The sequence below is a fragment of the Dipteris shenzhenensis genome, chromosome 29 (assembly GCF_047967505.1).
Source record: "Dipteris shenzhenensis isolate YYH24624 ecotype China chromosome 29, Dip_SZ_1.0, whole genome shotgun sequence".
Taxonomy (NCBI): Eukaryota; Viridiplantae; Streptophyta; class Polypodiopsida; order Gleicheniales; family Dipteridaceae; genus Dipteris; species Dipteris shenzhenensis.
The window spans coordinates 23,520,675-23,592,763 of NC_141624.1; the positions used below are offsets into that span (position 1 = coordinate 23,520,675).

Sequence of the window (72,089 nt, forward strand, 5' to 3'; positions counted from 1 at the left end):
GAATGGTGGTTCAGCCACCTCAACTTCTCAAGAGACTGCCTTCTACTCGAATACAGGTAGAGGCAGGGGTAGAGGAAGAGGCCGTTCTGGTGGCCGTGCAGGAAATCAGAACCAACAGCAACAACAGGAAAACCAGTCCTATGGAGGAGGACGTGGTAGTTCTAGAGGCAGGGGGAGCCAAAGAGGCCGTGGTTCACGGCAAAGGAACCAGCAAGTAAATAGCAGCATAGAATGCTATTATTGTGGAAAGCCTGGACACAAGGAGAATACATGCTATAAAAAGCAGAATGACATCAAAAGTGGAAAGTTGCAGCAAAGCAACTATGCATCATCAAGTGGGCATGGTGACGACAGAAATGAGCACCTTTTTGTGATGCAGCATATGGTTAACTCCATGTCAGGAGATGCTGCAGCTTGCAATGATGTTTGGTATGTTGATTCAGGTGCCTCTAACCACATGACCAGTCATGGTGAGTGGTTTCATGATGTCAGAAATTTGGATAAGCCAGGTTATGTTGAAACAGGTGATGATACTGCGCACCCAATTACGCAGGTTGGTAAAGTGCCATTGGCTATGCAGGATGGCAAAACGAAGTACTTGGCAGATGTACTTCATGTTCCAAAAATCACTAAGAACCTGGTTTCAGTTGGCCAGATGGTTGAGCAAGGTCTGCAGGTTAGATTTAATCCTGATGGATGCTTCGTTGAAGACCTGAAAAATAAATGCCGCTTGGTTGCGAAAGGCAACAAAAATGGAAGAATGTTCACCTTGGATGTTGATATGCCTGAGGTGAAAGCTGCTATGTTTGCGCATGGGAGAGGTGTCATTGCAGATATTGAGATATGGCACAAGCGCATTGGGCACGTGAATATACAAAGGCTGAAATCTATGCAAACGAAAAACATTGTTGCAGGTTTGCCTAAATTCAGAGTTGAGGGAATGCAAAAGGTATGTGAAGCATGCCAAATGGGTAAGCAGGTCAGACATGCATTTCCCAAAAATGCTAAGGTGAGCAGAAGACCTTTGGAAGTGATCCATTCAGATGTTTGGACAACCAAAACTCCTTCTATTGGTGGATGCCATTATTATGTGACGTTTATTGATGACTACACTAGGAAGGTGTGGATTTATTTTATGAAGCACAAAAGTGAAGTGTTCAGCCATTTCAAGGCTTTTAAGGCCATGGTTGAAAAAGAGAAAGGTGTGCATATTAAAGTGCTAAGATCTGATGGAGGGGGAGAGTACTTTTCAGAAGAATTTTGTGAATATCTGAAAGAACAAGGAATTCAAAGGAAGTACTCATGCAGGTCTACCCCTCAGCAGAATGGGGTTGCAGAAAGGAAGAACAAGCATATTGCAGAAGTAGGACGGGCGATCCTAAATGAGAAAAACATGCCTGATTATTTTTGGGCTGAAGCAGTAGCAACTGCTGTTTGTATTATGAACAGAACCCCCACTGCAACTGTCCATGGCATGATGCCTGAAGAAATGTATACAGGCCAAAAACCAGATATTTCTCACTTGAAGGTATTTGGTTGCATAGCTTATGTTCATGTTCCTGATGAGAAGAGAACAAAGCTGGATCCAAAGGCAGAAAAATGCATCTTTATTGGATATGCTCAGCACCAGAAAGGGTATCGCTATTATAACCCTTCCACCCGCAAAATGCAAGTGAGCAGAGATGTTGTTTTTGATGAAATGAGCAGCTGGTATGCACCAACTGTTATGGTAGAAGATGCAGATGCAGGAAATGGGAATGCTGCAATAAATGCAGAGCAGCAATCTCAAGCCTTGAGTGGACCCAGAGAGTCCTCTACTAGTGGATCTAATGCATGGACAGGGAGATTGAGATCTAGTGAATCATCACATGGCAGTCCTGATAGTGTTGTGCAGGTATCACATAAGGGAAAAGAAAAAGTGGACCATGCTTCAGTGTTTGATGTGTCTGCTGGTAGCTCTCATGTTGATGGAGAGTCAAGTGGCTCTGAAATGAGCCTTGATGAGGAACTTGGGATTCCTTCTGTTGTTACACCTGGTGCAAGGAAAAGCAGGCATGATTTAAAGACTCCTGCAACTGATCCAGTTGTACGGAGGTCCACTCGTATTAAGTATCCAGTTGACAGGCTGAGATATGATGGGTATACAGCACATCACTATGCTTATATGGTCAAGGTTCTAGAGGAGCCAGAGCCCACATGTTTTGAGGATGCAGCAGGGCATAAAAATTGGGAAGCAGCTATGGATGAAGAGATGGCTGCCTTGGATGCAAACCACACTTGGGATTTGATGCCTTTGCCTCATGATAAGAAGGCTATTAGCTGCAAGTGGGTTTACAAAGTAAAGCACAATGCTGATGGGTCTGTTAGCAGGTACAAGGCAAGATTGGTTGCCAAAGGTTTTGCACAGACATATGGAATTGACTATGAGGAAACTTTCAGCCCAGTTGCAAGGATGGCAACCGTGAGAGCAGCAATTGCTATGGCTGCTGCAAAGGGATGGTCTTTGCATCAGATGGATGTGAAAAATGCCTTCTTGCATGGTGACTTGCAGGAAGAGGTTTATATGATGCAGCCAGAAGGTTATGAGGATAAAGCACACCCCGATTTTGTATGCAGGTTGCGCAAAGCCTTGTATGGCTTAAAACAGGCGCCGAGGGCATGGTCAGACAAGATAGGGCAATATCTTGTCACTATTGGATTTCAGATTTCCAATTCAGATTTTTCACTTTATGTGAAAAGGACAAACAGAGGGATTGTGCTTATAGTCATCTATGTTGATGACTTGATTATTACAGGTGATAGTGATGCAGACATTAATGAAGTGAAGCTGCTGTTGAAGCAGAAATTTGAGATGAAGGATTTGGGAGAGCTGCGTTACTTCTTGGGCATTGAGGTTATTAGATCCCCGAGTGGGATATGGCTGTTGCAAAGGCAATACGGTTTGGACATGCTGTCCAAATATGGGATGACAGGCTGTAAGCCTATCTCTGTTCCATTGGAGCAGAATGTGAAGCTCAATGCAGAGTCAGGTGAGCTTCTTGAAGATATTACTATGTACAGGCGCATAGTAGGTAGCTTGATTTACATGACTATAACCAGACTAGATTTGAGCTATGCTGTGGGGCTGGTGAGTCAGTTTATGCAGGCACCAAGGAAGCCACATTTGGATGCGGCTAGGCGCATACTGCGGTATGTGAAGTCCACATTGCATTATGGACTGTTTTATGAAGCTGGGTGTGCATTACAGGTACATGGATACACAGATGCTGACTGGGCTGGTAGTGTCTCAGACAGGAGATCTACTAGTGGTTTTATGTTTTCCCTTGGGAGTGGTGCCATCAGTTGGAGCAGCAAGAAGCAGCCAACAGTTGCCTTGTCGAGCACAGAGGCTGAGTACAGGGGTGCAGCAATGGCTGCATGTGAGGTAGCTTGGTTACGGAAGCTACTTGCAGATATGGGACAGTCAGTTCATGCAGCAGTTGTCATTCATTGTGACAACATTAGCAGCATCATGCTTGCTAATAACCCAGTTTATCATGCTAGAACGAAGCACATTGAGGTGCATTATCACTTTGTGAGAGAGAAGGTTCTAGCTTGTGAGATTGATCTTGTCTATGTCAGCACTGAGGAGCAGGTGGCTGATATCTTTACGAAGGCATTGGGTACCGAGAAGCTTCGCAGATTTAGGAGCTTGCTTGGTGTACGTGAGATGGATTTGAGCTTGAGGGGAGTGTTGAGATATCAAGCTCTACCCCCGATACATCTGCTGGATGACTATCATTTATGTCACCGCCTATGTTAGTTGTACTCGTGGTGTAGTTAGACTACCACGTATGTTTTTGGTTTGGGTTCACATATGAACCACGTATTCTAGGTTTTGACATATAGGGTATTTCCCTCTTCTATTGTATTGTTGTTGTGTGCAAAAGTGAAGAAAGGCTTCACCCTCCAACCTTGTGTCCTCTCTCTTTTGTGTGTTGTGAAGAAAGCTGAACTTGAGTCTCCTATCTCTCTCCCTATTTCTTTACAATATGGTGTGAGGGTAAGCATTTTTGAACACAACGGATTAATGTGATTAGAGAAACACACAAGATTGTGGCATCATTGCTAGCTTTGAGGGAGCCAATGGAGCCATGGATGATTATTGTGGCATAATCCAAGATATTATTAAGCTTGACTTTCGACGCTTCTTTGTGTATGTTTTGGATGTAAAGTGGTTTAAGGACGTGGTGGAAAGAGGCCCTAATGCAACAATCAAATGCCATGCAAGTGGATTTGTAACTATTGATTCCACAAAGTTTTGGTAAAGTAAGTAAGGACACACTAGTACTACCGCAACAATGTGAATAGGTATTGTATACACATATAAAAATACTCACTTTTAAATATTTGATACCTTCAATGCAAGGAAAATAACATGATTGTATTTGTGTTTGAATTAGGTTGTCTATCAAAACCAATGGTGGATAATAATAGGTGGTGGCATGTCATACCTATTACACCATGTTCCAAAGTGATGTATAGTACATTTACTAATATGGAGCATATGGAGGATGATCATGGCCATGGAGGTGATGATGACCATGATATGAGAGACGAGGATGATCATGAGATAGGAGATACAGATATTGAGGCCATTACCCATGAGGATGAGCCTACCATTGGTGATGCTGATTCCAATGAGCACATGAGTAGCACAAGTAGTAGTGGGCTGAATGTATTTGTAGATCTCAACAATGGTTTGGATTTTGAAGTAGATAGTTTGGCAAGGGTTGATCTCATTGAGGATGAGATTGAACCGTAGCTATTGGCAAAAATATTTTACATATTGTCTCATTCTCCTCACCTCACTTAATTTTTGTATATGTGGGTTTGCCAAAAAGCATTGATATTTTTGTTAAAATTATGTGCTTTGGTAATCATGGGCAATGATGTACATTTATCAACCTACACCAAAATCTCACTTTTTGTATTCTCTGTTTTGCATCTAAATCTATGTCTAATTTGCAGCGCAGATGTGCTAATAGATGCGCTAATAGACATGCTATTAGATGCACAAATAGATGTGCTATTAGATGCACCAGTATTTTAATTGTTCTAGCAACGCCCATAGATGCATCTGCTATTTTTTGCATTTATCAAGCGCATCTATAGTTGCTTTGTCTTGTTGTGAATGTCATTATGCATTAAAAACTTCCAAGAGTAGAATGTGCCTCAACTCAATTAGGAGGCTTTGAAGTAGTTAAAGGATTCTCAGGTCCAAGATCAATAAATGGATGGGGAAGGGGCTCACGATCCTTAGGTCCAAACTCAGTAGTTTTAGGTGTTGGATGAGGGTCCTCATGTCCAAGTTCAGTGGATTGTGGAGGCATCTAAGGTTGGGCCTTAGGGTCCTTTAGTCCTATCAAAGGGTCCTCATCCTGCTCTAGAGTGAGGTCCTCCATCAATTTTGAGCTTTACCCCTCATCTAATTTCTTAGAACTTTCGTCCTCCCTGCTTTTCTCTTGTGGTAATGAGGAGGCATATTGAATGAGATCTACGATCATCCTAGCTTTGAAGTTTAACAAAAATTGATCATCATAGCTTTCTTCTCTCATCTGCAGAAACACAAACAAAACTTTAGTTTCAAGTTCTATGTTAATATTAATGTTATGTATAAATTTTAAACGCATCAATCGAGAACCAATGTATCTCTTGACAAATAAGCCTCCAAAATGTACTTGGTGTTTATAAGGACCCTCCATCCACAAGAGTGGGCATTGTATTATTGTGGTGTCTATGAACCATCCAATCACTTTGTAAGCATAAAATTATTATAATTAATTTTTAAAAAGTACTGAGAGGGCAAATGATTTTATGTCTTACGTCTAATGGAGCGGTTCAATTGCACCCAACTTAGATGAAGTTTTTTTGTAGAAATCGATCGCAAAAGATAGTCTCTTCAGACCGTGCTGCAAGTTGCATATGTGAGTGTGTAACTTTCTACAAAATAAATAATTTGTTATTTTGAAAAATCGTGATACTTATTTCATGCATTGCAAATTCACTTATAGATTGATCTCTCGATGAGTATGTGTAACTGAATTGAAGCAAAAGCATCCTTTTGATGGCAGATGTTTTATATAGCAAAACTCCAATGTTGATTTCATTTAACAAATACTGTAAAGATTAGCATTTGTGGATTGAAAATAACAACATTAGGGGAGATATGGGGTCTCAAAAGGGCCTTGAATTAGTGTTCCCTAATTTCAAGGAATTAGTGAGAAATTTGAGGTGTACCAATGAGAGTGCTCCTTTTTGTGGGGTAATGCCATGTTGAGGTGGAGGGTGGGCAGACAAAAACATTTAAGGATGGGAGACCTCTAACCCATAGTTTCGACCCATGGTCTTCAATCCTAGCCCTTGATGAAATCTCTATCCAAGGGATACATTCAAATTTGAGGCAGAGCACTCCCAACCATTAGATGAAGGGGTAGATCTAAGGGACATGATCAAAAGATATAGAGATCAATTTCCACCCTTGATTAAAAAAAAGATCTAATGGAGGAGATGAGAGGAGAAATATGCTTCAATCAAGGCCAGAGGTAAAGATCTACATCCAAGGGAGGAGATGATGGTGACAGGCACTAGAATATGGCCCCTTGATCTAAGAGTGAGATCTAGGGAGGAGATAAGGCAAGGAGGTGCTAGAATCTGGCCCCTTCATCTAAGATGGAGATCTAGGGAGGAGAAAAGGTAAGGAGGCACTGGAGTCCGAGCCCTTCATCCAAGATGGAGATCTAGGGAGGAGAAAAGGCAAGGAGGTGCTTGAATCTGGGCCCTAGATCTAAGATGGAGATCTAGGGATGTGGTACTCCACGAATGTGGGTAGCCAAAAGGAGCATTAATGATAGCATTTATGAGCTTTGACTTGATCTAGGCCCTCTATTAAGTGCCTCATTGTGAGCCCTCCATCATGATCCTAATCAAGGGCTCAACTTGAAAGGCCTCTCCGTACTAGCCCTCCATTATGCGCCTAGATCTTAGCCATCCATCTTGATTTGCTCATCATCCTCCACACATCTTAGCCTTTGATCTTAATTTAGATTAAGGGCACATATTGGTAGTCACCTAAGCCCTCTTAATGAGGCCTATCCCAAGCCAAAATTTAATCAATGCTAAGGGTCCCTTAGCCCATGGGTTACCATAGTGGGTTCATTTCTAATTAGCTTAATCTCGCTCTTAATCATTTCCTTACGAGGCCCTTTGGAGACCCCATTTATCCCCTAATGTCTAGCTCCTTATGCAAAGTAATTACCAATCACTTACTCTAAATGGTAAGGGATGACAATTAGGGTCACATATTTGAAATTGCAATATGTGAACCACTTCAAAAGCTGGTCCACTAGCTCCCTGGGATCCCTCATTTTGAAGGAGATAGCTGGGTCCGCGATATGTACCACACCTTGAATCTCCTCATGCAACTTTTTTTTTAGTAAGCTGCAAATCAATAGAGGAATTTAGAATAGTGTTTAAAATAAGTGGTTTTCTAAGTCGATATATAAAAAGAAAAACCTACTTGAGTCCTACAAGGATAACTGTATTGGTAACTTGTCCTGCTCTATCTTTGATTGCTTTGAGACAATATTCTGTTAGGGCCAACTCTTTCATTGACTTTGCATTTGCAAAACTTATCCTTACAATAGGTCTCAGTGTATTTAGATGCTCAAGAACATGTAGCTCTACCTTTGCAGTATCTAGATTAGTGTAGGAGGTACAAAGACACTTGGTGTCCTTATATTTTATCCTTTACACCTCCTCGAAGGATGTTTTTGCTCTTGGTTTTATTCCATGAGTCCCTTGAGTCACTTCCTCTATAGTCACCTCATCTTGTTTTAGCGTTCGAGCAGGCAATATAAGTAAAATGTCTCTCATCTTCATGTTTGTCATATATGTAGCCTTTAGGAGTTTGTCATATCTCCATCTAACCATCTTTAAAGTGGTGATATCTTTTGCCATGATTGTCACCCTATGGATATGTGCTACAGGAAGAAATGTATCCTAAAAAAACCCTATGAAAAAGTCCTCGGAAACCACCTACAATGCCTAAATAGTTGTTCTTTGCCACCGGTATCCAAGGCCCACAAAGTTTATATCATCACAAACTAGCCTAACAAGCACAGTCCCATGGCTTTTTGCACCCTTCTTATCTCCATTAAAACACTGAACTTATGTGTAATCTTCTCTTTTTTTTTTGTTTGAGAAGATGCATTGGCTTTCCTTTTCTTGGATGTGAATCCCATCCTCTAGATGTTGCCAACTTTGCTATGGGTGGACAGTGTTGCAACGTTTCAATATGGAGGGGGGGAAGGCAGTAAGTAGTCCATTTCCTCCATATGTGAAACTGAGTTAGGCAAATAGTCCCATATCAACTGAGGAGAGGGCCATGATGGCCAAGGTTCCTTATGCATCACAGCGGTTGGAAGTCTTATGTATGCTATGATAGCTACTAGACCGGACATTTGTAGTGAGAGTTGTTAGCTAGTATATGGGGAAGAGGCATTGGGAGGCACTTAAGTGTATCATGAGGTATGAATATCTGCTTTGGCAGAGGAGAGATGCATGTACTTCCAAGTACATAGATTCAGACTATGTAGGGCATGTGGATAGCAAGAGATCCACTTCTGGTTATGTGTTCACCTTTGCAGGTGTTGCAATGTTGTGGATGTCTCGTGCACATAATTGCATTGCTTTGTCTACCAGAGAGGCCCAAGTATGTTTCTTGTATCAAGCCTTGTATATTGTACTTTATTTGTATGTATCTAAATTCTTCATTATCCTTTCTTGTAGGATTATGGAGTAATCAAATAATGTGGGGGCTAGTTTCAATGATTGAGATTAGAGCATGGGTCTCTGATGTCACTTTGAATTTGAAAGGACTTGATATCACATGGGCCTCTTTCTACTTATGTCAAAAAGGGAGTTCAATGATGGTGACGATCCATGGGATGCTACATTCTCTAAGAAAGATATGACTTCGATCCTTGTAGTAGGCATAATGATAAAGCCAAAATAGACTTTTATAGATATTTTCACAAAGAGTCCAGATCCTGAAGTAAGACCTTTATGATGCCTCCTCCTCAACCATCAAAGTTTCCAAAGTTGCAAAGTGCATTAGAGGCTCTTGCATATACTTGGGAGCAATTTCCTAGTGTGGTGGCAAAAAGATGCATGCAAAGATTATGTTTGAGTACTTTTAGGATGCACAATATGCACCTCAGATTCAAGGATCTTCACATGAAGGAGATCAAGCACAGACTTCAATGCAAGGGCAAGAAGAACATGCACATTGTCACGAATGTGTAGAACATGAGTGCAAACTTCTAGAGCAAGAAATGGTGGATGTCACTAAGGATGATGAAACACAAGCCTTGAGTGCATGAGAATTAAAAGAATTTGAATAAGATCAAGGTCGATCCATTGCAGTTATGGTAGAAGCTCTTGCTAGCAAACCACGATGTGAAATGCAAAAGGCTAGTGCTATAAGAGCCATGGTTCCAAGCATTAGAAAAAGGCATCGTCCCACTATAAAGAAAGATCATGTGGATGGAAAATAGTTAAAAGAAGAGAAAGATGAAAAAGACTCAGAACCCAAAGTTGAAGATCAAGATGAACTCACATCAATCAAAAATCTCAATCTACGTCTTAATGAAGTAGTAATAAATGATGATGTGGGATATATCTGGGGTCAAAGGACGTGGTTTGTGAATGCCAGAGATGTGGAAGCTACAGATGTCTTTACTAATAGCCAGAACCTTGATATATCCTATGCACTGCAAATATATGAGGCTTTGAGAGATGGAAAGAAACCTGTGGCATGCAACGTGGTCCTGCGTCCAAAATCAAAAATAGCTTTTTGGATCAAATTACATTTAGAGGGCCTACACATTTCTAGGAAACCTTCACTCAATTCTTTAAAGGCACTCTTAAAAATATTCCACATGAGCAAGGCCAAGAGGCACAAAGCGAGAATATGTTGAAGGAAGCAAAGAAGGAATTCCTCCTTAATTGCACATTCCAGCCCATTGATGGTCAACATTGGGCTTATGCTTGTCATCAGATCGCCAAGAAGCAAAGGAGGTCAAAAGACTCACTTCAAAACAATTTGCAAAGATATTTTCATTCCATTTTTATCTTGCAACCATCTGTATATTCAAGCATGAGATCAAGTATTTGATTGAGTCCGAAAGACTTAATCATTATGTCCATGGAAAGCGTAAGATATCCTCAACATCAAAGGTCTTACAGAAGGCAAGGGTTGTATGGACAACGTTTGGTTCTCTAAACCCTGATTTGAGGAGAAAAGTCACAAAAGCAGATGCCGACACACTCACAAACTTCTATACTCCTTTGAGTGTAGTTGTGCCTAGGGGAACTCAAGAGCGAGAAGAAAATATGACAAGCCTCAAGGTGGTGAGAGACAGATATGCCGACTACACTTCCATCATTTTTTGTCTTATTAAAGTGTTCAATGAGATGCTTGAAGTGTGCATTGCATGTGAGCGTGGAGAGTTGACTTACGAAGCTCCTTTGTTTATCTCCAAAAAGTCAAAGGTAATGGATAAGAAGGAGTTGACGGCAAGGATGTGGAGGCCTATAAAGTACTTACCTGACAAGTATGCATCCATGGTAGCACAAAAACTTTTAAAGAAAGAATGTTTTTTTGGAAAGAAAGACAAATACCACTGCTTGGAAGAATGCATCAATGTACAGGTGAGGCGTGATGTAGTGCATAGTGCCATTAAGTATTTGCTGTCAGAGAAACAAATCCCACTTAGTCATTGTAACATTGACTATAATGTGGTCAATCATATAGCTTCTTTGTCAACACCCAAGGTAAAGCTTTGGGCAAACAAGTGGATTAAAAAGGATGAAGATGGGTCAGAAATAGTAACCTCTTACATGAGAAAAGAAATCCCACAACAGGTGGTTGCATATTTTCTCCTCTCTTTTCTCTCTCGTCTCCTTTCCTTTTTCTCCTCTCTTTTTCTCTCTTTTCGTCTCTTTTCTCATCTCTTTCCTTCTCTCTTTTTCTCTCTTTTTATCCTCTCTTTTCTCCTTTCTTTCCTTCTCTCTTTTTCCCTCTTTTATCCTCACCTTTTCTCTCTTTTTCCTTCTCTCTTTTATCCTCTCTTTTTCTCTCTTATCTCCTCTCTTTTTCTCTCTTTTTTCTCCTCACTTTTCCTCTATTTTCCTCTCTTTTCTCCTCTCTTTCCTTCTCTCTTTTTCTCTCTTTTATCCCCACTTTTTCTCTTTTCACTTTCTCTCTTTTTCTCTCTTATCTCCTCTCTTTTTCTCTCTTATCTCCTCTCTTTTTCTCTATTTTTTCTCCTCTCTTTTTTGCTTTTTCTTCTCTCTTTTTCTCTATTTTTTCTCCTCTCTTTTCTCCTTTTTCTTCTCTCTTTTTCTCTATTTTTTCTCCTCTCTTTTCTCCTTTTTCTCCTGTCTTTTTCTCTTTCTCCTCTCTTTTCCTCTCCTCTCTCCTCTCTTTCCTTGTTTTTTCTCCTCTCTTTTTCTCTCTTATCTCCTTTCTTCCTCTCTTTTTGTCTCTTTTCTTCTCTCTTTTTCCCCATGTGAAGCTTCAATAGCCTGACATTGAGCAAGCAGATATAGACTTCTGTCACTCTAATTCAAAGAATGCAAGAGTCTATAAATGTTTGCTCAATGTCAAGACGTCACTCTATTTTTTCTTTTGCATCTTGTGATGAGGGCATGCTCGATGGTAATCTTCTTCTTTTCTTTTATTTAGCTCATTATGTGGCTAGGAAGCTCTTTAGCCTCACTTGATCTTCGGGATGCCATCTTTCGGGAGTTATATAACATTTTGGGGCACCCTCCCACTCTTAGGGAGTTATACACATACATGACCGGTACTACAAACCCCCCCAAGGAGTCGGCAGTATAGACTCCAAACTACCCCAACCCCACACTAGCTGAGATTACCCCAATGGAGTCAAGATAGCCCAATCAGTTACAAAACTGAGCCCCTTCTACCCCCTATGGTCAAGAGGTCCTTCTGCCTCACAGAGCCATCGGCATACTCCCATGCCATCGAGAGTTGCTTCTCGAGCTATGTGTGGCCAGCATACTCTCGTGCAGTCAAGTCGCTTCTCCAACTATGAGTGGCTACCATACTAGCTTGACACGATAGGGCAGTGGGCATAGTAGTAGGGAGAGTGGTGCATTATGCATGGCACAGTGCTTTTGGGGAGGTAATGGTGGGGGCGGGGATGATTCAGATGATGCAGACATGCCAAAGGGTGACGGTACGATCTTCTATGACATCACTCAGACAAGAGGCATCTTGATGGATGCACAGGGGAAGGACATCATGGCCTTCATGAACTCTATAATTGTTAACAACTATAGAGATTGCTTTATTCAATACAAAGACCATCCCAAAAACCCTCGCTGTTGTTTGCTCTAGGTATCCCAATCCCCCCAATATTCAGTTCACAGATAAATGGGCCAAGTCAAATATTGTTAGGATACTTGGAAATAAAAGTTCTTCACTTAAGAGGCAGGCACTACCTGAGATTGCCAGGAGAGAAGGGAGGTCAATCACCAAGGGGCCAGCCCCACACCACTCACAAGCATGAGTGGAAGAAAGCAATGAAGGTAGCGAAGGCAGATCCCACTCTATAGCATGTGGAGGCACGAAGGATCCAAATGGAGCAATATGGAAACATGCATTTTGGAGCAGGGGGTGTTGAATCATGGGACTCCCAATTTGTAAGTATCGATCTCAAATTATATTGTTTATGTGGTTTATTAGGAGGTTGTTTCTTTGTACTAACCCCTCTGCACATTGTGTCATCTTGCAGCTTGATATCATGGGTAGGTACCCTACTCCTGTCGAGACAGCCTACCACCACCACCATTGCAGAGGAGATACATGGAGGCACTTCTATGATGACAAGTTGATTACTGAGGAGCAGTATATCTGGGCTACTAGAGCGCCCCCCCAGGTATTTAAAAGTAATTGAATAATGTCAATATTGTAAATAAAGATTTGATTTTTCATACATTGATACATGTTGTCCCTCATTTATAGGGCCCTATGACTGATCAGGAGGAAGAAGATGAGGAAGAAGGGAGCAAGGATGCGGAGAACTTAGATTAGTCGTAGAAGTAGTGCTAGCTACTCTTTTTTATACTTGAAGCCACTAGCTTGGCTTCGTACCTCTCTTGTATATACACTCTTATTTTTTGTACTACTTGAAGCCACTGGACATGGCTTGGCTTCGTGCTATATGTACATACAAGCACTTTTTGAGCTATGAATTAATATACACTGCTTTTATTTTTTTGGCTTTCAATTTCCTTGTGCAACGTTTTATTAATGAACGCCTTGTGAACTAAACATTTTGGAGTTGTAATGTTTTATTCGGAATTGTAATCATTGGCTATAGACATGCTTGCAATTGTGCTAATTAAAATGCGGTTGGCTGTAAGAATTGAATTGCACAATTTGAAAATGGGATTCTTGTAACCACACAACATACACAGCATTCTATTCAACCACACAAAATTCTGCTTCTATTAAAAAAAAGATTCTATAGAGTGTCTATAAGCACATCTATGTACGCGTCTTTCTGTTTTTTTTTAATTCTACTAGAGCATCTAAAAGTGCATCTATAGGTGCGTCTTCCTGTTATATAGACATGCCTATAGACACGGGTCTGTAGATGTGCCAATAGACACGTAAATAGATGCGCCTGTAAGTTTTTTTTTAGTTAAGTAAATGCGTCTATGTGTGCGTCTGTGGGTGCTTTGTCTTGTTGTGATATAATGAATTTCATCTATATAAGAGACTCTAGTTTGTAATCCATAGAGCAAAAGCGAGCGAGCAAGAGAGAGAGAGAGAGACTTGAATCATGAATATAGATGTATCTATTACAAACTTTTAATGACAAATTGTTACAATACCAAAGAAACTGATTCTCCATTGTTTTTTGTAAATGATAAAAAATATAGTTACAATGTTGATTATGGCTATAACTTTAGACCCAAAACTATTGTAGAGCTTCTTTGATTCCAACAATATGAGCCTAGAAAGTTTTAAATACTAGAGTGAAGGCAAGATCAGAACGTGGAAGAAAAGGTGATGGATGAGAAAAAGGCACAACAAAAGCTCCTTGGTCAACCTTCTTCATAGAATCATCCACCATCACCTAAATGGCACTAATTGTCTGAGAATCATAGCATCCACCATCTCCTGAATGGCACTGATTATCTGAGAATCATTAGTTTGTTTGACATTATAATGTATAATTTTTATCCATTGCCTCACAATTGTATACTATGTAAATAATCATTGTGTACCTGTAATCATGAATTTTGAATTATCTCAATAATTCCATTTGGGATATCTCTATAGAGAATTATCCTTTTGCTTTGTTGCAATACCTGTCAAAATGTAGTGTTAATCACAATGATTCATTCAAGAATAAATAAAAAACATTGAGTCATATTCAACACTTTGTTTACCTTCTTGTCATTTAGAATGAATGAGAATCTTTTTGCAACACTACCCTCTATCTCCACCTGAATGTCTTGGCATAATTGAGCGAGTGTGCAACATTTTCTAAGTGATATAATTCCTAATAAATTGTCACTCTTGTTAATGGTGATATCCAATGCTTCATTCTTAGGACCAAAAGAGTTCAAATCTTGATCCATTGGAACCAATTGGTTCCCGATCATTCTACTCCATTTATAGTAAAATGTTAATATGAAAATTTGAGTGGCAATCATGTACTTAAGTTTAATGGAGTTGTGCACAACCTCATAATATACTTGGTTGGATGTTATGATGTCCCAACCATAATCCAAGAAGTTAGGAATTCTCTTAGCACCATTTGCATTATAAGTGAGCATCGTCTTGGAAATCTTGATAGAAAATTTATTGAATAGATCTACAAAGATAGTTATTGGCATGCAAATAGCCATTTTTTTTATTCTACTATAGCAATCCTTTGCCATAAGGATCATTGTACTTCTGAAAACAACCTGGCTCTATATGACTCTGTTACAACACCATGAGGAATTGGCCAATTAATGGTATTCCATGCTAGGAGAGCTGAGTTCTTCAACACACCATGTGTGCTGGCTTTATCCAATAGTTGGTAAAAATGATCATAGAAAAAGACTCTTGACTGAGCTAACTGTGTTGCCGATCTACCTTGATATTGCAGCTCTCCTATGGACCCATGTAACATATCCATGAATCCTAAATTGCATTTAGTAGGCTGCCACTACTCATAAGATGAAGGATATATATCTGAAAATAAAAATAAATACATTGAGGTTCAAGAAATTCTCTAATTATGAAATATAGATTCTCAATGAAGTCACTTACAATTTGGTTTATGTTGTGGAAGATAAGTTGGATAATTCTCTCGCAAACCAAGGTCTCTATGTATGTATACATGTTGAACCAATATTTCCTTTATTGATTTCATCCCATTCTTGGTTCTAAAACCTTTCACCCTACCCTTCCAAGATGCCAAAAAGAGATTACTTGAATGTGGCTTCTTCCTTCTGTTTGGTTGCATGAGCACCCAACTTCCTTTTGATACAGTCAGTATTTGCTAAGAGCCATCCACAATTACCTTGTTGGTAGCATCGATGGAAGATATAGAGGAAAGAGGTCGACGAGTGAGGGAGCTCACATCTATAGCTTTGTCCTTGACAGTCTAATCAACATGATGTTTGGCACAAGAACGGTTTTGATGATCAATGCATGCCATTGAGACTAGTATCCAAACTTTTACTCGAACCTAAAAACTCAATGGACATATCCAAGAGCACACATTATACTCTAGTCTTGCATAAGCACGATCTTCTTATTCAAAACTTTAAGAATATTATTAAAGAGAGAGCAATGACATCGTTATCGTACCTTGTGCTTCGATATTATGATCAACAAAGCTTCCTGAAAAACTAAGACCAGTCATTGTGTTGTCATCCCCATGAAAAACTTTCAAATTTTATACATCTTTATAAATACACTCTTGTTCACCAAAAAGTGAAATAATATTACCCAACTTAACACTTTCACATCTTAAATCTCAAAAATAGAGATTGAAAAAGCAAAGAGCTCGCTATTGTACCTTGCTCCTCCATATTTTGATAAAAAAATCTTCTCAAAGAGCGAGGTCCTATCACTGGATTGCCGTACCCATGAAAAACTTGCAAAAGTTATATTCTAGTCTACAATATTTTGATAAACATATAGTTTTACAAAAGCATAGATTAGATTCAAAGAGAGACATTGACAAAGTAAAGAGCTCGCTCTTGTACCTTGCTCCTAGAGGTACTTTAAGTTTTGGTTTGACATCGCCACCCAAAATGTGTGGAAGGAAATTCAATCTATAGGTTGAAGGAATGTATATGAGGAGGCAACCGGGTGAGAGAGAGAGATAGAGAGGGAGGGAGAGAGTGAGGGAGGGAGAGGGAGAGGGAGAGAGAGAGAGAGAGAGAGAGAGAAAGAGAGAGAGAGGGGGGGGGGGGGGGAAGAGTAATTTGGGAGGGAAGAGTACTTTGGAGGGAAAACACATTTAAGTTGCTGATGTATTTTGAATGAGACATTGTCAAATAGTAGAATCGTGTCAGTAGCTTGACCAAATTTTATTATTATTAGTAATATATGTACATGAATAAAATATTCTTTCTTGCTCTGACAATCCAGATACAATTCAAAATTTTTATAATTTCCCCACGTTACGTTGGCTCTATGGCCATTGGTTGAGAGCTATTTTTCATTTTCACCAAAAGGCCCCAAAATGAGCTTCCTTTTTTCCTAATGCCTGAATCTAGTCACTTGCCTTCAAATATGGTGGTGGTGGATCAATCTGCCTCCACGCATGAGATGGTCCAATGGAAGGTATCGAGCATGACCTTCATAAACCATTTTCCTCATATGTTTGGAGTGTTGTGCAAACACACTCAAACCCTTCCCACAAACAGGACAAGCATGGTACCCACTTATTGCAAGTCATGCATTTTTCCTACATGCGTGCATGAATGCGTTAGTATAAGACATGCGCCAGAAAGAGAGTCATAAAAGTATCATTACACATGTAAAGACTCAACCGCATACCTGCGCACTCTCCATATCCTAGGTAGTCATGTATGATCCACATCAAGATTCTCCTGACCAAAATGTTATTGGTATGTCTAGGAGCTCAATGAAATATCAAAGACTCGCACTTCTCTCCATAAGATCTATAACTCCTCTGTCAAAGGTGCCATGTAAACGCCCATATTTTTGGCCTTGTACTTCCCTAGATTAAGTAGTGCAAGCATGAGGTGTCCCTTCTTATTGTTAGCCATGATAGGATATTGTAACTCACTAAGACTATAGGCCATGTCGACAAAGATGTCGAATGTAATCGAAAAGGGTTCACACCATCCATGGCGAGCTCAAGATGTAAGTTGCATGGCTCCCTCGCAAAGTCTGACCACTGATTGTCTATGTGCTTCCAAGCAGCACAATCTATAGGAATCCTCAATGTGTCATCAGTGGACTGATGTGTAGCATGCCAAGTCATCAACTCCACTATGGATTTGCATCAAAACATGTGCTGTATTCTTGCAATGATGGGAAAGTGTCTCAAGACCTTTACTAGGATCTCCTCACCCTGCAAGTCATCTCTATATCGTTGTTTCCCACACTCCCAACAACTAGCCAAATCTCCATGCTCATGACAAAAGAGAATACAATCATTACGACAAGCATGTATGGTATCATAATCTAGGTTTTGTATAAAGTATGCATGCAATATTAATCACGAACTCAATTAGCATTGACTTACCAATGATCCATCACCACGTGCACCACCAATGGTGGTACTTATGTAGGCTCCTCCCCATACATCTTCGAGTGCTGCATGACAATATGGCATTGATGTCATACTTCTCGCTTGCAATGACTGCAATGACAATACAACCTCTCCGTAAGCCACTCTGCGCTCCCAGGCATTGGCACATCATCTGACAAGCTTCCACTAGTCCCTTCCATCTGCACACCTCCAAAATCACAACACAAAATGCAAGGAAATACACTCAAGATCCAAAAAATAGCCACCCATGAGCTTTTATGCCTATTATTAGATTTTATGCCTTGTGCTATTGGTATATACCGACATTATGTTGAAATGTGCAATGTCCAATTGTTGGTACCCTAGAGGGGTATGTTTGTGGGAATTATGGTAGCCACACAAGAGGATGTGGACTACATGAATGGATGTGGGACATTGGTCACCACAAGATGGATGTGGATCAGAGGATGCCACACAGTAGGCTTATGCCTTGAGACTCTCTATATAAGAAGTCTATCATTGTATTGTTTATCAAGCATTGGAATAGATTGGTTGAGTGTTGCCTACGTTGTTGTCTCTCCGTTATGGATTTTCTTGTATGGTTCAATCCTCCATGATTGTTACACTAATCTCATGTAGCCCTAGGCTTAGTGGCGGTCTCATTCGGTTTCTTAACATGGTATCAGAGCTGGTAGTCCACAAGCTTAGGTAGATTAGTGTGTTTTCTTTCATGTCTTTTGTATAGATAAAAATATGGCAACACTCTTTATCATTTGATTTCGGAGAGATTATGTGAGACCATGTGCAAGAATAGAGAATCAAGCTGCTGCCCGAGAAAGAGTTCAAGTTGCTGCTCAAGAGGATGGTTGTTGTGATGTTGTGGCTGCTCAGTTACTTCTCAAGAAAGCCAAAGACTTGTTGCTATAGAAAAGAAGCAAGCTATTGCTATGGAAGATGCTGCCGAAGAGAAGAAGATGTTGATGTTGTGGAAGACATACCACTGCTACAAAGGAGGACCTATTGCTGTGAGATATTGCTGCTACAAAGAAAAGAACACTGTTTGCTAGGAGGATGAAGATTGCTGAAGGCCGTAAAGATTGTTGCTTCACTGATGTTGGTGTAAAGAATACAAGATTGGTCCAAAGAATGCAGTTTCTGCTATAGAGGCTTTTAAGTTTGGAGCAGTATCCTATCATGCAGAAACTGGTTGATCCTAGTTTGTTCATCCATCGTTTTACTGACCGACTAGTTGGAAAGTCCAATGGTCACGGGAAGAAATTTCATTCAATTGCAAACACTACTCTTCGGCTTGTGGCAAGCCTGAAGCGGGACTGGCTGCAGACAGGAAGGCAGCCAAGTGGGATCTATGGCGCAGCATTGTTTGTATCATCTCATATTCATGGTTTTGAATGTACAAAAATAGATGTCGTGAGTGTTGTACATGTATGTGAGGCAACTTTAAAGAAACGTTTGGTTGAGTTCGAGAAAACAAAATCTGGCAGCTTGATTGCAGAAGAAATGTCAAAGCAGCAATGACGGCATCATGGGATGCTCCGCAGAGGCAAAGAAAGAATCAATGAATTGGTTGTGACCACAAGGAGCTAGGAGCTGCATCAAATTTTTCTCGACATGGCTGTGCTTGTAGAAGCTCACGTAGAGCAGCTGAACGACATTCAAAGAACAAGAAACAATCTGCCTGAAGTGGTAGACAATAAGGAAGAAGAGGAGAAGGAGGAAGATGAAGGAAAGATTGAAGATGATCGAAAGCAACAAACGAAAGATACTCTCAGCCATGATGGAGGTGAGCGAGACGTTTGACTCGGCCATCAAGGACACACTGTCATGACAGAAAAGCTTGCAGAAATCATCCAGGAATCAGTTTTCTGCAACAACAGCAGCACCGGAGTGTAATATAATTTCTCCAAGGCGAGTCTAAAAAGGCGAGTCTAAAGCAGAAGATGAGCTTGAAAGGGAGATTACTGTGAACGTTAACAGAGAGTTGTTACGAGGGCTGCATGCTGTTGTTTGAACACGAGCTACTTGTGCCTGCAATTGGGAGGAGTAAAGAGAAGTGTAAGCTATGAGAAAGGCACTGAAGAAGGCTCGCTGAAGAAGAGCATAACCGCAGATTGAAGAAGAACTCGACATGACGGCAGGAGAGCAGCTGCAGCAGGAAAAAGATTGATGGTAGACGATTACAAACATGGAGCCAAAGTCCTTAGGGTTGGAACCCTACCTATTTCAGCCACATGCACATTATCCTTATTTTATGCACCTTAAAAACCCCTTTTGTACAAGAAATTTTTTCTTACGCCTTGAAAAATTGGCACAGCATCGGTGTGTATGGCAAATCATGGATATGTTGTACTATGACTGAGATTACTGTGGGTGCCCTGCCCTTGCATTGGCATAAAATGGATGTAATTTTCTCTCACCCATGTTTATGAGGGTCCTCTGCCCGAGCCCACGGGTGCTCAAAAAGATATGTGATTGTGGTGTGCAGGAGTAGTGTACATTGATGATGCACTACTTGGGTTGGTTCCTTCTCCCTGACACATGGGGTGTCTAAAAAGCACTTGGGTGTCCCGCCCGCACAGCATGGTGTGTAAAGTGGATGTTAGGTGTCTAGATTGGTAGACACATGCACACACATTTGTTGAACACTCCAATTTGTCATTGAGGGGGAGTGTTGAGAAAGTGAGTGAGTTTGGCAATGCCAAATCATTGGGGGTGAGAGGTGAGATGGTCACATATGATTGTACATTGAGGAGGGGTGTTGAAATGTGCAATGTCCAATTGTTGGTACCCTAGAGGGGTATGTTTGTGGGAATTATGGTAGCCACACAAGAGGATGTGGACTACATGAATGGATGTGGGACATTGGTCACCACAAGATGGATGTGGATCAGAGGATGCCACACAGTAGGCTTATGCCTTGAGACTCTCTATATAAGAAGTCTATCATTGTATTGTTTATCAAGCATTGGAATAAATTGGTTGAGTGTTGCCTACGTTGTTGTCTCTCCGTTATGGATTTTCTTGTATGGTTCAATCCTCCATGATTGTTACACTAATCTCATGTAGCCCTAGGCTTAGTGGCGGTCTCATTCGGTTTCTTAACACATTATACCCTGTTCCATCGATATATACCGACGCTTATATGATATATAGAGTTGGTATATACCAACGGAGCAATGTTGGTATATACCAATGAAGAATTATTGGTATATACTGACGCTAGGAGCTCAAAACCAAGAGAGAAAGAATATGATTATGCATATGCATGAGCATATGCTCATGCATAAGCATATAAGCATAAGCATATGCAAATGCATATGAGGAAAAGAGAGAGTGAAGGCTTAAAGAAAAGAGATGAAAAGAGAGGAAAAATAGAGAAGGACAAGAGAGAAAGCATATGATTAGGCATATGCACAACATATGCATGAGCATATGCTCATGCATAAGCATATAAGCATAAGCATATACAAATTTATATGAGGAAAAGAGAGAATGGAGGCTTAAAGGAAAGAGAGGAAAGGAGAGAAGGAAAAGAAAGGAAAAGAGAGAAGAAAAGAGAGAAGTAAAGAGAGGAAAAGAGAGAAAGCATATGATTATGCATGTGCATGAGCATATGCTTGTGCATAAGCATATAAGAATAAGCATAGGAAAAAGAGAGGAAAAGAGAGGGGAGGAAGAAGAGGAAATAAGAGAGGGGAGGAAAAAGAGAGGAGAAGAGAGAAGGAAAAGAGAGGAAAAGAGAGGAAAAAGAGAGAAAAGAGAGGGGAAAGAGAGAGGAAATAAGAAAATAGCAGAAGAGAGAAAATAAGAGAGAAGGAAAAGAGAGGTAAAGAGAGGGAAAGAAAGGAAAAGAGGGGAGAAAGAGGGAGGGAAAGAGGGGGGAAAGAGGGAGGAAAATAGAGAGAAGAAGAGAGAGAAAGAAGAGCAAATAAGAGAGGAAATAAGAGAAGAGAGGGGAAGAGAGGGAAAGACAAAAATATAAGAGAAGAGGAGGGGAAAAGGAAAAGAGAAGAGAAGGAGAAAAAAGAGAATAGAGGAAATAGGAAAAGACAGAATAGAGGAAATGAGAGTGGGGAGAAGAGAGGATAAGAGTTCCTATGCCCATCACTATAGCTAGCACTTTTAAGCGCTAGCTACAAGCCAATGCAATCACAAAAAGAAAAATAGGAAAAGAGAGGAAGCACTTTCTTACCTGGAAATTATGTGTCCTAGCACCAGATAATCCCGCTTGGAAGAGGAGGTGTTTCGTGTACTGGACCTATATAAAAGAGAGGAAACATACCATTTTTCACATAACTAATTAGTAAAAGGAGGAATTTGGAGAAGCAACTTTCCAAAGGGATTGGATAGAGAGAACAAAGAGAAGCATACAAGAAAGTAGGAAAACAATAGGTATAGCTTTCATACTCTTGTGTTTCATGATTGTTTTTTGTGTATTGTTTCTTCCTTTAAAGAAAGAAAAGGAGAGGAAAGGAGGAGAGATACTTTAGAAAAAGAAAGGGAAAGTGAAAGTAGAGGAAGGGAAAAAAAAAGAAGAGTTTATCCTTCTTTTCTCATTTTTGGTCCAACTCTAAAAATCAAGCATGAAAATTAGCACATGGGCTTAAAAATGCAAAGAGAAACATGCTTCAACAGTCACAAAACAAAACCTCACATTAAAAAAATCTACATTGCTTAAATAGAAACACCTTCCTGAAAAACATCCTTTCACACGAGCAGAGAGGGAGAAGGGTGGAGAGGGAGCACAAGTGTTGGCAGAGGGGTAGGGTAGGGGTGAGGAGTGTGCGGAAGAGGCTGGAGGAAAGTGAGGTCACTTAATATAATGAAGGAGGAGAGTTTTTTTCTTTTCTGGGAATAGAATTGTGAGGGGCGATGGTGGTGACAAGGCAGCGACCCACGGGTTCTCTCTTTTCATATCATTTCCTTTCCTCATATGCATTTGCATATGCATATGCCTAATCATGTGCTTTCTCTCTTTTCCTCTCTTTCCTTTAAGGCTCCATTCTCTCTTTTCCTCATATGCATTTGCATATGCTTATGCATTAGCATATGCTCATGCATATGCATAATCACATTCTTTCTCTCTTTTCCTCTCTTTTCCTCTCTTTTCTTTAAGCATCCATCCATTCTCTCTTTTCCTCAAATGCATTTGCGTATGGTTATGCTTATATGATTATGCATGAGCATATGGTAATGCATATGTCTAATCACATGCTTTCTCTCTTTTCCTTCTCTTTTTTCCTCTCTTTCCTTTAATCCTCTATTCTCTCTTTTTCTCATATGCATTCTGCTTATATGCTTATGCATAATCATATCTTTCTCTATTTTCCTTCTCTTTCCTTTAAGCATCCATTCTCTCTTTTCCTCATATACATTTGCATATGCTTATGCTTATATGCTTATGCATGAGCATATGCTGATGACCAATCGAGTATTTACAAAGTTTTTGTCTTCATTTTGTGAGATGGTCCTTACACTCATTTCGATGTTCTAGAGATGAAACGGCCAACCGCTCAAAATACAAGCGTTCTGTAAAAGAATGCTCAAACTCCACTTGCCAAGACGGGCCTTCATCTGCCAATCTTCTAGGATGCCTTAGCCCAAGACCAGCATGTCGTCCTTCTAACTCTACATAGTAATCAACTTCCACCCCTGGGGTAGCGTGGCCAAGTCTTTCTCCTCACACTCTGCACTCCTATTGGATAGTCGACGCTTCTAGCAGTCTCCTTCGGACATTGGATTCCCGTTCTAAGACCGCACCAGTTCTCATGGTAGGTGTAGCAAATTCCTTTCGCTCATGAACTCTTCGTGCGCCTGTTTGTATATCTTCGTCTTCTTTCCCTGAGCATGTGTCATCCATTGGCTAAGGCAAAAAGTATATGAGTAGCTATTCACATTGGACAACATGAACCGTTCAATGGCCTCTCAACTCTAGGCTTGCTACCTCAGTCCTCTAGACTTCTCACACTAACAACTTGTTTCCTCGCAAATCAATTGACCCTCCCCCAATAAGATTGCGAAAATCCGAACGCTCCAATTTGCTCACCCTCAACAAACTAATTTTAAGGTGCTTGTGGGGATAGTTGTTGAAAGGAAAACCTTATGGCAATGGGAGAACCAAGTATATGAAACTTAGGAATTAACAGTACACCGAGTGGACAACATCTTCAAGTATATACATCTTCAAAAAGGTCCTTAAGACTTCAAAATCACACTCTAATCTGATACGGTATCATTAACCTTAGCAGTAGCAGTAATGGTAGCAGTAAAAATCTATTCAGTTGAACCATCAGAAGCAATAGTAGAAAACAAAAAACTATCCAGCCGTGTCTTGCGGCTCTTATTTGGGGACCAAGTGTGCCACCACCCGTAGTACAATTGTGCCTAGGATTCAAGGGTGGGGACACGACTTTTTGACTCTGGTTTTTGGTCTTGGAGCAGGGGGCTTGAAGTCGGGTGGCGTGACTTCGCTATGAACTTTAACAGTGACTCTGGCAGGATCGCTTCTTGAAACATGTCTCTTATAAACAACCATGGGAGGGGGAACGAGAGAAGAAGGTGTAGCATATGCCAGAGAGACTTGAGGGGCTACTGAAGTAGTAAGGGTAGACGGTACCAAAGGGGAGGCCACAAGAGAGGGTGAAGAAGCTTGACCCAAAAGCATGGGGAAGGAGAAAGAAGGCAATGAGGGCACAGCATCCTTGGCCGTCGGTGTTGTCTAGTCGGGTATAAGTACCAACTGAGGGGTGGATCCCAAAGGCATAGCATCTTTTCCCACCTGTTGTTGCATCTATGCCAACAGGGCAGTCTCTTTCTTTGTGAAATGTTCATCCTTCTTGTAGCATTCTTGGATTTGCTGCTGCAACCGAGAGATCTTCTCAAGATTTGCACCTCTTTCGTGTGGCCATCCATAAATTCATTACTATTTCATTAATATCAACAAGCACATTGCTAAAGACCTTAGAGCATCTCTGTAACCATAGAGACCATAGAAGGGAACTACGCATGGTATTCTAGTTGTCCGGTGCTCTAATTGGTATGTCTCCCAACAAAAGAGACATATAAGTAACCATGAAAAAACCAAGTAGTTTGTGCACATTGTCCAAGACCTCTCTCGAGAACCTGCAGTTTAGAAACAAGTGGAGGATGTCTTCCTGAGCTCTGTTACATCTTTGACATAGTCCATCTCCCTGACCAATTGTTAGTGCCCGTTTAGCACTCCAGACTCCTTTGTGCACGATGAGCCATAAAAGATAGGCCTCCTTCTCTGGGAGATTTCTATCCCACACTTTTTCGAATCTCTTTGTCCAAGTCCTTTCAAAGTCTTTTCTATGCCATTTCCGATTCAATTGAGCTATCAGCTCTTCTTTCCCTTCCACAAAGATGGGGACAGGAGAAAGTTCTGTCTAACCTGCCCATCTAAATTTTTTATTAGTCGGAGTAGACCTTCCCCGAGATGGCTTCTCTATCCCAAAGGGCCTGTCTCTTAGAGAGCATCTCTAAGTTGAATCTATTCAATTTAAATCTAATTCTTAATATATCATTCTCTATCCACTTCCTTTGCTCTCTGTCCCACATATCCCCCCAGACTCGAATCCCTTTTTTGTTGAGGTGCAAAGCATTCTTAACTTCACCATCTCATAGAGGAGCATTGGTCCAGATGGCTGAGAACCAAATTGACTCCTTGGACGAGAAAGTACCTATTTTCCTAGAGAATCCTTTCCAAATTACAAAAGGTCTCAAAGACTCCCAAGCTGACCACATACCTTTCCATAAGTCTGCCCTTTTGCTATACAAACTTCCTTGCCATAGAGGGCTGAACCTACCGGAAGGTGCTTCCAATGCTTACATCTGTCTACCTTGACCTTGCTAGCATTTCTGAGGATTAAGTATGCCCAAATCTTATCTAGATTTTGCATTGCCTTAAGGATCCATTGAACCATGACTCTGGTTGCAGATTTCTCCACATCTACAATTCGAAGGCCTATTGCTGCCTTTGGTATTGTGCATGTTTGCCATTTGACTTTAGGAACCTTGTGGTTGACAGCATCTCCTCCCCACAGAAAGGATCTAAATAAACTGTTAATTTGTCTAAGGAATTTCTTTGTTGGGTACCATTAGGAAATGAAATAGATAATGGAGGGATAGATGTAGTGGTTGAGGACAAACTTTCTTCTTACTAGTGTTGGTTGAAGCCCTTGCCATCTGTTCACCTTGCATTTGACCCTGTTTAGAACCAAGTCCCATCTATCCTGCATAGTACACCCAAATCCCATAGGGATTTCTAAAAGTCTGAAAAACTCTCCTTTTCTTATCTCTTTACATCCCTTGTTATAGAGAAAAAGGGGGGGAGGGCTCATGGTGCCAAAAATCCGTGTCTTATCATGATTAACTTTGGAACTCGAGGCCATACAAAAAGTATTTAGACACTCCAGAGTAACTCTTACAGACTCTTCATCATTTTGTGGGATTAGATTTGTGTCGTCTGCAAATTGCTGGCACATAATCTATTTGTCCCCTTCCACCTGTATTCCCTTTACATTACCTTTGTCCAATTCATCCTTTACCAGCCATCCTAGTGCATCCGTAGCTATAGTAGTGAGTAGAGGAGCTAACGAGCAGCCTTGCTTGATTGATCTTTTAAGCTCAAAGGGTTGTGTCGCTCTACCGTTTACTTCGACTTTACTTCAAGCTTGACACAGAAGTATTTCAACAAAGGAGCTAAAGCTAGGACCAGCTCCCATGTCCTTGAGGGAGGACAAAATAAAGCCCCATTCCATTCTATCATACGCTTTGTCAAAGTCGATTTTGAGGAAGCGTATGTCCTGTTGAGTCTCCTCAGCTAGTTCAAGTCCTTCCCACAGAGTGAGGATAGCTTCTAGGATATGTCTTCCTTGAATAAAACCTTTTTTATCCTCCCTTATCTGGCATTACATCTTGGTTTTAAGTCTAATAGCAAGTGCCTTTGCAAAGATCTTGTAGTTGCTATTCAACGTGGTCAAAGGTCTCCAGTTCTTGAGTTCCTCTTTTGGGCCACCCTTAGGGATTAGTTTTATCGTGCCTATGTTTATTCTTGGGTCTAAAAACCCTTTCTTTTGGAGTCTTGCCAGAGCATCATTAGATAGGGACCTACCATTTCCTAGAAGACTTGATAGAACTTTGTAGGAAGCCCATCTTCTCCTAGTGTCTTACCCTTCCCCATTTAATCTACTGCTCCTTTCAATTCCTCTAAGGTGAGGTCTTTGTCCAGATAGATGCTATCAAATGTGGAAACTTCTCTTTCTCTTACTTTAGAGCATTTCCCTCGAGCTATAGTCTTTTATATTGTGAAGCTGATTAAAGTGTTTTGAGATCACCTTGAGGATTTCAACCGGGTCTTGGGTAAGTCTGTTTCCAACTTGAAGAGACTCTAGGGATTCTTTAGCATGCTTTTTCCTTAGGCTTTTGAACATATCATCATTGGCCTTGTCTACTCTTCCCACCCACGATGTATATCTTGACCTGGTTGGCTGCTATTTCTGCTTCTGATCTGAATTTACCTCTGACAGTCCTCATCTGTCTTTGTCTCTGTTCAGTGTTGTCCCATTCAAGGAGAGCCAGTTGATCTTTGAGCCTTTGAGTCCTAAGAGACCTAGCTTTGTCAGCTTTGCGTTTGACTACTTTTAAGAAAACTATCTAGTTAATGATTCCTTTTTTACTGTGAGTGAAGCTTCAAAATATTTTGGATAACATCCTTCTTGGAATTTCAAAGCTCTAAAATGTTTTGGATAAGCTTGTCATCCTCAAGAAGTAATTATTACCTTGAACAAGGATTGTTCTTACTATGTGGTAAGAGCCATTTTTGTTGGGTCCAATCCTATAGCCACTTAAACTTATTCCTAAATTGTATGATATATTAGTTGTATGAAAAAGTTGACAAGTCTGACAATACTCTTACTTAGTGCAAGGAACAATAGAATCATGGCCAAGTAGATAATTGCTACTCTTCATCAAATCATAGAGAGACCACAATCTCCAACATTATTTAGACAAAACTCCCACACTTTATTCAAATCATCAAACATGATTCTATAAGCAATAGGGGCTATATATATATACACACACACACACACACACCTATTAGCAAATATTTATTCCATTAGTTTTTGAATCTATACTTGCCATCTATCTATGGTAAAATCCACAAGTGATTCCATATATAACTTGAGCTAAGAAGCAAAGGCCTTTGCTTTTTAATCTAGAAATTCAATTGATTTCTTAGGCGAAAAGGTGGAGTAGTCCAATTAAGCTGAAGTCAAAGGCATAGCTTCAAAATTTCATGCAAAGGGGGGACCTGAACTTAAGACATCCTTTACCTAGTCATAAGGCCCTTCTACTAGGCTACATGACTATGCTATGAAAAAGGTTTAGTAAAAGGGGTTTTAACTTCTGACCCAAGTAAATAAGAGGCTGGAGGTCCGCATAAATCACTCTTGCCGTGCCTCCCCTTCCCCCCCCCGCCCCCCCCTTCTGCCCTCCCTCCTTTTTTTTCCACTAATTATTATTCTTTCCAATTAGGGGCCTATTGAAGTCCCCCAAAAAAAAAGTCAAGCTATTGCATAAATGTTGATCATGGAGACTCTAAACTCCTTGAAAATCACAATCAAACCTAGGGGCCTGAGAATATTATGTGGCTTTCTTCCTATTTGGCATGTGGAAAGAGCTTTCTCAGCTTTAAATAGATCGGGCACATGCGTGTCGAAGATTGCAATCCGTAAGGAATGTTGCCTATTGGATGATATCGAAATTGGGGGCACATAGCTATCGGACGTTGGTTGGATCTTATTAGAGATACGGTCATCGTGGCAGTTTTTCATTGTTTGTCAGATATTTGCCTGTGCAGTCCGATTGCAACTGTTGGGCACGGTTTGGCCTTCCCTTTTCCATTCGTTTGTCGGGCACATGCGTGGTTCAGATTGCATTCTGTCAAGAAAGTTTCCTTGCGGATGTAATCGAAATGAGGGGCCTGTGTCAGTTGGAAGCTCACCGAATCCTATATCGGATTGACAGGCACATGTTAAGATTAGGCAAGAGAAGCAAGGCCTATTAGATATGCGCTTTCTGTCGACCCTTTGCGTGTCTGTGTAGTCTGTTTGCATCCGTAAGCAAAAAGCAGGAGGCATCCGATTGCACGTTTTGCTTGAAGTTTGCCCAAAGTGTGGAGGCACTATCTATGTGCTTCATGTGGAAAGAGAAAAATCGCCATGTGCCTACTTTTAGAAGGTGATGTCCATGCCATGGTAAGGATAGTAGATTCATTGTGGTGATGCATACAACGAACGAGCTGCAGTAGAGATCCTCCCAAAATCAATGGAAATAGCTTCCGCAAAGCCTTTGAGAAACGTTCACAGGGAATCATGCCTTAGTACAAATTGGCAATGCTCACAAAACGAGCTACCTTTGGATGGGCACGGCGACCTCGACCCCAATCATCCACAACTCGTCAATCAATCCCTGACTCGCCTTCACCTCCAAAACAATGGTACGACATGTTTATGTCAATATTTGCTATGCATTCAATTGATCATTCCATCTTAGCCTCCCATAATTTGCGTCCTGCTCTGTTGTTGAATTGTGTATGTTGGTGCGGGAGATTAGCCCGCTACGCTCCTTTGGGGTCTTAGGAAGTTTGAGAATTCCTGATGAGGAGCGGGAACTCGTTGAGATACCTGGGGTCTCCCAGCAAGGAAATGTTTCCACCGATACCCTTTACTCGCTTCTGCAGGAGTGCATCAATAAAAAGGATCTGGTCGCTGGTAGAAAAGTTCACAATCTCATTAAGAGAAGTGGATTTGAGTCAAATATTTTTCTGGGAAACTGCCTGATCCGCATGTTTGCTTCGTTTGGGAATTTGGTAGAAGCAAACTCAGTCTTTAACGGTCTATCTAACTGGGACGTTTTCACATGGACTGCAATTATTTCAGCACATGCCAAGCTTGGACAGGCTGAGCAGGCACTTGATCTTTATCACCGTATGGCCCAGTCAAGTGTGAAACCCGATGGTCATGTTTTCGTTGCTGTTCTCAAAGCATGCTCCTGTGCAGCATACCCCGTACAAGGCATGTTGATTCATGCCCACATAATTGAAAGTGGTTTTGAGTCACACGTAATCGTCTGCAACACTCTTATTGACACGTATACCAAATGTGGGAATATCGCTGATGGACGTCAGGTTTTTGACAAATTGGCAAAGCGCAGTGTTGTAACATGGTCTTCAATGATTGCAGGATATGCCCTGCATCGACAAGGTCAAGAGGCTCTTCTACTTTTTTCGTGCCATGCAACAAGAGGGCGTAGACACAAATAATGTAACCTTTGTCAACGTCCTGAAGGCATGCTCCAGCATAGCAGCAATACATGAGGGCAAGCGGATTCATTCTTGCATTTCTGAAAAAGGTTTTGAGTTAGACGTTGTTGTCTGCAACACCCTCATTGATATGTATGTCAAATGTGGAAGCCTCAAGGATGCATGCAAAGTCTTTAGTGAAATGGAAACTCGAAGTGTTGTGACATGGAATGTGATGATTGCAGGGTACTCCCACTGTGGCCATGGTTGGAAGGCTCTCCAACTTTTACAGGAAATGAGAGGTGAGGGCGTGTGGCCAAATGATGTCACATTTGTTAACATTCTGAGTGCATGTTCTAGCATAATGGATTTAGATCAGGGAAAATGTATTCATGCCTTTAGTGTTGAAAGTGGGTCAGAACTGTTTGTTGGTAACTCCATTATAGATATGTATACTAAATGTGGAAGCGCTCAGGATGCATGCATTGTTTTTGACAAATTGCCAATACGAGATGCTGTGACATGGAACGTAATGGTTACTGGATATGCCCAGCATTGGGATGGACAAAAGGCCATAGAACTTTTCTATCTAATGCTGGAAAAGAACTTAGTGCCAGATGCGATTACCTTTGTGAGTACCCTGAAGGCATGTTCCAGCATAGCAGCGCTAGATCAGGGCAAGCTGATTCATGGCTATATGGCTGAAAATGGATTTCAGTTAAACATTATAATTGGAAATGCCCTCATTGACATGTATGCGAGATGTGGGAGCCTTGAGGATGCATGCAAAATATTTTACAACTTGCCTGAACGAGATTTGGTGACATGGAATGCACTGCTAGGGGAGTATGCCCTTCATAATGGTTATGAGTGGGCCATGCAATTTTTCAAGGATATGCAACTAGAGGGTTGGAAGCCAAACGAAGTGACTTTTGTGTGTTTTCTCGCTGCATGCAGTCGTGGAGGCCTCGTTGACCAAGGCTGTCATCTATTCAACTTAATGACAGAAAAGCATGGAATTTTACCAATGCTAGACCATTATAATTGCATTGTTGATCTTTTTGGACGAGCAGGCTTCTTAAATGAGGCTGAAAAAGTACTTCAAAGCGTTTCATTTCAATCTAATTATCAGGGCTGGACGTCTCTGCTCACTCACTGCAGGACACATGGCAATGTAGAGCTTGGCAGACGGTGCTTTGATCGTCTTTTGACCATGAATGGTAGAGAAGCTGCTGGACATGTCCTAATGTCAAACATCTATGCTGGTGCTGATATGTGGCAGGATGCAAATGGTATAGAAGAGCTTGGAAATTGCTCGTATATACAGAAGAGACCAGGGAAAACATTTATTGAGGTCAAAAGAAAGGCATACACTTTCACTGTGGGAGACAGGAGTCACCTGCAAGTTGATGATATATATTGGAAGCTGAAGCGACTCGGCTGGAAGATGAAGGTGGAAGAGCATGTTCCAGATCTAGATTTGGTGCTGGGTCAACGCGATATGATGACAAGGAGTTTGCACACTACAGAAATTCTGAGAAAGAAGTCATAGACTCGGCCTTACTGCTGCCTCCTAGGATGCAACTATCCATGGATTTCGAGATTTGCACTATCTAAGTTGCATTTTCACTATGGTGGAACAGCAAGCAAAAATGTGTTACACATTGCTATCTCAAGTATAGCATACTGTGTCTTGACATGGAGTGAGCACTGGGCACACGTGCTTGGGAAACTTGGGTATTGGATAAGTTGCTGCAGCAAGACTCTGGATCTGAAAATGCAACTACAATGATAGGTTTGGATCACAGTTGAGAAGTCTTTAATGCCTTCCATTGTTGAAGCATGTCATCGCCATTCACTTGTGCCTTTATCTGCGTCAAGTGCAACTTCACTTGTGGCAAAGACCTGGATTGAATTCTGTTTTATAAAGCATATGGTGATGGATGGCGATTGATGAAAGGCACCTTTGAAAGTCTTTCTGCAGCAAGTTACGGTTGGTATTGCAAACGCACACCCTTCCTGGCTATCTCTTTCAATGCACCCAACTTTTCTTGTTTCATGAAGAGGGTAAAGTTTACTCCACTGTTTGGTCCTTTCCATTGTGGGCAAAGCTGGTGGAGGAGAACCGAGTACCGAAAAGCAAGGGCACTTAACTGAAGGACTATGTGAGTATGTGGTATTCTTTGTTGTGGATGGGCTTAGTGTTGTTGCCACGAAGTAATTTGACCCACAGGTTTCCCGTTCTTTCTACGAGAATTCCTAGAGCTTGCCAATGCAAGGCACATTTGTCCAGATGGTTGAGTCAAACAACAGGAAAAGAAGCACTGGTTCAAATATGGTATGAAGCAATGTAAGGTATGGAACGACAAGCCTCCGAGAAAAAAAGGGAGACTCAAGGAGGTTGAAATGATAACATAGTTTGAGGAGAGAGAATGAACAACATGTCTCTTACTCAAATCTTCTCCGCTCATTCAAGAGGAGCCAAGTACATACTTGTATAGCCCCATGGGCTTCCTTGCTTTAACATCATTTCTTAGGTCATGCACTCACACGTCATCCATTACATCACCTATTTCATCTTTCTTAAGTAATCACAATCACAATCACTCAAACCTAAGTTAACTCACGTCGCACACACACAATCGCTCCCTCACACCACTCTCTACACACATACACAAATGAACACCACCAAGGTTCTCATCCAAGCAAGATCACATCTTGAAGACTCTCTCTTCATCGAGCTTCTAGACCTTGCTTTCTTATGATATCTACATCTAGCTCCTGTTTCCCATGGCTATAGATACTAAGTCTACATCCATGGCTCATACATGCACATGACATAGGGCCTTAAGTCCATCTTGCTTCGATGGTTCAAACCTTGATGAATCACACACTCCCACTTATATGGACAATGATTCATTAGACTGGAGTATCAAAAGGAGCCTCAGTCTTCAAACATGAGGATCCAAGCAAGCAACTTTCTACTCTAGTAATCGGACTGCAACACCTGATGTTCCCTACTTTCAATACTCGTTACATGAGAAATGGAGTCTTGATCCCTACTTATTGACACAGGGACACAAATTACTACAATGCTTATAGCATATGGCCAAGGTAGAGCGTCTCATGCGCACATACCTTAATTTTCATCGATTTTGCACTTCTTGTTTGGGCATAGCATCCTATCACAATGACAATTATTTCATTCTTTTGAGCTTTTCAGCGATGGCGATCTATCCTCTTTCTATATGAAGCTATGAGCTACTTATTCTACTTTCCATTGATGGGAGGCCGTTGGGCTCCGGTACAGTTGTAGCATTCTATCACAATGACAATTATTTCATTCCTTTTGATCTTTCTAACAATAAGGTGATCTGTCCTCTTTGGCTATGAGCTAGTTTCTCCTCCTCTAATTTCCATCAATAGGAGTCCATTGACATCTGGTGCAGTTTGTCGTTGTTATCAAGGGATCTTTCAGCTCAACACCATTTTGTCTGACAAGCAAGCGAGCTTTTCCATCCACACACAACAAAGAAGCAAGTGTAGGTGACTTTTGTTGTGTTGGGTTTTGATCTCTCAACGATATGACATAGACCATGCGCTTCCCTATTATGTCATTTAGGATCTCCATTCCTTATGCTTATGTACCTTTGTATCTCCTCCAATACCATCATGTCAAGCGATCATGTCATACTCCATCATTTTCTCATCATTCAATCTCTCCCTTGTGAAAGGGAAGAGAAAATAGGGCAAGAGTGAGTGAGAGAGCACACCATCCAAAACTACAATGTACAACTCTATTGAAAAATGGACAACTTACCCCTTAGGGTTAGGGTTTTCTTTTACGATCCTCTCTAGACCTTAATAATTGGTGCAATTTACACCATTCTTAATACCCCTCTTAAATTACACTGCAGAAGTAAGCAAAATGTTTTTGGATTCTAAAAGGAAAAAATGAAATTGAAAATGAAACTATCAAAGCAGTATGTGACTAAGGAGAGTGAGTACATAGTGCATGCATGAACTACAACTTAACTAGTGTTTCTCCCTCTTAAGTTGTGCCTTGTTGTTGAAAAGAGTAAAATGTAGTCTTTTGCCTTCTGCTTTATAGATGGCGCCTAAATGAAATAGCATAAGACGCTTTGTGGAAGAAAATTTGTGAGACTAAGAAATGTTTAGGCTAAACCTTTTGTATATGGAATTTCAACCATTTGTTGGTTTTGTTTGTCTTCTTCATGGATCAAATATATGCATTTGATTAAGAAGCCTTGGTTGACGTATTTTGAACTAATGTTGTAAAGATGGGACACTATCCATTAAGGGTTACTAAGTTGATTTCATTATAGAAAGTTGCTATGTGAACATATGAGTGTATCACCATAGAAATAGAGTATGCTAGGGGATTGTTGATAATGATATTCTTTAACAAAGTTTATCTGATTGCATTTCTTGTCATACTGTCTATTGTAGTCAATTGCATGTGAATAACTGCACTTTGGTGCTGATGATGTACATTGATTTCTTTCATAGTTGTTTCCATGAAATGTCGATGCATCGTATCTTTAGATTGGCTTGATGAAACATTTGAAGCATATTGAATGCTGATTTTCTTTGACATTGGCATTTATGTTGGCTTCTTGAGAAGTTGATGACATGTGGATCTCCTTTCACATCTACTTTCATTATTACTCCTACTTGTATCTTGTTGAAATTTTCCATTGTCTTGATTGATATACACATCTTGAGATAGTGTTGAATGATTTGTAAGCACTGCCCCTAAAAGGGGCAGGCTATAGCATCAATTTCAATGGCCCTTTGAATTCGGTTTTGTTGACACGTGGTTTTGTTGTCACTTAGTGAAGGGAAAAATGGCCAAACAACACTCCTGCCCAACGACATCTTAGAGCAAGTGGTCGAAGGAATTGGTGGGGCCACGAGCACCACAAACCTAGTGCTTTAACTGGTCTTTTGAGTGCCATTAAAGTAAGTGGAGGCATTAAAAGAAGGGAACAAAAATGGTGAGCGGAAATTGATATGTGTAGCGTGTGACGGTGGGTTGTACACAAAGCAAAGGGTCTGACCACCAAATCCAAGACTGCTATAAATGGGTAAATATCCTGACACCCAGCACCAAAATGTTGTAAAGGCAGTGGTGGGTAGTACATGTTGCCTCTATTATGAAAATGTTAGACCTCCCTACTATGTACTAGTTCTTTATTAGATGTGTTGCCCTGTGGAATGGACCCATAAAGTCCAATACCCACTTTTGGAAAGGCTCCCAAAAATAGGTTGGTGTAGGGAATTTAATCTTGGAAGGTTGTCCTCCCAATATTTTAGCAGACATCACCATAAAGTCCAATACCCACTTTTGGAAAGGCTCCCAAAAATAGGTTGGTGTAGGGAATTTAATCTTGGAAGGTTGTCCTCCCAATATTTTAGCAGACATCAAATTGGTTGTAGTGAAACTACATTGGCATAAATAGTGTTCCGCCATAGTCCTACAATGACAATGTTTCACACTATTACTTCGATGTAGAAGTGTCCATTTGCTACCCCTTGATGGGATTCCTCCATGACATTTGGCCTCTTTTACTGAAACATTGCCGGAGGACCATGTTCCCCCCCTTCCTATACAAGCATCCACCAATGAGCAAATACTTCCACGATTTTAGTGCTATTCACTTACGTTCATCCTTGTTTCGAGGAGCTCACTAGTCTAGAGATACCAAATGATATCCTTGTGCTTGTCTTTGTACATGGATACCATGAAAAGATTTGCAACAATGGGAATACTATCGTCGATCCCTTTGCTACTGGATCTCTCATTTTTTGTGCATGATAAGAAATTGGCTCCGCAATATGACAAACCTGGATTGTGGACAATCTTGAATTTGACCTCTTAGAGCTATAGCATCCATTGAATCAGTCATGGGGCTTCATGATTGTCTCATGGATGAGATACAAGGGCACTTGATAATCCACATAGAATACAAAGGGGATTTAGAGGAGATAATGCCAAAACATTTGTACAATATACACCATTCCAAAGGCTTCCCATTTGGTCTTTGAGTAGTTCATTCTGGCAAAGGAGAACATTTGTCTCATGTAGTAGTTTGGGAAATTCAAGTTCCCTTTGGTTGGAGCCAAAATGCCATCCTTGATACATTAACATGCACATGGAAAATCATGTTCCAATTAGGATTGTGTAGGATCAACGCCTTGACCACCATCACTTATAGGGATTGAATGTTGTTTGTTGCTCCATTCAAACTTTGTGTTGGCCCTTGGTTGGTTGGTGAAGTGGTTCGGTGACACCTACGAGCCTCTTGATGAATCATCATCGGTAGAAATTGAGCTATCCCATGAACAAATCCGCTTGCTTGACATTGTATGACTCTTTCATCTTTTGTATGACATCTATCTTTGAATTTTTGGTCATGAAGCCTTCACCACAAATTGTGTGATCCAACAACACACTTGAGAACACACAAAAAACACACTTATATGAGTCAAGGGAAATCTTGTCTCCCTACTTTTTGAAATACCTTTTAGAGAAATTTTAAGTGTGCTCTCTTCATGCCATAGGCTGAGAATTCATCCAAGAATATTGCAAGAAATTCATCAATTTACTCCTAGAATGTCTCAACCATGAAGTGCTAAAATGTTGCCGGTGCATTATTCAACCCAAATGGTATGACTTTGTTGGAGTATCCCACCATTCAGTGCTGAAGGTCTTCTTCTTTTAGTCCTCTTTGGCTTGAGTGATTTAATTGTACCCACTATATTAATCCATGAACAAGTACATTACCTTGTCTAAGGATGATGTCCGTGAATGGTAGTGGAAATGGGTCTTTGATGGTCTACTCATTCTACTTCTAGTAATTGACACTAACTCATAGTTTGCCATTCTTCTTTGGCATGATAATAAATGGAATAACAAATCCATTTAGCCAACTCGGTACATAAACCTTGCCTTCATGCTAGAAATTTTTTAGGAATGGGGCATTCAAGTCATCCCACATTATGAATTCCCTTTGGGATATTGGTCATACCATTCGATGCCTTTCTTGGCAAATATAGTGGGAAAGTACATCAAGTACTCTTCCTCACCAGCGATATGCAGGATCATCAATATCCTCAAAAACATTTAAACATGGAATTAGGAAATTTATCCCACTCTGTTTGTAGTTTTGGAACTTCATTTCTATTCTTGGTCTGCATGGTTTGGGCTTCCTAGCGGAGTAACACCTACTCGTGCATCTCTATAGTCGATGTTCCTTCATAGCATCTTTCCTCAATTTTCTTGTATTTTTAGCTTTGTCTTCGTTCTTCTCTTTTTTCATCTCTATTTCAGCTCTATCTACTTGCCTTGGTCTCCCTTGCGAGGGTGATGAGGATGTACTTCCTTGTCCTTGCCAAATTCACCCAAATTCAGTAGAGCTAAGGCTCCTTGACAATCTTGGTCACACCCTTCAACCTCTTGGAGTTGGTGTTGGTGATGGTGAGCTAGCCAACCTGCATTTCTGTGTCAAGTATTTGTCTCCTTTGTTGATGGTTGCTAGCCTTCTTCTTGTTTGGGTGTGAAGATATACAAATTGGACATCTAAGCCTAATCTAGCCCTTTTGGGGTAATTCTTTGAACAAACAAAGAAGGGGATGGCTCGGGGGATCTACATGCCGCCTTGTCTCTCTCTTTATATACCTCCCCCCACACAAAAGAAGGGGGAGCAGGGAGCATGATACCATTGCCATCGCCTCATCCCTCTTCCTTTAAAGAATGGGGAGGAGGGGGCATGGTATCAGTGCCTGTAGTCCCCCCCCTTTCCCTTTCTTGCGTGTGTGTGTGTGTGTGTGTGTGTGTGCTGCCTATCAAATAGCTATCCCACTACACTACTAGACCAGTTTCCAATGTCAAAATAAATCAATTGCAAACATCCGCTCTTGCCCTTTTCAAACACTTAATGAGAGTAATCCATTGTTAACCACTCTCTTAATATTGCCTAAGTGAGAATAATTCATATCATATCGTTCCTTCTGACAAAGTTACTAAGTGAAAGTCAATTTTTATACTCACATTCATGTCAAAACATTGCAAAAAGTACAACAATATTGATGGCTAGTCTCCAATAGAATGTTCAATCATATTTACTAGTACTTGGAGATAATCCGTTGTAGAGTACGCTTCGAAGATGCCGACATCGTCTTTCTGCCTTAGAATTTTCAATGCAAATCTGATTGAGAGGTATGCCGACTCACCTGCATCCATCCACAAACATAACACGTTAGAACATGCACACTATGAATTGTGGGACTGCAGGCTTCAATGCTGACACACAGTTGTTATCCGTGTCACTCAATCTAGATTAGCATAATCAAATCTTGGCATTTTACTATTCAATAGTAATTAGAGGTGGGAAATTAATGATATGAAAAAATGCATATGAAATGTTAGTGAAATCCAAGTAATAAGTGGGAATCTCAAATAAACCATAAGTATGGGTGTTCCAACCAAGTCCAAGGGAATTCCCAAGGTCGAAAAATCGAGATATAATCTCAGTATACTTATACCTTTTCTTGATTTCCTATTGGCATTTTCCAATTACTAGTATCATAATGAAATTCATGCCCACATCAAAATTGTAACAATGGAAAGTACCATGACAATGAGGTGAATTATAAAATCCCAATTATAAATATATATCCAAAGTAATATAATAATGCTTAGCAAATTAGTTTTAAACTTTATTAACTGAAATAACATAATGCCTATAATGAGACTCTTGTGGCCATTTCCTTTCCATAGTTACATGGCCATAAAGGAGTCCTAATCTCGTCCTAATGTATAAGAGTCCAAACTTTAATGGTGCTCCAACCAAGCCAAATGGAAAGCCCATGGTGAAAATTTCCAAATATAACCTTGGTATCCCCTTACATTTCATATATCCAGTGTTGCCATCATGGTTATAGTAATAAAAGTCATAAAGGTTAGCCATAAAGGTTTAACATAAGCCCGGTAAGTCCAGGAGCACAAAAAACCTTCTAGACGATTTGCCAGCTCTAGTTTTTGGAGGTGAGGAAGAGATTGTTGCCAAAGCTGGAGAGGGAGTCTTTTTATCCTTGCTAAGTTCTATTACAAGTCCAAGGATTTAAGCTATTAAAAGATTAATGAAACCCTCCAAAAGGATGGTGAGACCTGCATTGAAACATCCAAGTACTAATCAGTCCCATCAATTCCTATATATGAGGGCAAAGAATTGCATCCTTTAAAGTAAACCAAAAGAATATCATAATGCCATAGAGGGACCCGATCTTAATAAATGTTAACAGAAAAGGCACATAGTCGTTTCTAAACTCGTAGTTTACTTCATATGAAAAATATCCTCAGTGGTTACTTTGAGGATCTCTCTCATCTCACTTCAATTGGTTACCACTACCACATGAAGCTTGAGCTTTGTGTAAACAGCCTATCATAAGTGTGGCTTCATCCGAGATGAAGGCCCTCTTCTTGCAGTCGACGAAGAATGTTTTCTCATCCTTAACAATACCGGGTCTTAAGGGCGAATGGCAATGCAGGGCAGCATGACCAAAGGTTCTTTACAACCATAATTGGCTCCTCCGTTTGCAAGGGAGATAAGCAATCACTTTCTTGCTACTTCTAAAACTGGCATATAGCAAACTTACTTTCAACACCAGAAGCAAGGGCCAGCCAGAGCTTTTCGACTACGTAGCTCAAAACTAAAAATTGGACATGGCGTTGATCACGTAGGCGTCAACCATGGATTTTATGCCAAGTGCTTCACCTAAATTGAGTTGAAGAGGCCAAGCAGAATATAGGCATATTGCAACCTTTACGTAGTATTTTATAGGCAAAGCATCAAATCTTGACCACAGAGAGAAGTGGTAGACCAGATGTGAGCTTGTTGGTAGTGCCAACGATAAGATTTTTCAGCATCATTGTGCCTAAACCAGGCATTCATCCAAGCTATAAAGTAGTTGGTAGTAGAGAAATCCTCAACCGAGACGAGAACCGAAATCTCTCACGTCAGAGCCTCCAAGCGTAGCTCCCTATACAAAATCGAGCTAGAATGCTAGAGATGTGCTTTTCTGATAGCCATGCTAGAGATGCGTATATCTAAGAAATCGGAAGAACAATACATATTTCCACCAGCAGGCTGCAAAGCAAGAGTTGAAGTATCAAGCTATTATAGGAGGAACCAATGTAGTATCTGCGTGAGCCATCGAGGCAGAATTTAAAAGCTCTGGTTTATGAAACTCTCGTAAGAGAGAGAGCATAATGTGCTGCGATGCTCGAGGCTCTCTTTTACTTTGGTGGCTTAACGGATATACTAGGTGACTAATCACCCTGCCTAATCGCTCTGAGTCATTACAGACTTTCTAGTGCGAACCTCTACGACATAATATGGGCGTAATTAGCGAGCTCCAGATCAACAGATTGTTGTTTTTCATAGCGTCCTCGTAGACGTGAAATGGAGACGCTGTCTCATGAAAACTAGCTGCTCTTTATGAAACCGACAATCGTGAAGCTTGTTGCATATAGTGTGTAGCTCACGATTTGGTGTGGCTTGGCTTTGATCTAGTGCATATCAACAACTTGCTGAATATGATTCGAACGCATTCTGTTGTTGATACGTAGCTTTCTTCCTCAAGTTTCGTGGAGCAGAGAAGCTACGTAAACTTACTGGGCGAGTTCTCTCGTAAGCCTACTTCATCTCCTCCATTTTGAAGACCACGATATGATAAAGAAAACATAGGCAATAGAAGGAATGGCGGAGGTATGGCATTTGCTTTTAGGATATGGAGGCTCCTATACAAAGTTTAAAAATCTATTGAGTACCTGCACAATGGAGATGAGCACGATCCTCCAAGTTGATGCCGCTGCGAAGATGGTAGAAGTCCATACTCCCACAAGTCCATTATTTTATATCTTCTCGTAGTGCGGTGGAGTCGTCCCCATTCTCTTGCAACGTGAGCTTGGGAGCTGTGTATGCAGTCCACCAATGTCCTGCTCGTGTAGAATGCATTGGGTACTCCATCTTGGTAATAGGGAGAGAGAGCGAGGAGGAGGATGTACTTCCCCATACATTTATTCCCATAATAGAGAACGTTTCTTAGACTAGTCCCCACATAGGCTGCTCTCTTACACAATCTCTTACAAAAAGATCCTCAAGGATCACATGCCAACTAGAGCCATTGAATTCCACTAGTGGTCCAAGCAACATGCCTTGGTTCACCCTCCATCATTTATTACCTATGGTACAAGTGTCCATTTTCTATCTTTTTTAATATCTAAAAATTGTTAGTATACAACTCATTAGTAATGGGTCACTAAAGTGTTGACAAGTGTTCTATGCGTACTTGGTCAAGGGGCCACCTCTTTTATCACCACGTGGAGGTCCAAGTTGTTTCAAGCCTTTACGAAGGACATTAATATTTAATTACAAAGGTCATAAGAAGAGGTCTCAACATATATAAATCCTTGGGGTCTAAACATATATAAATCACATCCACCCCATTTCGTTTCCCTTATCGTGGTTATGGATGCTAAACCCATCTCCTATTTTCTATAAATAAATAATCATGAAAAAAAGGTCCACAATATTCTTATGGACAATCAAAGAGTTGATAACCCCAAGGAATGCCATTATACCCAAGGGAATTGTAACCAAAACATCAACTACTATCATAGGATGAACATATGCATCTATCCATCCCGTTGGTAGTATAAAGTGTGCCAGTGTCATCTTCAGCAAACCTCATCAGCAAATCTGGTTGAGAAGTGTGCCAACTCACCTGCATCCATCCATAAAAAGGGCAAGTTAGAACCAGGATCCTTTTATGTGGGACTGCAGGCCTCCATGCCAGCACACGATTGTTATCCCTATCACCCAACTTTATTTGCAATAATTTCATTATGACACTTGCACTTCAGGAATACTTCATACATGTCAATAAGACTCCTCTATAAATGGCAGTAAAAATCTTCAATAAATGGCAAAAAATTCTGTAAATGATAGTAAAAAAGCTCTTGCCAGTCAAAACTCTATACTGAATCTCGTATTCAATATAAGGGGTCTATATCTCAATTATTTATATCAATGTTAACTTGGGAGATAACCTCTATATGCTTCACGTGTATTTCAGTTTACTACTGCAACATCTTAACTTCAGTATACAAGGTCCATCTAGTTCCATTAGGTTCACAATTTCCCTCTTAATGTACTAACTTCGTCACAAAGTGTATAAGTTATACCTCCCTCTATATGTGATCATGGATCTAATCTTTATTACCCAAACTTCATTCTCCTTGTTTATCAAGGAGAGGGCAACTATCTGTCCAATTTGTATACCAGTTCAATAAAGAAGCTTATTATAACAAAATTTATTGGACATCCTAATGACTATTCAGAAATAAAATCAAAAAATTATGCCTAGTCTACACACTTGTAATAAGCTTAGGAGAAGGCATATATTTGAAACAACAATGTGAGCATGTGTATAACTCATAAATTAATGGCTGGGAGAAAGTACATAGCCGTAGAATGAGCTTTTTGTCTTATGTAAGAGCTTCATTGCATAGAGGTAATGGTCATAGCAAAACAAAGTATCTATAGTAGTCCTAGAGCATGGTGACATATAGTGGCATCACATCCCTTCCTTGGCTACATTTGTGCCTGAATACTTTACGAGTAGTCTGTCTAAAGTATTCTCATCCTCGTCTGGCCACCTCACGTTTAGGCATATCAACCATCATCAAAAAAATGTTCCAAAGCAAGAGATCGTCTCTCGCTAAACCATGCAAATTTCCAAAGGTTGGTTCATATCACCAATCCCCGTATTAAGTCCTCAACCTATATCCCAACCATTGTATGCTATCTTTTGCACTACGTCCATCCGTTGTAGTCATTAATACTTCTCGTTTCTAAATGCGAAATGTATCTTAGAGCTTCCTATAGACTCTAACAGATTTCTTCTCATCATACCACCTAGACTGTAGTACATATAAACGGTAAGTTTGTGTTGTTAGTTCTATTGTATATTTGGTGAGCATGTAAAAACTCGTTAGTAGTTTACTCTCTAACCCATCTCCAACCACAGACAAACATTATGTGCAGAAAGCTCAATGGCGCAAAGGCCCTTCATCGCAATCTCAGCAAGTTAGTTCCATGCACGTACAAATTACCTTATATCATGCCCCCTACAATATAGTCTTTATCTACACTCTTGTAATCTGGATATGTGTTATCACCTCTGGTACTCAATAGGACTCACTTTGTCTCCATCTCTCTCTGAGCATGTTGGAACATAGTTCATAGATAACAAGTAGCTTGGGAACTAATCTATCGGCTTCTGCACCTCAATCACCGATTTTCCAATTCTGCAACTTCGAATGATATCAAAATGAAGCAAGTGTGCAAAATAGTTAAGTGATTAGGAGAAATCGTCGATAGTTGTAGCGTATACTACATACGTATAATACCTCGTGAAGCAAACTTCTGCTCAATATCTAGCATGTCGTTGCCTATTTCATACTACTAACCCATATACCAATGCTCAGCGTTTTCACGCATTCTTATTCATAGATCGCAAAGGTGTCGAAGTCCTCTCAGGGGAGGACTCCCATTCTCCATGCTTTTCACGGACGGACTTAGGGGTCCACTTGTGTAATCGGATGCAGAAGTCTCTAGTGCATGGGATGCAATGGCTTCCCCATCTCTCCAAACATGTTCTTTTGGTCACTGGCCGCCAGTACTCTGCACGGGTTGCAGATATCTTGTTTGTTTTATGCACATAGTCCATTTTTCACCGTGTTATGCACAAGCGCCAAAAAATAGTATCTGAGGTGTATTATTCGAATGCTCTCATACCCGATGGGCACGATGCTTTGCACACGTATTAATCTAACCTAATTAAGGGGGAATGGGGGAAAGGGGGGAATGGAGGAAAGGGGGGAATAGGGGAATGGGGAACGGGGGGGAGGGGAATGGGAGAAAGGGGGAATGGGGGGAGTGGAAGGGGGGGAAGGGGTAAATGGAGGAAAGGGGGGAATGGGGTTTAGGATTTAAGGTATAGGTTTTAGGGTTTAAGTTATAGGAAATAATGTTTATGGTATAGGAATTTGGGTTTAGGCTATAGGGGATCAAGGTTTAGGATTTAGGGCATGGGGTAGAGTTACAAATATTAGCCTGTGAATTTAGTTTAAGTATAATTAAACTTCATTCACAAGTTTTTAATAAGTTGGAATTTAAAAATTCTAACCCTATAGATGACTTTAGATGGCTTATGCCAATCGATTTGAGTACTTGGAGGGCTAAATTTGGACCTCATACAATAAAGTTTTGTTAATTTTTGGGCGAATTTATCAAATTTCAAGATTGAAAGATTAGCCACACTAGTTTGGAGAAACTCCTAAATTCGTCTTTGGGAAAATATTTGCCCTTAAAAATTTATCTTGGGGAGGGTAAGGAAGAAAGGAAATTAATGGAATAGAGGAGAGGAAAGGGGGGGGGGGGGGAAGGGGGAGCAAGGGGAAAAGGTAGGGGGAGGGGAAAAGGGGAGAGAGGGAGGGGGAAAAGGGGGGAAGGGAGGAAAGGGAGGGGGAGGGGAGGGGAAAGGGGAGAGGGGGAGGAATGGGGGGAAAGGGGAAAGGGGAAGGGGGAAGGGGGAAGGGGAAGGGGGGGGGAGGGAAGGGGCGAGGGAATGGGGAAGGGGGCAAGGGGGGAATGGGGGAGGCAAGTTTGAATTTTAAAGCGGGAAGTTTGATTTCCTTGAGGGAAGTATATTGACTCTCACCTCTCCCTCTCCCTTTTCAATCACACCCTCCCTCTCATCGTGTTCCCCTTCCTTCCTCTCTCCCTCTCCCTCTCCCTCTCCTCTCCCTTGCATTACGTTGCATTGCACTCCCTCTCCCTCTCCCTCTCTCTCGTGTTGCGCACCTGTTCCCCTTCCCCTCCCCCTCTCCCTCTCCCTCTCCCTCTCCCTCTCCCTCTCCTTTCTCCTCCCTTCTCTCCCTCCGACTCTCTCCCCATGTCTCTCCCTCCCTCCCTCCCTCTCACTCCCTCTCTCTCTTCCTTCTCATCTCCTCTCTCCCTCCCTTTCTTCTATAGTGCGATGGCAACACACACACACCAAGAGAGAGAGTCACGCTGTCGTGGCAACGCAGTAGTGGCGAGTGACAAAAAAATACAAAATAAATAAATAAAAATTTAGTGCCGTTGTGCTGCCACGACAGTGCGACTCTCGCTCTCTCTCTCTCTCTCTCCTTCCCTTACCTTCATTCCTTCCCCCTCTTCTTTCCTCTCTTTCCCTCTCCATTCTCTTCCCTTCCTCTTCGTCACCCACCTATCTAATTAAATTTATTTTTAAAAGATTATTACTCCCTCATCTACTCTTCCCTTCCTCTCTCCCTCTCCCTTCCTCTCTCCCTCTTCCTTCCACTTTAGTCCTTCCTTCTACTCTCACTCCCATTGTGCTCTCCTCCCTTCCTCCCTCTCCCTCTCCCTCGCGTTGCGCTCCGTTCCCCCTCTCCCTCTTCCTTCTCTTTCTCCTCCCTTCTCTCCCTCTCTCTTCCCTTCTCCTCCCCTTCCTCCTTTCCTTGTCTAAGAGATCGGCAGCACGAAGGTGGCGATAAAAATAAAATAAAATTTTTAATTTTACTTTTTTTTATAAATAACAAATTTCCCTCTCTTTCCCCCTCCATCAATATACGTCATCTGAAGGTGTTTGCTTAAAAAATATTTATAACTACTGCAAGGTGTTTATTGGCACCATTATAAAGTTCTTTGAGATTATACCATTTTTTCTTTTTAAAACTCTGAATGGTGTTTATTGGCACCGTTATTAACTCTTGGAGATTTTAGAGTTTCGAAACTCTGAAAGGTATTCATTAACACCTTTATTAAGTCTTTGAGATTTTAGAGGACTCTCATGGTAAATTAATCTAATGCATGGAGCTTATATATATATGTGTATGTACGTACGTACATATGTATGCACACACACACACACACACACACACACACACATAGTTTATCCATGGATTTAAATGATTTTTATTTATTAAAGTTATCAAAGAGTTAAACTTTTAAATGAAGATTCTTTAAAATGAAAAATTATACTAGGATTTCTACAATATAGAGTAATGTAAGAACTATATTATTGCATGTTACTTATAGGCTATAAGTTGGTATAAGAGAGCTCATCATTGGAAAATATACTACAAAGGAGGTCCTAAGGCGATACAATACGCTATGTTACAATGTTTTGTATATGTAATGTACTATGCACCATGTTATGTAATATATAGTACAAATATATATTAGGGACTTCAAATCCAAACCCAATGACTCTCAATCTTAAGCCGATGTTATGAAGGACACCTTATGATATTACAAGAATGTAATTATAACTCAAGAGGAGTTGAGCTTTGTGCACTCCCCCATTTCTCTGGTTATGTAGATGTAGCAAGTCACTTTTTTGGCGTTTGTACTTTGTCTCATAGACCCATGACATCTTCTGCAGACGTCAGTAGATATTTCTTTCTTTATCTCTCTTCACAATGGTTTGTTATTTTCATCCATTCCTATGTTCTCTCCCCTCTTCTTCTTATTCGTCGTCTTTTTTCTTCCCTTTGTGTGGGTAGGTGTCTGTGGGTGGGTGGATTTTGGGAGTGGTGTCCTAATATGATATTGAACCGGTGTGTTTGGGTTGCCTTGATAGCAAATTAAGTTTGAAGTTAGTAAAATTTTTTGTTTTGAAGATTGAAATTTCAAATTGTTTTTGCATATGTATGTAAGAGAAACAAGCACAGATAGCACTAACTTGATTATTGCATCTACCATAAGCGAAGGATTATTTTGAATCGAAGTCACTATTTTCAAAGATGAGGCCAAGTGACTTGTGAATTATCTAATATAGATTTATATACACAAAGAGCTATATTATTGCATGTTACTTATAGGCTATAAGTTGGTATAAGAGAGCTCATCATTGGAAAATATACTACAAAGGAGGTCCTAAGACATTACAATATGCTATGTTACCATGTTTTGTATATGTAATGTACTATGTACCATGTTATGTAATATATAGTACAAACATATGTTTTATGTTATGTAATGTTTGAAGAAAAAGGTGGGGAGAAGAAGGGCCACCGAGGGAGGTACACATAGTTGTAGATGAATTAGAACGAGCAGCAACACCCATGGCAAGGTGATGAAGCACACAAGGTGGCCAACGTTCTGAGGCTTGCCCCCCCAAACCCTCCATTATTCCCTTGGGGAGCCAAGGTATTTTATTTACCCTTTATACTAGGGTCAAGGACATTTAATATGTGAATGTGGGATCTTATGAATACACATGGCAACCAAAGAAGTCCACAGTGCCAACACCTCTGTCGCTCAACACGACTATAATGATAGATGCTACAACACCATGAAGGACTTGGTTTAGAGGAATCAAAGAACTTCAGCTCAAAGGGGTATGTCCTTGGCTCGGCCCCACAACTTAGCTTGGAAGATGGTAGGCTTGGTCTCGGAGGTGCATGAGCTTGGCTTGCATGCAACAACAACTATTAGCTGGGCAATAAAGCACACAACCCCCCCCCCCCAAAATATATATATATATTCCCTTATGTCCTTCCACATAAGGGAGAAGGGATTACAAAGGGCCAAGAGGTATTTTACCGTTTATATTAAGGTCATGGACCTTGAATATTTACATGCAAAATCTTACATGAATACATGTGGCAACCAAAGAGGTTGACACCACCAACAATGGGCTAGTACATACGTTATGTATTTTCTAATATATATTCTAGAAAAAGCTATATACTTATTTTCTAAAATCGATACTAGACAATTTTGGGAAAATTAGGGAAGGGAGGTCAACATATATTCATTTTCTCCAACACATACAATTTTCAAACTACAAAAAGTTAGGGGAAAGAAAGCGGACTCCGTGGCACAAACATATTGGCCCCTCCAAGATGAGAGAGAGAGAGAGAGAGAGAGAGAGAGAGAGAGAGAGAGAGACTATAGTCCCAATATATACATATTTTCAAAATATAAAAACATGGGGGGGGAAAAGGAGCTAGGGAACGCCATGGCACCAACAATATGGCCCCTTTCCCTTTTTTTCAAATTTTTGTGAAACACTCACCAAAAAATGAGTATAGGAAAGTAATAACATAGTATGCTCATAAGTGTAGAAAGTTAAGGACAAACCAATCACTATCACCAACTTTAACTTTGAAAAGTCATCTAAATATGCTTATAAGTGTGGAAAGCTAAGGATAAACCAATCACTCTCACCAACTTCAAACTCTAAAAAGTTATACAATATATACGAAAGTAGTAATGTAGTATGCTCATAACTGTGGAAAGTTAGCGATAAACCAATCACTATCACCAAAATGGCCACATAATGCTAATGCACTCATGTATGTATTTGTTTCCCATGAAGTTTCTATAATAAAAGACCCTATTTCTTGTCTATCCAAGGGATGAATGCCTTCTAGGGATAGACACAAGCCAATTTTGCGCCTAATGCTATCAAACAATTGAATAATAGGACTTCCAAAAGACTTTTTGTACTATACATCCGGACTTGGTATAATTAAGCTTAGGCCCGAAAAAAATGTCTTATACATAGATTCTCTACAAGGATGCCCTATACATAGCTGTTGGGCAAAACCATAGATATCGACAGTGTACATAAAGAGCCTGCAACATTCTCTATCAATATTATGTCCCTAAACTGGGCTAAGAAAAACTACGTTCAGTTACCTGGATTCCCACCACCTCGTACACGTTTCCCTTAGTTTGTCAAATCCCCGGGGGATTCATAGGGGGAAACTTATGATATCACGTGAGTGTACAATAGGGGGTTTTTTTGAAATGAGGCATAAGCTTATACATTAGGGGTGGGGGCCCTTTTTTTTTCCCCAATATTGAATTTAAGCTAGGGGGACCATGTCATATTTAAGAAGGGGGGACATAATATAGGTTACCTTGGGTAACTAGTCCAAACAAGTTTGATTTTATGTATGGTTGTAAATAGTCATAGGGAAAGTAACCTAAATTTGCTTATTGTGTAATCTAAATGCTTGAGAGAGAATGTAGATTTAAGGAAAGGGGGGGATATAATGGAATTTTGGTGGTATCTTATAAGCTTAAATAGGGGTGTTTTATCATCCTACGTGGATCTTAAATAGGGGGTTTTCTTGAAGTTCATGCACGCAGGTGACGTCCCCCTTTAATGAAGAGTGAATCCCCCGGGGTCAAATCATGCATATTCAACCGGAAAGGTTTACCTCTATCTACACTAGGACTCTAATGCAGCCAACTGCTAAAGCGATTCCAGTGAAGAGTAAGTCAACACCACATGATTCATACACCAAAGAGCATGTCTCAAACAAAGAACTAGCCCCTCCTCGCCGTCTTGATAAAATCTACCATCTCGTCAATATAAAGTAACAGAGATAAACATATTTCTACTAGCAGAATTAGAACTAACAAGATTGACGTTCTTAAGCACTCAAAGACACAAAACTATGGATAATAGAGGAGGTTGCTATAGTGCAAGTGAAGCAAAAAAGGTAGCAATCTGAAATCGGGGGGCATGGGTGGTCATGATGCTTGCATCAAAAGTCATCCTTCACTTGGATGAGTGAGCACCACAACACCCTCATTAGCTTTAAAACAAAATGCCATCTCGTTTCAGCGATGTATCAAAAGATCAATCATTAAAGGTGCTTTCTGTCAGTCATCTACTCTCAAAAGAAAAGAAACACTAAGTCTTCAAGCTTCCAACTTCAGCTATGGAAACAACTAGGCAGTGATTATGGTTGTATCCCACATAGATGGACACAGCAAAGAAACATTAAGAACCTCTTTGATGCATTTGTAACTTGATGTCCTCATCCTGGTCTGAATGGTCCATCACCAGCACCGTGTTTCCAGCAAGCATGTGGAAGCTTGGATGTCTGTCCATGGCCATGGTGCATTGGCAGTCGTAGTGCAAGACTTCATTGAAATATTTGAGCACCTTCTTCCACTTGAGATTCTCATAATTCAGCTTTACAATCTTCAAATACACTGGATTTGTCTCACACTCCCCTCTCATCAAGGTTTCCCCTAACCCGAGCATGTAAAGGGTATCTTCGTTGCATGCAGCCACAAGCTTGTTTGTGGACAATGGCTTTACATCCTTCAGTGGTACGAAAAAAACTTCAGGGTTTTGCTTTCTTGAATGCATCCACGTACAAACAGTCTCCCTCTCCATTTAAAGAACACATCGACTAACATCTACAAGGGCATGTCAGTGATGCGAGACCATGTTCCGGCTTTGAAATCATAAACTTCTGTTTCAACTCTAGCGCCGATATCCTGTCATCCATAGCCTCCCGCCACATAAAGGCATTCATTCATGATCGCCCATGCGAACTGACCCCGTGCAAAACCCATACTGGCCCCTCTCGTCCATGTGCCATCCAGGGTGTTAAGGATGTGAAGCTCAGATGATGCAAGTTTTCGCTCGTCATAGGCAAAGCCTCCTAGAATCATGACAGATGCACCGAAAGAGAAGCAGGAATGGCCTTCGAGGAAGATGGAGTCAAGGACGTGGGAGTTATGGAAGGCGATTTCTTGCTGGGATTGGGAGGCGAGATCGATATGCAAGCAGTGGAGGGTGTGCGGTTCGTTGGGGAAGACGGGGACCAAGAAGAGGGATTCCTTGGGGGCCGCATTAGCATTGGTTGTGGCAGCCATGGATGATGCTTCGAACAAGGTGCTTGTCATCTTAACGAACTTTTACAAGGATATGAAGTTAAGTTGCTTGTCATCTTAACGAACTTTCACAAGGATATGAAGTTTACCAGTTCAGTTGTATCATATCACTTATAGGGAATAGGAAAGTATTAGATCCTATTTTTAACGGCTCAAAGTATCATGATTCATCTTCTTCTTATATAACAAAGGCAAGCTCAAATCGGTTACATGAAACGGCTTCCTTGCCAGGTCGTCTAAAGCTCATTACAATAAACTTAGTCTAATTACATTAAACTGCACCCGCCAGGGCCAGCCAAGGGTTGAACTCACGCACACTCACACACACACACACACACACACACACTCCTTAACCACTAGGCTAGGATTTGCGATGTGAACAGTCGTTTGTGTCTTTCGAGCACGTGCGCGTTCGCCCTACTCGTCCCGTTACTTGGTATGGGCCAACCCATTTTGCTAACAACTTCTTTATGTCTAAGATCTGAGTCATAACAGTTTCTGCCTGAAACCTTGGAGGTCTTCCAAAAAGTGACTCAAAAGGACTGATCGATCTGTGTAGATTCTTGTAAAGCTGTGTTTTATGCTGCTAAACGAGGCATCCCAGTTTGTGTGTTGTGGATCAATGTACATTGCCAACATTAATTTGATCGCTCTATTGAGTCTCTCCGTCGACCCATTACAATCGGACCGATGCAACGGACTAGTAACTTGTTGCTTTATATTGAGCAGTTCTGTCACAATCTTCATGACTTCAGATTTGAAGTTCGTGCCCTGATCTGATAAAATGAACTTTGGATAACCAAGTTGCAAAATAACGTTATCAATGAGGAAGTTCGCGATATCTGATGCTTTTGCTGAGATCAATGGCTTTGCGATCACCCACCTTGTCACATAATCAGTCAGCACAATGATATATGTGTTTCCTAATTTTGAAATTGGAAATGGACCTGCGAATCATATGCCACTAATTCGAATGTTTCCGATGCTGAAATTGACTGAAGATCCCCACCTGGTCTTCTGGTTGGTGACTTGAACAATTGACATAGGCATGACTGCAAGTAGTTATGAACTGACAACCTAAGCTCGGGCCAGTAGAGCTTGGTTCGAATTTTTTCTAGGACTTTTACAAACCTAAATGGCCCCCAAACACATCGTCATGAAACGAAATATAGACCCTGGACCTGCTGTTGTGGGACGTAGAGTCTCGGCTGAAATGGAATTTTGTGAAAATAAAGGAGACCATCAAGTATTCTGAAATGTGGTGGACTGGTACCAGCTCTAACCTTTTCTATGGAGGAGGCAATTTTCGGGTCTTGAGATTGTAACGTGCGCATATCACTAATATACAGAAACCTGGGAGAAACGGCCGGGATTGGAAGAGGTGTGCGTGACGATGTTGGTCTATGTGAGTGTGACGACGAACTATGAACAATTTGAACGGACTGGTAGTATACTCTTGAATGAGCGTCAGCAGTTTGATTCATCTTACCAGGTCTGTAAGTGATGATGAAATCGTTGTCTTGAAGGAGCAAAATCCACCGGGCCAACCTACAATGCACCTCCTTTTTGTTGAGAAGACTAACAAGCTGTGCTACATGATCTGTTTGAAAATAAAATCTTGATCCCTGAATGTACGGGTGGAACTTTTGTAGTGCCCAGATGACTGCTAAACATTGCGTAGTTGGATTGTGCATTTGATAAAGATTTGCTAGCATAAATTATGGGACGCCATTGTCCATTTTGATCTTGTTGCATTAGTACTGTTCATAGGCATCCTTTCTTACCAGAAATGGTTTACTGAAATCAGGATAGCGTAGCAGCGCATCCTCTTTTAATGCCTCCCAAATTGCCTCAAATGATACCTGATATCCCTCTGTCCATTTGAAGTTCTTCTTTGAATGTAAGAGGTTGCGTTATAATGGAAAAGATAATGCTGGTAATTTGGGAATGAATCTTTAGCTGTATCCCGACATACCTAGAAATCGATGCAATTGTTTTACTGTTGCTGGGACAGGATAATCTTCAAGTGCGATCGGATAGTCAACAAATGGGCAAATGAAAAGCTGCCATGTGTCAATTTTGTGATCAGGTTGAGAGGATTTCGGGCATGTTCCTAATCGCCTATAGGGGATTGATGTTTCAAACCAAACTATTACATGTAGTAAGATCGGGAGCTTCGAAGCACCATCCATGGTCGGAAGAGCACTAGCGTTGGATGTTCCAGGTAGAAAAGTGCCTAGAATCCGACTTGTGGGCCGCTCATCGCTCACCGGCATGCGCTTGGAGGATTCTAAGCACTTTCCTATTCCCCCTATAAGTAGATACGAGTACTCAAACCCGTCTATGACGGGTTTGTTCCCAATTTCATAATTTTGCAAGCGTGCAATACACACCTTTGATATGACATCCTTATATTTTATATTTTATTGCGACCAAGTAATTTGTTTTTAACTTTACCATGTGGCATAGTTGTGTATGAAGAATTGATGATACGAGAAGAGATGAACATAAAAAAATAATTTTTAAAATTTTAATGTAATTATATTTAAATCTTAATATAATTTCTATAATTAAGAAAATATAGAAAATTAAAAGTTTGAATATTGTATAACTTTGTTCAAGCCATAGAAAATATAAGATATCATTTTATTTTCTTTATATTTTGAATATATTTTTGCAATATCTTGAATCAACTTTATTTTTTCTTTATGCATTTTCTTTTCCAATGGTATTCGAAATTACATTTCAACTAAAACTACAGATCAACTGAAATTATTCAAGAAGGCCTATGAGACGCGCAAAATAGCGGGGGCGTCTATAGGCGTTGCTTTAGTAGAGAAATTACGGGCGCGTCTAAAAGCTCGTCTATTTGCACGTGAATCACCGCGTCTACGTGCGCGTCTGACCTGAGAAAATACGGGCCCGTCTAACATCCCGTTTATTAGCGCATCTATTTGCACGTGTATTTGCACGTTTATTTGCGCGTTTACACTGAGAGTCAGACGCGCATTTAGACGCGTAAATAGACGCAAACCAGAGAATACAAAAAGTGAGATTTTGGTGTACATCATTGCTTTCCAAACATTGCCCATGATTACCAAAGCACATAATTTTTTGCAAGCCCACATATACAAGAATTAAGTGAGATGAGGAGAATGAGACAATATGTAAAATAGTTTTGCCAATATCAATTATGGGGCTACGGTTCTCAATCTCATCCTCAATGAGATCAACCCTTGCCAAACTATCTACTTCAAAATCCAAACAAGTGTTTAGATCTACAAATACATTCAACCCACTACTACTTGTGCCACTCATGTGCTCATCGAAATCAGCATCTCCAATGGTAGGCTCGTCCTCACGGGTAATGGCCTCAATATCTATATCTCCTATCTCATGATCATCCTCCTCTCTTGTATCACGGTCATCATCATGTCCATGGCCATGATCATCCTCCATACGCTCCATATTAGTAAATGTACTATACATCACTTTGGAACGTGGCATAATAGGTATGACATGCCACCATCTATTATTATCCACCATTGGTTGATAGAAAACCTAATTCAAACACAAATACAATCATGTTACTTTTCTTGCATCAAATATTTAAAAGCGAGTATTTTTATATGTGTGCACAGTACCTGTTCACATTGTTGCGGTAGTACTAGTGTGTCCTTCCTATTTTGCCAAAACTTTGTGGAGTCAATAGTTACAAAGCCACTTGCATGGCGTTTGATTGTTGCATTAGGGCCTCTTTCCACCACGTCCTTAAACCACTTTACATCCAAAACATACACAAAGAAGCGTCGAAAGTCAAGCATAATGATATCTTGGATTATGCCACAATAATCATCCATGGCTCCATTGGCTCCCTCAAAGCTAGCAATGACGCCGCAATCTTGTGTGTTTCTCTTATCATCAATCCGTTGTGTTCGAAAATGCTTGCCCTCACACCATATAGCATTGAACATAGTGCACTACACCAAGAAAAAATCAATTAAATAAGCAATCTAAATTATAAAAAGCTCCTAACTTATGCATAACATTCTATATACCGACCTTGCTCATGCATCCCCTAGCATACTCCCATTCTTCCATTGTGATATGCATCCCCTCGTCTTTCTCTGCTTTCTCCATTTCATCAAGTAGCCAATCCACATGAATATCCTTTGGAAGTGCTCTTAGATGCTGAGGGTATGGCACACGAGATCCGTGGTGTGTACAAAAGAGGGCCCTTTCTTCTTGTCTTCTTGCCTTTGCATCCTCATATCTTGTCACCCATCTTTTCATCACATCACTATTAAGCACGCAAAAGAGGTTGATACTATTATGCAACTCCGTGTCTATTACTTTGTTGCGTCCTTTTCCTTGAGGCACAATAGAGGTCATCCTTAGGTCTTCATCATCTCTCCATAGTCGTGGGAGAGAGCTATCCATATCAACAAGAAACTCAGAAATATATACAAGTGACTCTTGTACCAACCAACCCTCGGCCATGCTACCTTCGGGTCTTGCATTTTGTCTCACGAAACCCTTCAAGGTCTTCATGAAGCGCTCGAGGAAGAACAACCATCGTGCATGTATAGTACCGCATATAGCAATCTCATCCACTAAATGCACTATGAGATGTAGTTGGCTTGTGAGAATAGAACGTGGAAATGTCTCCTCCACTAAACAAACCGCCTCCACTGACATAACTCGAGCATTCTCAAGCGTGGTGGGATCTATTTCCTTTGAGCTCACATACCTCACAAGCTCGCCCATCTTGTGAATACAATCTTTCACGTCCTTCGATGCACTACGTGAAATGCTAGTAGGTAGTATGAACTGAACCCGCGAGGAGGTGGTTGATTAGTTGCTTATAGCTATTCACTCACAAATTTGAAAGGAAAAAGATATTATGCATATAAAATACTTACTTGGAGCATCTTGAGCCAATCATGAGATTTCAAGCCATATAATTGCTCTACACCTCTTTTCTTGCTCTTTGTAAAGGCTCCCTTCAAACACCTCATGCATCCAGTGGGAGTACGAATTGTAGTTATTGCGTGCTTCACCGTCGCCATCTCTAGCTTTGATAACATCCACGGTGCACGAGGTAAAAAAACACGCCCATTTGGTCTCTCTTGAGGCCAAGCTTCACGCATCCTCCCTGTGGTACGTAGATCCTCCCTTATGCCTACCGAATCTCGTGTCCCATTCAAATGCTCCCAAATGGTAGATGCCACATTCTTGAAGATATGCATGGGATTAAGCAGGTGATTGATCTTCAGGTGGGACCAATATGGTAAACGATAAAAGATGGAGTATCTAAACAAAATAAAGTGTTAGCGTGCAATCTTTACTTTCAACCAATATAGCCAATCTTTACTTCCAGCCAATAGTTACAAACCCTTACCGGCTCATGCCAAGTGGTGGAGGAGTCGTGGAACCGTCCCAAATTCTCATCCAATCTCCCGCAATGAGTGATTGTGGGAGGACTTCATTCCAAGGGGCAACATATCTAGGATGATCAAGTGGGAGAAATCGATGGTGATTCTCATAGATGACCTTATTCAATGCGTCTGCCCGTGAGGCAACTAGCAAAGGACCACAAACAGGACATGCATGGTAACCCGATGTAGTGAGACCTGAACAATAGATGCAATTAAGAGTGGAAGGTGGGTTTAGGGTGCCACATCCTTTGCCTATTCATAATTAAAAAACGCAATGCTTACCTGAACACTCGCCATAGCCTGGGAAGTCATGCATCGTCCACATCAAGACTGCTTTGCAGTTGAAGTCTCGTGACGAGGGAGGCCTGCTCACATCATGCACCTCGATACCTCTCCAAAGTATCTCTAGCTCATCAATCAAAGGCTCCAAATAAACATCAGGGTTTTTGACTTTATGTTTCCCTGGAATTAGAAGGGACAGCATGACATGTCCTTTCTTAATAGCCATAGAGGGTGAAAGATTGTAATTCACCAATACCTCTGGCCATACACTGTAAGACGTGCTTTTGAGACCAAACGGGTTCACACCGTCCATACCCAATCCAAGTCTCAAGCTCCTAGGTTCTTCCTTGAAGCTTGGCCATGTGTCTTCAATATGCTTCCATGCAGGAGAGTCCGCGGGAGTTCTCCACTTGCCATCAGTTGATCGATGGGAGGAATGCCATGACATGAGCTCTGTAATAGATTTGCACTTGAACATATGTTGGATGCGAGGGATTATGGGAAAATGTCGCAATACCTTACGAGGCACGTCCAAGGTTTTGAGATCTGCTCTATATCTTGCCTCTCCACAAGTAGGACACTCTCTTGCATCCTTATGTAGTCCACGAAACAAAACGCAATCGTTGACACATGCATGGATGCGCTTGTAATCTAATCCTCCAAGAGAGGTCACATGTTACCTTGCCATATCTCTTGAGGTTGGTAGTTTATTCTCCCTTGGAAGCATTTTACACAATAGCCTGCACGTGAAGACCATAAATGAGGAAAAGCATTCGAGTAATTGACCCACTAGCATAATTCACCATGTTTGTAAAATCGACTTTGAAGCTTACTTGAGTAATGCATTCAAACTTGCATTGCTCCATCCATAGATGGTTTGCAAGTTTAGTAACTCAAGGGAGGCACATAGAACAGAGAATGTGCACCCCTCAAACAGTGGAGTCGATGCTGCAGTAAAAAGATCATCCTGCTCCATGCTATTATCCCTCACTTGATGGACATATAAATCCCGCACCATATCATCAAACACCTCCTCCTCCACGGCTTCATGAGGTAATGGCGGAGGGCTACTATCACCATCACTCCATGCATCCGTAACGGTCCCTCCTAAAGATCCCACCTCATATCACCGACGCTTCGCCTCCTCACGACGGGCATAGGGTAACATATGCAGGTGTGGTACTGCATCCTGTATCAAATTAAACCGGGATCATAACTCAAACATATGAACACCCATAGGTATCTCAATCAACCTTAACTTACAAACCCTTACCCTGTTTATGGGCACATCCTATTCTCCATACTTTGAGATATGATTGATTGTAATCCTGCGTGCACGATACATGTTTCCTCGACATCGATCACACAGACATTTGATTTTTTGCTCCAACCACATTTTGCGATGGTGGATACGGAGGGATTCATCCTCACTGGAGCTACTTGTTGAAGATGGAGACATCCTATAAACAAACAACCCACCAAATTTGCTCTTCTTCAAATGTTTAATTTAAACTCTGTGTTGCATCTATCGCCGCGTCTATAGTCGCATCTAACATCGCATCTAACAGTGCGTCTAAACGCGCATCTACTCTGTGTATTTAGACGCGCCTATAGATGCGCTATTAGATGTGACTATAGACGTGCCTTTTAAACTTGCTTTTTGGTGTGCCGCTCGCTTTTCTTTTCTTCACATTACTTAAACTTCGCACGGCTTGCTTCCTTCTTTATTAGCAGATCCATAGTTTCGAAGCTTAAGAGGGAGCCTCCCATACTTACTTCCAAGCTCTCACTCAAGAGAAAGGCACCGTACCCACACTTACTTCTAAGCTTAAAGGAGAGGAGGACGAACGAGGAGAAGAAGCAACTTTGAAAAAGAAAGAAGAATCTTCCATACCTTTATCCAAGTAAGTCTTTTTGTAGTTGATCTTGTTTGGAAGTTTGCTCTCTCCAGTTTTGTGCTTTCTTGTATCCAAGAAGCGCATGATCTGGGTATCAGTGTCACGTTTTTGTGTCGGGTGCAATGTCCTTTTCTACTTTTTAGGAATCTCGTCTATCGGAGCGCGTCTATAGGCGCGTCTCAGGGCGCATCTAAAAGCACGTCTACAGGCGCGTCTAACCGCACGTTTGGCTTGTTGCAGACACACATAGACACGTCTATAGACGCTCTGTTAGATGCTCTGTTAGACACGTCTATAGATGCGTAAATCAGGCGTGTCTATAGACGCGCTCTGACAGTAAGCCTCTCTTTTCTTCCCCTTTCTTCTCAGCTCATCAGTAATAGATTGTTTTTCTTTTTTCCAGTTCAACATGTGGCCAGGAAGCGCTTCTAGCTCACCTGATCCCCGGGAATCTATTTGGAAGGACTTATATAACCTTTTAGGGCACCCTCCTAGTCCTGCGGAGTTATACGCGTATATGATGGGTACTCTAAACACTCCCCAAGAGTCGGCACTACAGACTCCAACCCACCCCACACCGCCTGAGATCACCCCAGCGGAGTCAGCACAGCCGTCTTATGCCCCTTCTTATGCCCCTTCCCGCGTACCGTCTTATGCCCCTTCCCCCATGCCGTCTTATGTCCCTTCTGCCATCCCGTCTTATGCCCCTTCCCCCATGCCGTCAAGAGGTCCTTCTGTCTCGGCGAGCCGTCGACGTACTCCTGTGCCATCGACGAGACTCAGTTCTCCAGCTACGAGTGGTCAGCGTAGTCCCGTGCAGTCCCCAGCTACGAGTGGCCAGCGTACGAGCTCGACACGATAGGGTAGCAGGCGTAGTAGTAGGGAGAACAGTGGGGGATGCATGGCACAGTGCTTTGGGCCATGTGGCGATGAGGAGGATGATGATTCAGATGATTTAGATGTGCCTCTGGGTGATGGTATGATTTATTATGACATCACTCAGACAGGAGGCATCTTGATGGATGCGTGGGGGAAGGACATCATGGCCTTCATGCGCTCTGTAATTGCTAACAATTACAGAGATTGCTTTATCCACTACAAAGACCACCCAAAGAGGTTGGCTGATGAGACCCTTGCTACTGTTCACTCTAGGTATCCTAACCCCCCCAATCGCCAGTTCACAGATAAATGGGGGAAGTCAAAGATTGTTACGATACTTAGTAATAAAAGATCTTCGCTTAACAGGCAGGCACTAGTGGAGCTTGCCAGGCTTGAGGCAGGTCAACCACCAAGGGGCCCGCCCCACACCGCTCACAAGCGTGAGTGGAAGAAGGCAATGAAGTCAGCGAGGGAGGACCCCAGTCTGCAGCACGTGGAGGCATGGAGGATCCAGATGGAGGAATATGGAAGCGCGCATTTTGGAGCAGGGGGTGTTGAATCATGGGAGGCCCAATTTGTAAGTATCGATCTCAAATTATATTGCTTATGTAGTTTATTAGGAGGTTGGTTGTTTCTTTGTACTAATCCCTCCACAAAGTGTGTCGCAGTCATGCAGCTTGAGATCGTGGGCGGATACCCTACTCTAGTGGAGACAGCCTACCACCACCACCATCGCAGAGGAGATACATGGAGGCACTTCTATGATGACGGGTTGATTACTGAGGAGCAGTATACCCGAGCTACTGGAGCGGCCCCCCAGGTATTTGAAAGTAATTAAATAATGCTAAAATTATAAGTAAAGATTTGATTTTTCATACATTGATATATGTTGTCCCTTGTTTACAGGCCCATGCACAAGACGATGAGGAAGACGAGGAAGGAGGTACAGAAGGGAGCGCAGAAGGGAGCGTGGAAGGCAACGAGGATTAGTCATAGAAGTAGTGCTAGCTACTCTTTTTTGTACTTAAAGCCACTGGCTTGGCTTCGTGCCTCTTGTATATAGACTCCTCTTATTTTTTGTACTTGAAGCCACATGACATGGCTTAGCTTCCTTATTTTTTGTACTTGAAGCCACATGACATGGCTTAGCTTTGTGATATGTATATACAAGCACTTTTTGAGCTTTCAATTTTATTGCGTTTTGGAGTTGTAATATTTTATTTGGAATTGTAATTAAAATGTGGTTGGCTGTAAGAATTGAATTACACAATGTGGATATGGGATTCTTGTAACTATATAGCATACACAACATACACAGTATTTTGTAAAAAAAAATTTTTTTTTTTTAAGCGCGTCTATCAGTGCGTTTAAAAACGTGTTTATATTCGCATCTGTCTGTTCGACTTGCATCTATATGTGCGTCTATAAACGCGTTTATAAGCGCGTCTATTTATGCGTCTAACTGTGCATCTATACGCGCGTAAGTCTGATATATAGACGCGCAATTAGACGTGGGTCTCCATACGCGCAAATAGACGCACCCGTAAGTTTTTTATTTAGTTCATGAAACGCGTCTGTGCGCGCGTCTATGGGTGCTTTGTCTTGTTGTGCATCAATCTTGTTCTCAATTGATTCATCTTTAGCATAAGGTCACTTGACTAAAGGAGACATTGGCTTGTCTTTCTCTCCTCACAATGCTGCCTTTTAGCAAGTCTTTACCTCTACTTTGGTCCCACTTTAGCCAATAGAAGTACAACATACACATACTGCATTATGAGATAATCTAGAAGTGTTTATGTGTGTTATTTTCAGACTTGTTCTTGACTATTCAAGCATGGGTATGTAGTAATCAACTTCAAAAGCTTCATCATAGCATCTTAGCTTAGCCATAGATGATTGCACGTTTGCAATAGAGAAAACCGCTTTGTTTTCACTACCATGCAATACCTCCCCTTTCTAAACTGAAGCATCATCACACGACACTGTAGTTGAGAGTTGACTGAATTATCATCACACGACACCATAGTTAAGCAACTCTCTAATCAAAGAGCTGAGAGTAGACTTATAGCTGTGTCCAATGGATTGAAGAATTGAATTTGTGAGAGCTTTGAAAGAATGTGGTTGTTGGCTTCGAGATGGAATAATCAATTATCCGATTCAACCTTGCCTGCACACCTTCCTTTAACATCTCTTCCTCTAGATAATGGATTTTGCTCCCATTCCCCTCCCCTTCCAACCATCACATCCATCCCTGCATTGCTTGCTTTCCTCTCAAATGCCTACCGTCCCCATCACCTCCCTCTACAACGTGTTCCCTTCCCTCCCCATGTCTCTCATGATCTTGCTCCCATTGCTTGCTACCTCCCTCCAATTGCATTGCCTTCTCCCATCAACCCATCCATTTCACATCCCTCTCTAATTGCTCAAGCATCCCCATGTCTCGCTTGAATTGTAGTTCATTTTGTGAGTTTTTACGGAGCTTCATCACACAAGGAACTTTGAGACGTTCTCTGTATAGGAAAAGAAGAGAATTCTCTATATCATTTACTAGTTTGAAATGAACATAACTAGTAAGTGTGCAAACTAGAGAAAATGGAACACTTCCTAGTTACCTTATCTAGGGAATCAATCAAAAAATTTTCTATGCAAGTCAATGCAGGGAATCATTAGAGAATTTCACCATATAGGAAAATTTTCCTAGATAGTGAAATTCATTAGTAATTCCCTACATAGTCTAACTAGGAAATGTTCCATTTTCCCTAGTTTGCACAGTTCCTAGTTATAGTCTATAGTAAATGATATAGAGAATCCTATTTTCTTTGTAAGACAAACTAGGAAATGCCCCATTTTTCATAGTTTGCAAACTTCCTGGTTATGAACTAGTAAATAATATTGAGAATCTTCTATTTCCCTATATAGGGAGAATGCGAAATAAGTGATTTTGTCTAAGTTATATCATTTAAGAAATGAAGCACTCATGTTTCACATTTTTGTATGTAGCAATTTGAACTTTTAAAGTACCTAGAGCAATAAGCAATTGTTACTATAATTACCTTAACTCACATTATCTACTCTAAGATTCAACAAAGCCATCAAAAAGATTATGGAGTTCTCTTTAATATTTCTACAAATAATAAGAAGGTAAAAAGTCCAGTTGTTATTACAATATTTAAAAGAAAAAGCAAAAAACTTCTACTATAAGAAATATAAGACAACTAAAGAGAGCTAAAAGAGCAACATCTTTGAAGACTTATTTGAGTCAAGCTAAATGTCATATCAAAATTTCTATATCTTCTAAACTAAGCACATCAGATTTTTCCATGAATCTAACTTTTTGACTTTCAATAAGCCAATGCACAATGTCCCGTATCATAATGTTAATGGCTAGTTTCTTGATATCTGTAGAGTACTGTTTGAAGCTACTCTCCATCTTTTTAAGCTTCACATATGTACTTTTTAAGGAAAAATACATATCATGAATTGTGTGGACTCCCATGTATTTCAAAAGTATCGTCTCCATATTTTCTTCTGAAATGTCATCCACTTGAGGGCATAATAACAAAACAAGTGACAATATATTAACAAATTCGAAGTAAATGATTTAAATAATCAAGCCTAATGTCAAAGGCTGTTACATACTCTTTTATACTCGCTTGAAATTATAGTCACCTCCATCTCTGTACCTTGAATATCTTTTAAGTTCTAATTCAAATAAGAAATTGAGATTAAAATCAAGGTATAAAGACTTCAAATCATAGAAAATAAATTCTAAATATAAGAATACCTTGCATCTCTTTCCTTGGGATTTATCACTTCTTTGCACGGTCTTCTGTTCTAAGTGATCTATCATTTTTTCACTCACCTATGAATGATAAACAACAAGTAGTGTTAATGCCATTGGAAAGAATTATGTAAAGAATACAAGCATACAAAGTACTTGCTTTACTTTTAAAGGGTATTGCATAAACGAAAACTTTTACGTTTCTCTTTCGTTCACTTTTTCTAGACATTTCATTCGTAGAATCAATCACATTTGATATTGGATCCTAAAAATATGACAAAATTAAATTAAAACTTATCTCAAAAGAAGATGCTGATCACAATTGAATCAAAGAAAATAGCTTCAATCATAACCATATCTAAAAGATAAAGGCAATTCATACCTTATCTTCATTTGTAGTGATGTCACCATGAAGCATCTTAGAAAATGTCATCTCATTCATATCAGCATTCGCTTCACCATAAGAATCCTGATATAAAATATTCAAGTTAGATGAATTGTGAATAATTCAATGGTCACTCATGATTGAAACTTACACGCCTAATCAGAGTGATAATACTCAAACCCTTCAAATCTCTTCACCATGAACTTATCTATCTACACAAAAGAACATATGATTTTATTAAAGAAAACATTTTATACTCTTTATAAAATTAAAAACATATCTTTTATTGGAAATGCTTCAACAACCTCAGATGTTGGACATCCTTGTCCATAAAATTCTCCTCCAATAGAAACTGAATTTCCAATAGACTGCCAATGAATTAAATAATCCAAGTAAGATGTCACATAAATTACACGAAAAAGTATAATTTTTTACTAAAAGTAGAGAACCATTCAAGGTATTAATATAAACATACCTTCTCTGAAATTGGATTACACGGAGACTCGTCAATACAAGGAGTAGTTGCTTGAGGCTCCATATATCTCTAAAAAGTTTCAAATAGATGTACAAAATTTTATTAAACTCTTATATATCATTTTGAAATCCAAAGGAATGAGAACTTACTTCAATTGGTATACGATATTCTTAATTTTTCTTGAAAAAACATATCTTTCAAATGCGTCAACAACCTGAGATGTTGAATATCCTTGTTCATGAAATTCCTCTCTAATAGAAATAGAATCTCCAATAGACTACTAAAGAGTTAAATAATCCAAGTAAGAAGTGGCACAAATTATGCAAATAAATACAAATTTTTACTTCATGCTAGAGAACCATTAAATGTATTGAACATACCTTCTTTGAAATTGAATTATGTGGAGACTTGTCAATACAAGGACTAGTTGCTTCAAGCTCTAGATTGCTTTGAACTTTGCTCGTTTCGTCCTCTGAAACACAATAGAATACATTGACTAGATCATATCTATATTACAAATATACAGTTTTATAAAATATCACATAATTGAAAGGCCAACTCACATTATTTACAAGGGTCCTCTTCTTCAAGTATTTTCCTGCTAGACTGCTTTGAGTAGATCCACCACCTATATATATCTTCCTCTCTCCAACTATATTCAACTCCACTAATCTTTAGAGGCACTATCTCATGATGACGCTCATGGATGATGCCTTCAATATGCTGTTGTTCTTCCTTTTTATGCCGTAGATCTATAACAGTCTCTATTCCCTCGAACCACCTTCGTACATGACAGTAGTTTTCCAACAATAGAGAATGCTGGTCTCTAAAGCACTTTTCTAGGAGCTCTTTCCCATATAGCTTGTTCTTATCCCTACAGATCATTTTGGGTGGTTTAAACACCTCATCATATGTAGGTGTAAAACTTACCCCTGAGATCGGAGGAATAGAAACTTGAGATTTATCTTGCAAAGAGAGATGCTCCTTGTTCTCTTTGAAGGACACATCCTTTGATTCATCTCCCATAGGCATTTTCCCTATATAAAAAACATACATGCCATATATTCAACCATCTCTCTCATATCTAAATGCAAAAACATGCATGCCATAAATTCAGCCCCCCTCTTACATCCAAATGCAAAAACATAAATGCCAGAAATTTAGCCACATTCTTTCTCTAAGTGCATAACATACGTGCCATAAAGTCAGCCACATGCATTCTCCAAATGGATCTACACACATGCCATAAATTAAACCCCCTTCTCCCATAAATTCACCACCTCCCTTACATCCAAATGCATAAAGATACATGCCATAAATTCAGCCTCTTGCTCCCATAAATTCAGCCCCCTCCCTAACATCCAAAGGCAAAAACATACATGACATAAATTCAGCCACCTAGATTCTCCAAGTGCATAACATACATGCTTACAAATCAGCCCTTTGTTTCTCTAAATGCAATGAATACAGCCCATAAATTCATAAAATAGTTCTCTTCACCCAAAAATTCAGCCTTCTCCCTTAAAGCCAAATGCGTAAATTCAGCCTTCTCCCTTAAATCCAAATGCATAAATTCAGCCCCCTCCCTTACATCCAAAAGCATAAACATACATGCCGTAAATTCAGCCTCCTTCTCCCATATATTCAACCCCCTTCTCCCATATATTCAACCCCTTCCCTTACATCCAAAGGCAAAAACATACATGCTATAAATTCAGCCACCTTTTTTCTCCAAATGCATAACATACATGCTTACAAAATCAGCCCGTTCTTTCTCTAAATGTAGTGAATATATGCCATGCATTCATCAACCACGCAGCACCTTCTCTATATGTTCAACCCCTTCTTTCTCCAAATGCATAACATAAATCCAACAAAAAAATGACATACCTTTAATTGAACTAACCATGGAATCCATGAGTCCAAGAAAACTTACATCTTCACTCATCATTTTCTTTAGTAGCACCGCCATGTCCATGTTGTTGCTTGCTATCTTGATCATGCACAACATAAGCATAAAAGAGTTTAGTTATTGTTAGTATGAAATAAAAACACACAAAATAGAAATAGATGTAAAAGGAAATCAAATACAAATACGTACCAAATCCGTTTTCTAATTCCTTGAATGATGTTAACTTCATGTATCCTAGCTACATGCCTAAGATTGCCACATGATAGGAACTATCTTGGCTTTGCCCTGAACTACCATGTTCTTTGTCTTGATAACTTTCCATGTCTCGTTGACAGACACATAAATCCACCAATCCTTCCATTCATTGTCTTCCATCGAGACCTTCCATCTCTTTTCCTCAGCGTGAACCAGCTTTAGCCATGCTACTTTAACTTGATTTAGCATGTGATCCACATCTCTGACAATGGCATACTTGAGATCATTTGGTGAACATATTATATCTGCAAGATAAGACTTCAATAAAACAATATCATTCTCCTCTAGCCAAGGAGGAATACATCCAATGCAACCAGGCTAGATTAAACGTGTTCTCAATCCGAAATCTTTTGTCTCATATGCAATGATACCACCTCCATGCTGTAGAGGAATAAACTTATGCAATAAAGAACTAACTGGCCTTATACAATTCCAGGTGTATGGCAAATATGCATTTTGTAGGACACTCATGCCAGTGGTGCCATCAACATCTAATCTTTCATATCCTCTTTCAACAACAATGTGTTGCCTATAGTAGTGTGCTCCAAAGAATAGTTGCATGTCACCATTATGCTGAAAGGAAAAAAATGATGCTATACACGCTTTCCAGTGTCCCACACTAGAGACTAATGTTGCATCCTCTTCAGACTTTACGATAACCTTATCTTCAATCTTATAAACCTCACCCTTACATAATTTTCTTATATTCTGTTACTCTCTCAATCCTGAATTGAAGATTTTGCTCTACATACCTTCTTTCCTCACTTGTTGCGTATCTAACTTTTGGCTTCTTTCTTGCTAATACAATACCCTTTTGGCTAATGACTCTTTGGCAAGGATAGTATTTCACATGCAATGTAGCTAAACTCCATAAATGTTTCGCTTTTTCAATGGATGATACATGTATCCATCCTAATGAACGCCATAGAGGACACTCATAACATCCATGTTTGTCCACTAAATATCCATCTGGGACTAAAAGAACTCCATGAAACTCTTTCAACATCCTTTGATAAGGAAACAACCTATCAGCATCTTGAATATGTAGAAAGACCCATGTGAAAAATCTCCTTCGATGATAGTTTGCATATGAAATCTCATTGTCCTTATTGTTTGTTTTGATGCTAGCATATGTTGAGACCATACACTCATATATGTAGCACCAAAACCCATCGTGGCTGCCATGTCACAAAATATCATCAAGAAATTCTCTGAAACCTGCAACATGCTCTAATGGATCTAAGTTTCTTCCAATCCACTCTTTTGATCTTACTCTCCAAGAAGCAAGCAATACCCTCAGAGTGTTTATGTCTTCTTGAGACCAGCCATTACTTCTAGTATAGTTATAAAAGGCATGAGCAATATCTATGATTAAGAGACCCAAATCATAGAATTTCTTAGGAATACCTTGGACTTCACTCAGGACATAAGGAAGACACCATTGTACGAACTTTTGTGTTTCCTATGCCTTGTAACTCTCAAAATACTTGCTAGGAAAACTTGGCCATCAACCATATCGGATGGAATAAGGTGTGGCCAATGTCATTCTATGAGTTGCTTCATCGATTTCTTTCTTCACTCTATTATCGATATCTCTCATTAAAGAGCTCATGTACTTTGAAAACATATTCAATGCTAGTATGTGCATACAATCGTACACAAGATTAAGAGATAAGTCGAACCCATAAACATCATATAATCTCCATAGACATGATCTACCTGAAAGACCAGCCTCTTTAAGAATGTCTTCCTGTTGCATTTGAGTGCTTGCTCGCTCTGCAAGAAGCAAGTCTCTCAACATATCTTTTGTGGACCTCTTGGCTGGAGCATATCTGAATTGGAATCTATTTTGGTCATAAAGGTATCGACTCGATCCTTCACATTCTAAAGTAGCTATAGGTTTGTCTCTACGACAAAAAGCTTGGCCACCATCTTTAAAAGCTCCAATCTTACATTGAGCTGGATGGTCACCAGTCACCATCATAAGCATAGCACATGCTTTGAAGGTTTGGGGAAAAGAGCTATCATGCCCAAAAATTAAAGGCATTGGATAATTGAAATCTATATCAATTCCATCTATGAACAAACTTTCTAATTCATCTATTAAATGTTTCATAAAAACATGAAAGAGTTTGCTTGAGCTTCCTATAATTTTTTTGCAACTAAATGGAATGAACAAGATTGGTATTGCTCCAATTATGGACTTCTTTCCAAAATTGAGAACCTTTATCTCGATGACGCCACAATTCTTTTGGGTTGTTCTTGATGTCTGGAACCCATCCCAGTGCAATAAGAGAGCAAAATTGCATGGATCTCCCTGTATATGTAAACAAAGACACATTTAGAGTACAACATGACATGGAATTCTCAAACATAAATTAATTATAGACCACACATAGTATATATGTAAAAAATTTACCTTACAGAGTCTTTGTGGACCTTGTATCAAAGCTCGACAAGCCTTGCAAACAAATTTGTAAATTTTCTCACATTCTTTCCAACCCTCCAAAAGTGCTTCCGATATAAGTGAAGATGGCCATGCTGTATAAGCTTGTTTGCAATACCCCATACCAATGGCAACTCAAACTCCGATTCTAGATCCCAAAATACTTTAACACTTTTACATTTACTGCCATCCCAAAACTCATCAATTCTAATATTTTCATTAGAATTGTTCAATACCAACCATTTGTCTTTATTTCGCCACAGTTCCAATAATTCATGGCATAAAGATCTACTTTTAGTAAGTAGTTTCAATTGTTCACCGATCGAAATGTAGTCAAAACATAACATTTCCTTTCTAGGCACTGCACATTTCTCAGACTTCTCACAACATGTTAAACAATCACGCTTTAATTTTCTCTTTCCAGTGACATTTCTATTGCATTGGCATTCAATAGTGTTACCACTATAAGCATCCTCTTTGCTTGGTAGATAGAGTATTGGAGCATGTATGGAATCCTCTTTTCCTTGACATATTCTATATCTCTTTGATTCAACCATTCCAAGCCTTGTCAACATAGTAGTTCATTGCTCCCAACATGTGGGAACAGTTATTCCATTTAGACTTCCATCCCATGTTTTTGGAAGTTGGACCAATAGTTTACTCAAACTCGATCTTTTTGTGCCTTCATGTGTTGTAGACCTAGGACCACCCATATCTCCAAATAGAATTTTAAGCATACTATCTTGAAACTCCACTGAAGCTTGATGTCCATCCCAAAGAGCTTGCAATTCAATCAATCTTTGTATGATTTTATCAGCGAGAGATAAATGGCTATCCTCTCCTAAAGCATCCATGTTATCCTCTTCATCATCTAACCTATCATGTTCATGTATATCAGTAAATTCATCATTTCCTTCCATCTGATGCATAGGCTCATTGTTCTCCTCTTCTTCAGGTCCACAAGAGCTAAAGTGTGGAGCATGCAAACCAAGATATTCTGCAATAGTTTCAAATTGCTCATCAACTTGCATATGCCTTGCATAAGTTGATGGAGCAACCAATCGGCCACCATGGCAATAAGTTTCACATCTACACCATACCCACCTCTATCGATTAGATGATTCAATGAGTTCTTCATTCACTACAGTATCATTGTCAATAGAGTTCTCCTCATTCACATTCCTCAAAATTGATGCGTGTAAGTTTCCAATGAAGTCTTGTTGCAATGCACATAATACGCCCTCTGGCTCACATCTTGATAGCCAAGAGGTGAATGCCTACACCGATAATTGCATCTACATCTCCGTAGGCTATCATCTATTGCCATCTGGAATAAGGCACATGAAATCATAAATAAAACACCCTAGAGAACAAACACTTACATAAGCTCAACAAAGTCCATCACAAGCATAGAGACATAGCATTTATAAACATGTATAAACACATTTAAAATAAAAACACATAGTAGGGTCCTAAGTATGGGCAACTAGTGCCAATCGTATAGATGGCCTCCCAACAGTATCATCAAAGCAGCCTCACCCATGGTAAAACCGTAGCTAAGCCATTGTAGGCCATGCAACTGCACACCCTAGCAACGACTCCATGGATAAAGAAGGACTATACCCGTGAGATTTTACCACTTCTGGTACTTAGCTCCCACACATAGGACCATAGATATGTGTAAGCAAATAAAAGAAATATTGCCATACCATATAGACAAGGCATAAACCCAATGAAACATAGAAGCACAAACAATGGCATTCACATAGGCACAAACAATAACATAGACATATAGAAACACCAATAGAAACATAGGCATACACTATAGAAACACCAATAGAAGCAAAGGCATAGACTATAGCATAAATAGCATAGAAGCATGTAGAAACATAGGCAAGCATAAACCTAGGCATTCATCAATGGCAAAGAAGGCATCCATAAACATTTAAAGAGTAGATCCATTAAGCATACAGCATAAAACATGCATATAGAATTAGGCATATAGGCATTCACATAGGCATATAGACATATAGAAGCATAGACTAAAGAAGCATAGGCAAATAGGCATTCACATAAAGCATAGAAATAGGCATTCACATAAAGCATAAACTTAATAGGCATAGAAGCATAGACTAAAGAAGCAGAGACTAATAGGCATATAGACATAGAAGCATAGACTAAAGAACCATAGACTAATAGGCATTCACATAGGCATATAGACATATAGAAGCATAGACTAAAGAAGCATAGGCAAATAGGCATTCACATAAAGCATAGAGATAGGCATTCACATAAAGCATAAACTTAATAGGCATTCACATAAAGCATAGCGATAGGCATTAAGCATAAAGAAGGCATCCATAAAGATTTAAAGAGTACATCCATAAAGCATAAAGCATAAAACAAGCATATAGAATTAGGCATTTAGGCATTCACATACGCATATAGACATATAGAAGCATAGACTAAAGAAGCATAGGCAAATAGGCATTCACATAAAGCATAAACTTAATAGGCATAGAAGCATAGACTAATAGGCATATAGACATAGAAGCATAGACTAAAAAAGCATAGACTAATAGGCATTCACATAGGCATATAGACATATAGAAACATGGACTAAAGAAGCATAGGCAAATAGGCATTCACATAAAGCATAGAAATAGGCATTCACATAAAGCGTAAACTTAATAGGCATTCACATAAAGCATAGCGATAGGCATTAAGCATAAAGAAGGCATCCATAAACATTTAAAGAGTACATCCATAAAGCATAAAGCATAAAACATGCATATAGAATTAGGCATATAGGCATTCACATAGGCATATAGACATATAGAAGCATAGACATAGGCATACATAAACATAGATGCATAGACATAGACATTCACATAAAGCATTCATTAAATAGGCATAGAGGCATAGACTAAAGAAGCATAGGCAAATAGGCATTCACATAAAGCATAGAAATAGGCATTCACATAAAGCATAAACTTAATAGGCATAAAAGCATAGACTAATAGGCATACAGACATAGAAGCATAGACTAATAGGCATTCACATAGGCATATAGACATATAGAAGCATGGACTAAAGAAGCATAGGCAAATAGGCATTCACATAAAGCATAGAAATAGGCATTCACATAAAGCATAGAAATAGGCATTCACATAAACCATAAACTTAATAGGCATTCACATAAAGCATAGCAATAGGCATCCATAAACATTTAAAGAGTACATCCATAAAGCATAAAGCATAAAACATGCATATAGAATTAGGCATATAGGCATTCACATAGGCATATAGACATATAGAAGCATAGAC

The 72,089-nt window shown here is 40.2% G+C and overlaps 1 protein-coding gene, 1 long non-coding RNA gene and 1 pseudogene across 2 annotated transcripts; 1 reads left to right on the forward strand and 2 right to left on the reverse strand.

Moving 5' to 3' along the window:
• Positions 1-28,949: 28,949 nt before the first annotated feature.
• On the forward strand, positions 28,950-31,759 carry LOC147882603 (putative pentatricopeptide repeat-containing protein At3g15130). The gene is made up of 4 exons (XM_087400458.1): positions 28,950-29,403; positions 29,520-30,093; positions 30,149-30,960; positions 31,165-31,759. Exons 1-4 carry the CDS (start codon positions 29,300-29,302, stop codon positions 31,757-31,759), a joined length of 2,085 nt encoding a protein of 694 aa, XP_087256584.1. The 5' UTR covers positions 28,950-29,299.
• Positions 31,760-38,282: 6,523 nt separating this feature from the next.
• On the reverse strand, positions 38,283-41,267 carry LOC147882604 (uncharacterized). Its single transcript, XR_015543852.1, has 2 exons — positions 41,063-41,267; positions 38,283-38,463 (listed from the first exon to the last, which is right to left on the reverse strand). It is a non-coding gene; the product is annotated as an uncharacterized LOC147882604 (long non-coding RNA).
• An 8,787-nt stretch (positions 41,268-50,054) lies between these two features.
• LOC147882605 (uncharacterized) lies at positions 50,055-50,993 on the reverse strand (annotated as a pseudogene).
• Positions 50,994-72,089: the final 21,096 nt, after the last annotated feature.

Bases quoted from the DNA above. Each gene is read 5' to 3' on its own strand.
- LOC147882603 (XM_087400458.1), top strand. From the start codon at position 29,300: ATGCTCACAAAACGAGCTACCTTTGGATGGGCACGGCGACCTCGACCC. The intron at 29,404-29,519 runs GTACGACATGTT...GCGGGAGATTAG, and splicing joins CCTTCACCTCCAAAACAATG to CCCGCTACGCTCCTTTGGGG. The intron at 30,961-31,164 runs GTATGCGAGATG...CGCTGCATGCAG, and splicing joins GGAAATGCCCTCATTGACAT to TCGTGGAGGCCTCGTTGACC.